The following is a 72089-nucleotide window of genomic DNA, read 5'->3' as shown; positions in this document are numbered from 1 at the left end:
GTGTTACACTAGTGCCATTTTGGAGAGTACCACGATGCATGTGCATGATTTGATCTGCACGTCAACAATGCATGCGTCATTTGGGGCTCTCCATAATGGAGGCAGAGGTTGACTTGGGGGCGAAGAATTGTTGAATAAAGTCGTCATTTTAGATTTTTGCGCACAAAAGGTATTCTCGTAGCTTCTTAAAATTACGGTTGAACCCCTGATGTCACATGAACTATTTTGTCAATGTCCTTGTTACCTTTCTGGACCTTGATCGTGTAAGGACCCTTGCTGTCTATGGAGGGTCAGAAAGCTCTTGGATTTCATGAAAAATATCTTAATTTGTGTTCCGAAGATGAACGAGGATCTTACGGGTTTGGAACGACACGTGGGTGAGTAATTAATGACAGCATTTAAATTTTTGGGTGAACTATCCCTTTAAAATGATCAAAAATGTGAGATGTATTGTGTGAGAATCTTTAGCTTTTGTATTTTATTTGAATTAACCAAAGTAATGTGTGTTTGATAGAGTTTGTTATTGTTTACACACAATGTTACAGACATGGCGATGCGGTTCAGTACACATGCAAGAAACTACAATTAATCTGCCTGTCTCCAAAATACGGTTTCAGATCTGTGAGTTGACCAAATGTTTTTGTTTTGTGTGGTTTGATTCAGAATTTATTGCATAAAGACTATTAGTATTATTAGTAATAACTTACTGTACAAGACAACACTGCTCTCATACTGTATAAGGAACAGTGATATGAATACATTTTAGAATTAATTATAATAATATATGTATTATTATCATTATACCATTATATTTACCATAAGCAGTTACAACCCACGTCTAGGATCAAAGTTTAACAGAAATGTGTTTTTTTTTACTACAGAAGCAGAACTTAAAGGAATTAACCCCTAAATAGTCCAAATGACACATAATATGACAAAAAAACAAGTACAGCTTTATTGGCAGAGCAAATAAGAATAGCAATACTACTCTATTAATACTTGTCAATACTATAATTTAAGCATTTTAGATGTGCAGGCTGTTTAGGAAAGATTAATACAGATTTTCAAACATCAGTCCTGTTCATTTCTTTTACCTTCAGTGAATCTGTTTTCTTGAAGATGGATAAAGACCCTGCTGATGACTCCTGCCAATGAATCCGACTGAAACGGAGGCTGCCGATGAGACAACACAGTAACTTTATTTATGATGGTAATACTTTCATTGAAAGGGAACATAAAGAAAAGTTGGGAAACTAATAGTGTCACGATACCAAGATTTCAGTATTCAGCACCAATACCAGTGAAATTTCACCTTGACCCCAATTTCAATTAATTAAATTCAAACACATTTTCTATAATTAGGTTTTAAGTAATTTAAATAACAAACAAAAAAGCAGCCGAATTTGTTTCTTAATTATGTAGCATTGATTCAGAAAAGACAAACAGTAAATTTGCAACTAAATATGTTTGAGAAATCCCCACCAGAAAGTTTCAAGTAGTTTTTTTTTTTTTAAGTTAAAACTGTAACAGGAGTTAGAGGCAGACATTTTAGTCTGTTTTTAAATGTTTAAATGCTTTCTTGAGCCGATAAAATAAAGAAACAGAGAAACAGGTTTTTCAGTATGTCAAGGTTTATTAAAGCTGCTAATGTTATATCCTAACATTTTTCATATTAGCATCTTGACACTTTAGAACAACCACCCTGATGAAAACACCAGTATGCTGTTATTCCCAAGATTCATATTACTAGCTGGAGTCCTTCAATTTAGGTTATGCTTTGTGCTTTTGTTTGTTTGTTTGGGGTGTTGTAGCTTTCTGGTTAAAGGTTCAAATCCTGCAAGTGTTGATCCATGAAATCTCACCATTGTGTCCTTGACTGAACTCTGAATCTAATTCAACCTGTAATAACTGCACTGAAAGACACCGTGAAGAGAGAACCAGTAACAAAATGCTGAATGTGTTTTTTTGTATTTTATTTTATATATATATATATTATGTATATGTATATATGTTATATATTTTAACTGTCACTGGATGTTATTAAGTATCTGAAGGGTGTAAGCACATTTAAAGGAACAAAATGTATGCCATCCAGATGTAGATGATTTTGTTTCTTCATCAAAACAGATGTGGATAAATTTAGCATTAGATCATTTGAAAACCATTGGATCCTGTGTAGTGAATGGAAACACTTGTACACAATACACAATGGACTAGTGACAATGCTCGGAATATGCATACAATAATCAGGGACTAATCAAATAAGAAAAACTTCAAAGGACTACAAACATGACACAAGAAACAGGAACACAAATCGAAAGTCCAGGGACAGAACCAGGTAACTGTTACAATCTACAAACTACAATCCATAACAGTGCATTATAACCTCCAGTGTAATGTGATCTGATGAAGAAAAACTCATCTACATCTTGGGTGGCCTGATGGTGGGTAGCTTTCCAGGAAACTTTACATTTATCATGGTGCTAATTTTTGTAAATGTTCTCAGAAACTACATTTCTACCACTTAACTACCAGAATATTTGATTTGTTTTCCATCAAGCTTTTAAAACACTTAATTTGTGTAAATTCTGTTATGTTGTTCTATTTACACAAATGAAGCAGTTGTGTAATATGCATAAAAATTCAATTATAGTTTGATGTATTTAGGTAATATATTATGTTTAATGGTATATTATTTTGTTGCCACATATGGGACATATTGAATTTATAAATACAATGAATGTAACATTTATTTATGATGTTTTACATATAAACCCAATAATACAGAAGCAGCTGTACAGAGTTGAATTCAGGGTCAAAGAGATAAGGAAAAGACCACAGTCTGTTGTTTAAAAGCTTTTATTAAAAATGGGTTTTATTAAGAAAAAGACAAGACACTTTGTTATTAAGGCAATGTGGTTTCATAAGAGAATAGTCAAAGTGAAAGTGAAAGTGACATGATGTGTGGCCAAGCATTTATCCACAGCAGTGAGTATAGTGAACACACACACACACACTGTGAACACACACCCGGAGCAATGGGTAGCCTTTTTTTGCTGTGGCGCCCTGGGAGCAGTTGGGGGTTCGGTGCCTTGCTCAAGGGTCTTACTTCAGTCGTGGTATTGAAGGTGGAAGAGAGCGCTGTACATTCGTTCCCCCCACCAACCATGACCTTTGGGTCCCGCTTTGTGTTGCACCGCACAGCATTTTCATCCCTTGTCCTGTATGTCGCATATTGAGAAAATGTCCCACATTTTCATTGCTCTGTTGGTTTTTAATTGTCTTATTAAGAAAACATGCATGTGTTCTTTTGCCTTTTTAAGAAAGCTTTTTTATTTATTCTTTTTGCGGCATATATATATATATTTCACCTATATTTAACAGCACTTCGTCAGAAGTAGCAACCCGCCTCACGCAAATACAACAGCCGTTTTTAAAAAATCCTATCCAGTGGTTGAAATGAAAGCGGCAAACACAGTCACAAAGAGGCTGTGACGGCTGTCAATCAAAATGTGGAGCGGGTGATTCCCTGTCAGAAAACAAAGCTGCCCATGTTCCAGATAAGTAGGCCTAAAAGCTATTTTACAAGGAGTCATAATGGCAACAAAAAAGAGAAAATGGACTAAAGGACAAAGTATCTTTACGAGTTGAAAGGCGGTATACAAGTGTTTTTATTAAGTTAGACAGAAATTATATGTGACCCTGGAACACAAAACCAGTAATAATAACAAAACCGATTTTTCTTTTATGCCAAAAATCATTGGGATATTAAGTAAAGATATTTTGTATATTTCCTACTGTAATTATATTAAAACGGACTTTTTTGATTAGTAATATGCATTGCTAAGAACTTCATTTGGACAACTCTAAAGGTGATTTTCACAGTATTTAGATTTTTTTTTTGCACCCTCAGATTCCAGATTTGCATATAGTTGTATCTCAGCCAAGTATTGTCCTATCATGTCTCATGCTCCCTGAACCACTCTTTCACAATTTGAGCCCGATGAATCCTGGCATTGTCATCTTGGAATATGCCCGTGCCATCAGGGAAGAAAAAAATCAGGCTAAACAATATAATTTTTCTTGCCCCATTGGCAGATATTTTTTGCTTGTTTTAAGCAAAAACTAACAAAATTATTATTATTATTATTATTTTTTTTTCAGAAAACAAGACATCATATCTTAAGTCATTTTACTTGTTAAGTAAATGCACCTCGACTCAAGAATTTTTAGATATTTATACTAGAAAACAAAACAAAAATACTAAGTAAGAAAATAATTTTTTGCAGTGCAGGGTCACAAATAAGGTTCAGGTTACTGTATATTTTAGTGTTGGTAACAAGTCCCACATTGTCCCACACAAACTTAGCAACTTTCCCATATTTGGTTTGTTGGTGGTGATCACCCTACCTTTGGGTTACAAGTCTAACTCGCTAACCATTAGGCCATGACTGTCCCATGATAGGCCATGTTAGAGTAGAGAGGAAGAAGCATGTATTAGGAAGAGCAAGATGGAAGAGTGCTTAGGTGATGAGCTGGTTGTGGGACGAGACACACAGAGCTGCAGGGGAGTCCGGAGGAATAAGATAGAAGAGAAGAGATAACGAATCTCTCTTTCCTAGCATTTATCCGGCACAGGGTTTGTCCTCAGGGGAAGCATTGATTTGTTTCATATCTTGTTTGATCCGATCTGGATGACTTCATGAGATCACTAAAGGCCTGGGCGATAAAACGGTATTAGTATTTATGGACGATACACTTTCATCGATAACGATAGAAAAATGTTCGATATAACACAGTCCTCCATTACTGTTTTCCTGCTGTAGCTGCTGGAGATATACAATGTCAGCGCCAAAGAGGCATTACAAGTATTGTGTTTTGGGATGCACCAACGATCATGAGTCTCCATAGACTCCCTCCATCTGAGGACACTGTGGTTAAGTTTAATTTAGAACAGACAGAACTTCCTGAGTCAATAACTGTCATTATGATAAACTGATCTAAACTCTCTGTCTTTAATCTAGAAGATGTGCTCTTGCTTTTGCACCTAGGTCTCTTAATACAAAAAATAAATCTGACACAGAAACAGAGTGCAAGCTCAAAAAATGCTCAGTATTTATTATGACAAAGAACAAAAACGCACACAAAGAGCCTATAAATTCAGCATTCTGCTGTAGATTTCAATACTTTCTGAAAAAGATGAACATATAAAGGCATAAATTAATAAATCTCACAAATATACAGTACTGTATATGCAAAAATGGTTTGTGAGAAATAACACCATCAATCATGTACCTGGTGTGTGAATATGTGTTTGATCTCGTTCAGCTCTTCTGGATCTGATGTCATAAACCAGAAGAAGGACAGTAGCCACGCCCACCAGAGCAGAGAGGACCAATCAGATCACAGCTTCAATAGAACCACAACAGTGTTCAGAGTCTGAGGAATAAAAACATCAAACTGAGATCAGCTCAGTCAATAAACGTTAATATCAAGAATATTTGAAGGACAGAGCAAATGATCTCTACTCACCGTAGACAGAAACTCTGAAAGCTTTTGATGAATGTTTTGCTCCAATTAAAAGTTGTACATAACGTCCAGTATGTTCAGTTGTGGTGTTTGTGATGGTCAGAGATCCAGTTTGATTGTCCAGCTTCAGTCTGTCTCTGAATCCCCCACCAAGAACATCATCATATACAGTCATGCTGTCGGTCTGTTTATTGATTCCAGCTAATAAAGCATTTTCATTCATATACATTTACAGAATCACAACACCATCCATTATTTCAGTAAGATCAGAGTTTAAAGTCACTGAATCTCCCTTCATCACTGACACTGACGGGGTTCTCTACTTTATAAAATCCTTAGTGTTTCATTCTAATGTTTGTGATGGTCAGAGATCCAGTTTGATGGTCCCACTTTATATTAGGTGGCCTTAACTACTATGTACTTACATTTAAATTAATAATTTGGTACAATGCACTTATTGTGTGCATACATGTTTTTACATTGTACTTATATTTTTAAAAATACCTATATGTAATTACATCTGTAATTAGTTTCTGTAATTACATTTATAATTACGCTGTTGACCCATCCCTTAAACCTACCCATACCACCAGACCTGTCCCTAACCTTACCCGTATCCCACCTCAATAGCAGCAGGAGTGTTTTGCAATGCAATATGAACACAATAAGTACATTGTACTTATTTTTTTGACGTAAGTACATAGTAGTTAAGGCCACCTAATATAAAGTGGGACCAGTTTGATTGTCCAGCTTCAGTCTGTCTCTGAATCTCCCATCAAGAACATCACCATTTACAGTCATGTTTTCAGCCCATTTATTGATTTCAGCTATTAAATATTTCTCAAATCTCCAACTAATCAGATTATCATCATTTCAGTAAAATCAGAGTTTAGAGTGACTGAATCTTCCTCCATCACAAATAATGTCTTCTTCATCATCACTAAACACACCTGAATAACAGAGGTTTATGGAGATTAAAGCTTGATTTTGGTTTGATGAAGCCTTCATTAAAATACTTTTTATTATTTGAATGTAAAGTGAGTAATATTCTTCAGCAGCACAAACACTAAATATCCTGAATGAAAAGATAAACAGTTTTATATGGAACAAAAACTAAATTAAAAATACACTTTAAAGTTACTTTAATGTCACATTGAAAAAATAATTCTGTTGGGTATTTGAGTTTCATATTTACTTTATTTAATCAATCCATCCCTAATAACTGAGACCTGAATTGAAACTTGATTACACAGTAAAATCAAAGTTCAGTTATTTCTATAAGAAACTGAAACCATAAAAACAGAATTCAAACTCACCAACCAGATGCCACAAACAGAGCCAAAATCTGTGAAACAGGCTCTGCCTGGGCCCTCCGGATCCTCCCTGTCGCCCTTGCTCTTCGGCTCTCCGTCTCCGCCTCGGGCTCCTCCACCACCTGCTCCGCCGGCGTTGGTCGGCCCCCTGGAGTCGGCAGCCATTCCTCCTCCATGGCTCCTCCCTCCGTCGGCTCCACCGTGGGCCGCTGTTATGGTTGCGGCGTGGGTCCAACTTGGCTCCTCCTGTTCCGGCACCCTCCTGTCTCCTCCCTCCTTCATCGCCTTCCTGGACTCTGTCTGCCGGCTCCGCCCTCCCCGGTGGAAGTATTACGGCGCGGGACACACCTTCCGGGAGGGGGGAGTAATGTCACACCCATGGACTGTTTTGTTGTGTTTTTGCTCCCCATGTGTTCCCTGTGACCCAGTTTCTCCCTCACGTTGATTGTTGATTTGATTCCAGGTGTGCCTCGTCTTCCTCCCTGATTGGCCTGTGTATTTAAGGTCTTGTCCTTTCAGTTAGTTTTGTCGGTTCTTGAATGTCTTCCTTGCCTGTGCTCTGTGTTACCCTGTTGGATATTAAAGACTCTCGTTTTGTGAATTCCTCGTCTCCATGCTTCCTAGTATCGTGACACTCATGAGATCCTGAGAGTGTTTGGCTCTGCTCTCTCCTGTAACTGTCTTCAGCTCGTTTGTTGAATTGTTTCTCCTCTCAGACTGATTTCAAAGTTTCTTTGATGGCTTTATGGAGCAGCAACAGAATTGTGTGGATAAAAATCTTCTCTGATATGAAAATATGATTAATATTCGACTATTCAATATATCAAATAATATTCAATATTGCTATAAATGTTTAATTTGTTCAATATGAACACTGCATTAGCGAGATGGTCGTGCAAAAAAAAAACACAGCTGTTATAAGATGTCATTTTGAGCAAATGCTTTGATATGAGGCAGCAAATAAAGCAGTAATTTGCAGTCGGTACCCAGTTCCCAAATGCTCTCAACCACTGTGTTCAGTCAGCTTGATCTAACATTGGTTTCCATCAACTGGATCTCACAGCACAGTCCAGAGGAATCACAACATCTGATCTACATAATGGCACATATCAATATGAGAGAATTGTGTCTTGGAGGATAATATAACTGTTTGTAAATGGAAGTATGACACACACTCAGACATATGGTGTGATGGCTCTTTTGCTCCCTTCTGTATTCACAGGCCTAACAACAGAAAACGTAGCACTGTGAATTATGACAACTCTCAGAGGGATTGGCATGGTAATGTACATGACGATGTTAATGTGTTTGGTCTTGGCGGAATAGATCTGCAGCAAAGCAAGTACCGAGACTTGCTACTGCCAATACATCCACAATATGCTGCTGTGAGCATGTAGGAAATACTGCTGCTGCACATAACATACATGAATAACTCCCATAGCATACATGATCACCCCGTAGCGGATCTATACAGGTGGAGCTGGGGAAGGTGGAGGGTTTCTGAAGTGCGCTGCATCTGCTACCACAAGCTCTAGACAAGTATTTGAATGAGCAGCAAGCTCATTGGCTGCTGATACAGGAGAGAACCAATCAGCTGTGCCATGTGATAATGATGTCATTAGGTCAGATTGAGTTAGAGCTATTGGACTGTGCCATCTAAAGTTTCATGCAATAACTTTGGATTTAAACTAACAGCATTAACAAAAATACACAGCATTTCCTCCCATCTTTGATTACAACGTAAACTGTACCACCCTTAGTAAAGAAGTTATAATATCAGTTTCCCTTATTATTATTTCTATTAAGACTCAAAACTCAGAATAGCCAGTCTTTCTTGTTGTATATGAACACAACTTTTTTTGGGAACTGAAAGTTCATGCCGTCAAGAAAGATGCTGTTTCACCTCCAGGTCATCGCTCTCACGTACCTTTGCCTCTCATGACACTTTCCATGATCATGGACAGCACTGGGTGTTTGCGTGTGCCCTTACGTTCCTGAACAGCTATTACAGGAGCCCTGTCTACTTGACTGAAGTAAAAAAAAAAAAAAAAAAATCAGTCAAAATCAGGTGTGGTTTTCTTTCTGTCAGCAAGAAGCAGTCTGAACAGTCTATCTGTGTTACTATTAAGGTTGTCAAAAGTACCAACTTTAGTACAAGTCAGTACTGAAATTTAAAAAATGTGACAATACCAGCATTTCCCACTAGCATTTTGAGTGCACTGAAGAGCATGAAAGATGTGTATTTACAAGTTTTCAAAGCGATGATCACTGAAGCCAATATCTGTTGAGCGTGTGAACACAACAGCCAATCAGAGATGGACATTCCCCATCAGAGACAAAGAGGTATCAACAAAGAGAGTATCGTCAGTCAGTGAGCAAAATCAACACAAAGCCACATCAACACTCGCAGGTATTGAGGGAGTGGAGAAAATCTCTGATGATATTATTATATTTTCTCCAAACCAAAAGACACATGATCAGAGACTGCATGCAGTCTTGCAGAGGATTGACACTCAACATAATACAATATGAACAAGCTTATACCAACAGGAGAGTTAGCTGTTGTTGATTACAGTGGCTATTTTCAGTATGAAAAATTCAAGAGATTCACTGCTTGAGGACCAAGATCTGGTAGGACAAGAAAAGACCAACAAACTCCATCAGCCAAAATCCAGACACTATTGTGTCCAAAAAAGAAAATTTGGTAACACTTTAGAATAGGCAACGCTTATTCACTAATTACTACTTTTCCTTCAATAAATTACTAATTTGCTGCTTATTAATAGTTAGTAAGGTAGTTGTTAAGTTTAGCTATTGGGTAGGATTAGGGATGTAGAATAAGGTCATATAGAATAAGGCATTAATATGTGCTTAATTAGTACTAATAAATGGCTAATATTAGCAATATGCATGCTAATAAGCAACTAGTTAAGAGACCCTAAAATAAAGTGTTACTGGAAATTCTGTGTTCACAATATAAATAATATATGTAATATATGTAACACAATATATGTAATACCTCGTTTGTGAAGAAGTTCTTCGGTGCAAATGCAGATGACACCCAGCAGAACAACAAAAGTAATCAGACAGATCTAGTGGATTCAGTGACAGAGGATCCTGAGCAAATCACTCCTGATAACATGCAGATTCAGGCTGAGCCACTAGATGATGTTGTTGATCCACAGATGAAACACAGACACAAATCAGACTACAGAGATTTAAACACTCTGGGCTTGCCCAAATACCACACTTGCGGTCTTTGCATTTGACCACTTGATTATTACATGATGCATTTCCTGTATTTGGCCCAAGAGTTCAAGTGAGCACGAAGTGTCGCACTTTACATCACCCGATGAGACATGCTCATAGCGTTATAAAAATGCAAGTGTTTACAGAGCTCAATTTTGATTTGAAATATTTCATTAATATTATAATAAACTTCTAAATGTCTGTTCAGTTGTCTCTATAAAAGATGACAATTTAGTAATTGTGCTGCTTCTAATTAAGTGATAAAAGCAGTTGCAAATGTTGTACAAAATAAACATACTCATATTTACGTTTTACTCCCATATTATATGTAATATCTAAGTAATTATTTATACTTAACTTGCACATACAAGGTTTCTGTGATATCTCGCAAGATCTTGGCAAAAAGGCTTCACGCTTTATTTCCAGAACATGATGCATGATGGGATACACTTAGCCTCGAATACTGCACATAATGTGACCCATTAAATAGTTAGTTCACCCCCAAAAAATTAAATTCTGTCATTAATTACTCACCCTCAAGTTGTTCCAAACCCATAAAACCTCTGTTCAAATTCGGGACACAAAATTATCTTCATTTTTGTTCCGAAGATGAATGAAGGTCTTACGGGTCAGAATTTTCAGTTTTGGTTGAACTAACCCTTTAAATATATCAATACATATAAAATAAAAAGTAATAATAGTATTATTACTCTTTACTTTTTATTAAATAATAAATAGTGCTATAATAGGCTACTATATTTAAAAATAAAAAAGTGAGTATTAAAAATACAATTATTGTATAGTACACTGAAAAATGCAATGTTAATATTTACATTTTTATTTATTTATTTACTTACGTAACATTCACGCAGCACTTTTTTTTTATTTTGGTCACGCATATTGATAAAAGCAAATACATATAGCATATGGACAGCAATAGTAAAGTGAGATCTGTGTGTCTCTTTTATTTATTTGTTTTATGTATCTGAAGGAAATATAAACAATAAAGCCTTTTAAACTGGATTTTTAAAAATCTGACACTGAAACAGAGAGCGCAAGCTCAAATAATCCTCAGTATTTACTATGACAAAGAAGAACAAAAACACACTTGAAGAACCTTTAAAGTTCACCATTCTCCTTTAGGTTTCAATACTTTCTGAAAAAGATGAACATATAAAGGCATAAATTAATAAATCTCACAAATATTTATATATTTACAAACAGTTTATGATAAATGACATCAATCATGTACCTGATGTGTGAATATGTGCTTGATCTTGTTCAGCTCTTCTGGATCTGATGTCATAAACCAGAAAAACGACAGTAGCCACGCCCACCAGAGCAGAGAGGACCAATCGGATCACAGCTTCAGTAGAACCACAACAGTTGACAGAGTCTGAGGAATAAAAACATCAAACTGAGATCAGCTCAGTCAATAAACGTTAATATCTAGAATATTTGAAGATTTGAAGAACAGGAAAAAATATCTCTACTCACCGTAGACAGAAACACTGAAAGCTTTTAATGACGGTTTTGCTCCAAATATCATTAGTAAATAACGTCCAGCATGTTCAGTTCTGATGTTTGTGATGGTCAGAGATCCAGTTTGATTGTCCAGCTTCAGTCTGTCTCTGAATCTCCCATCAAGAACATCATCAGAGATGCTGTCATTAATTACATTCATTTCAGCTATTAATGTGTTTTTACTCCCAAACCACCACCAAATATGATCACCATCCATTATTTCAGTAAGATCAGAGTTTAAAGTCACTGAATCTCCTTTCATCACTGACACTGACGTCACTTCATCTGCATCACCAGACACAAGGAGAACAAACAGAAACAGGGTTTGTCAGAGTTTTAAATAACTTTATGATTATGGAAATAAATAGTTTGAAATTTACATTTCAAATGTATGATAAAACAACAGAACAGACATTAAAACAGCAAAATAGTGTGTGGATTAATATTGTATCTGTGGTGATTAAGAAATAAAACAGTTGAAACAAATATTTAACTCACCATAGACAATGAGAATAAAAATTATGCTCATGTTGGGGTTCTCTACTTTATAAAATCCCGCGTATTTCATTCTGATGTTTGTGATGGTCAGAGATGCAGTTTGATTGTCCAGCTTCAGTCTGCCTCTGAATCTCCCATCAAGAACATCATCATATACAGTCATGCTGTCGGTCTGTTTATTGATTTCAGCGATTAAATATTTCTCAAATCTCCAACGAATCAGATCACCATCCATTATTTCAGTAATTCCAGAGTTCAGAGTGACTGAATCTCCCTCCATCACTAACACTGACTTCTCTTCATCATCACTAAACACACCTGAAGAACAGAGTTTTTTTGGAGATTAAAGCTTGATTTGATGAAGCCTTCATTGAAATACTTTTTATTATTTGAATGTAAAGTGAGTAATATTCTTCAGCAGCACAAACACTAAATATGCTGAATGAAAGAATAAATAGTGTTTTATATGGAACAATAACTAAGTAAAAAAAGACACTTTAATGTTACATTAATGTCACATTAAAAAACTAATTCTGTTGGGTATTTGAGTTTCATATTTACTTTATCTAATCTATCCATTCCTAATAACTGAGACCTGAATTGAAACTTGATTACACAGTAAAATCAAAGTCTAGTTATTTCTATAAGAAACTGAAACCATAAAAACAGATTTCAAACTCACCAACCAGATGCCACAAACAGAACCAAAATCTGTGAAACATCTTCAACGTTTGCAGAGCACAAATATGAAAAGACAAACTCTTCAAAACTGGTTCAGTAATAAAATGACAGATGAGCTGATGTGAGGCTGATCTGTAGTAAAGTCACGCAAAACTGTCAGAATAACTGCACTTCTTTAAGTGATGATGAGTGAGACCATCCACCTCTTTTCTTTCTGATAATTCACACTATGAACTCTGTTGCTTCAAGCTCCAGTAAGTGTCAGCTTCCTGTAGAGCAGTTGTGTCAGAGAAGTTAAAAGTGTCTTAAAGCAGCGTTTGATCTGCTCGTGAGATCCTGAGTGTTTGGCTCTGCTCTCTCCTGGAACTGTCTTCATTTCGGTCTCGGTTGTTTCTCCTCTCAGACTGATTTCAGAGTTTCTCTAATGGCTTTATGGAGCAGGAACAGATCAATGTTGAGACTCAAAATAGCAACCTTCAGTCTCAGTTCACACTGACTCCATTCATCACTGATGAAGCTTCAGATTTCAGTCTTTGTTGAAGAGGAATATAGAAATATATGTTGTGTCTGAGTCCACAAACTCTTAACTGTAGATATAGTTTAAAACACTATGACATATTTCTATGTGTAAATCATTGCACTATGTGCATGCATGTAAAACAGAGCTGTCAGTTTTATTCTATAAAGATTAAGGAAACGTTATGCAACACAAGTTAGGACAAAATTGCAGCAACATTCAATATAGAAACACCAAAGAAAGAAATGCTTGTCTCCACAACACTGCTTGTGTGGTCAAACAGTTTCACAAGAAAAACCACACTGGTCAACTAGATTCACCAGCTCAGTTTTGCTTGAGAACAGCATGACAAACAGTCTGGACCAACATTTTCCTGCAGGGAGGTTTCATTTTGACACAAACACAGCTTCTCACATTACATTCATACATGCAAAGCTGTGAATGTTAATGAGAACAGTGGCCTGGAAAGTTAATAACAAGATATGTGGCTTTTTGATTGGAGAAAATCTATTTGAAACACATGTGAGTTTACCTTGGTCTTTTCTTCTGAAGAAACTGAGAAGTGTAGAGACTTGGATCAATGTTTCCTGAAATTCAAGTTATGAAGCACTTACACAAAATCCTCATAATCTCACTGGGTATATAACAGTAACGAGTGCCAGAAAAAAATAAAATAAAATAAATAAATACACTCAAGAAATTAAAGATCATTTTAGTGCATGAACGTCCAATAAGACAAAAAAGGCCTCCGAAGCGCCTCCTGCTGGATGAACCGTCGAGAGAATAAACAATAGGCTTGTTCGAGATGCACTACACTAGTCTGCCACCGGCTGGTGAGAATAGCCTCTTGCAGTCGGGGCGGAATTGAAAAAAATGTGTTATTTGAACAATTACACCTTCTTGAGCCATCAATGTGGCAATACTTGTTTTTTAATTAATTAAAAAGACTTCCAAGCACCACAAAACTGCTCGTCCCCACAGCCATGTGCAGACGGAAAGTACTTTATTTTCACCATTTAAAATACGATAATGTCTTCATAACTACCAAATATATGATATAAATGGCATAATAAAATAAAATGCTGAATAAATATTATAAAATATATAATGAAAACAGTGGTCCCCTGGAGTCGTGTCACTGGTGTTACCGTTTAACAAATATCTGTTATTTTGAAATAAAAATCACACTGATGACATTGCTTTACTTCCTGCTTCCTATTTTCTAAACATCCATGAAAAAAGGCCTATGTTATGTCCACTGTTTCTTTTCAGTTACAGTATGATAAATTTTCGCATTTATCTCATGATTTCATATGAAGCTTTTAGTTGATGTCACTGGTGTGACCTATTTATTGTTAGGGAATTGTAAAAAAAAAAAATAATAATAATAATACAAATGATTAAACTACTTAATTTAGTGAGTATACCATGATTGACAGCATGTGGTTTGATACCTTGCAGCAGACATTTTGTAAAATGCATTTTTCATGAAAATTGTCACTGGTTTTACTGTGTTACCTTCCTTATGGATAACCAGAGGTGGACAGTAGTGAAGTACATTTACTTGAGTATTGTACTTAAGTACACTTTTTGAGTATCTGTACTTTACTTATGACTTATAAAAACTTATGACTTTATCTTCACTACATTTGAAAGACAAATATTGTACTTTTCACTCCACTACATTTCTATCAAGGTCTTCGAAGTAGAACGTCGTTAGCAGCTTTGAAAGTCAGTGGGTGATTTTTTTCTTCTCTAAAACGTGACTTTTTTTTTCTTTTTTTTTCTTTCAGACAGTTTATCAGTAATCACTCTTGTAGGGCTACATGAAGTTATTTCCCAGAATTTTTTGAACACTGACCAGTTACAAATGTGATATTTATTTTCAACAATTCAATAATAAGAAGTTAATATTGTGGTATATATTGGACACAATATTGTCTGATTTTGCTAAATTGTGTATGTGAAAATATTACCTATAAAGCCACAGAAGAACTGTTGTGCGTCTCCTAATAAAACACAATAGGTACTGGACTTGAAGCAGCACTGCACAGACCGTTCTGTGTGTGACTTCAAAGTACTGCGAGAGTGATTAGACGGCATTTTTAAAATCTTTTCTTTTGATGTCAAATACGTCTTGCTGTTTTGCTTTTTTTGTTAAATCAGTGTTGCTGTTGTAAAGTTATATAGCTACAGTTGTGTTGTTGGGTTTTAAAGCAGGTTTGACTTTTTTCTTCCTTATCACTATGTATTTACAGGATTTCACTGTCCACTCTGTTCAAATGTGGATGAATGGCTACACATAGATGTGTGCACACTCTGTTAGAGCTGTGTGAGATCACTACTATCCTGCTTTTGTGGGGGTGGGTAGGGGTGTTACATATTTTTTTGTTTGTTTGTTGTATTTTTTCCCCATAGGTTTTTAACATTCTAAAAGCTCTTTATTCCAAAGATACTACAAGCTACTCAGTGTATTCAGTGTAGGTGTAATGTATTGTAAGTTGCTTCAGAGGTATTGCAAGTATTACATACAACAATAATAAAACAGTGCATTGACATAAAAAAAAAAAAAAAATGCTTTTGGTACTTAAGTGCTTTGAAAAGCAAGTACTTCTGTACTTTTACTTAAGTAAAAATCTGTCTTTACAACTTTCACTTGTAACGGAGTAATATTTGACCAGCAGGATCTGTACTTTCACTCAAGTAATGCAGTTGTGTACTTTGTCCGCCTCTGTGGATAACGCCAGTGAAGATCAGTATATTGGGTCTTATGTACGTCACTGGTGATTCATTGTGTCACTGGTGTTACTGTGCTGTGTTACGGTTTTTTTTCTGCCACATTAAATAAATAAAACATAATCTCCTTATTTCATGCATTTTCATTATTTTTCTGTAACTCTGACCACATGTGCTGGGGAAAAAAAACAAAAACAAACAAAAAAAAACTTTTAATATTGCTAAAGAAGTGACAAAAAATAGTACATGTGGTCTTGAAATAATTGCACAAAAAAAGCTAAAAAATAATAATAATTGTAATAAACAATAATAATGTATTCATAAAGTAAAAGGTAATCTAATAATGTGGTCTAAGTTTAAATTTTAGAAAAAAAACAAAAAAAACATTTGAAGACATCTTGCCATACCAAAAGTGGCCGTTTCTGTAGAATGACCCTGTTCATGAATAAACTTCAACATAAACATATACTATTTAAATACCAATAAAGTGTGGGTATATGCTTTTATCAGTGTTTTTGAAAAAAAATTACTCAAGATGCGACTACACTAAAAAAGCTTTTACTGTTATAAAAACACAGATTTGTGAGCATTATTGGAATTGAATTGTTAGAATAAACACGCAGCACACCTCGTGCTTGTCATCACAGAATCTAACCAATGAGAATAAAGTGTGTCATCATCAAGGCTTTCGCAGCCGATTTTGAGCAACTGCAGCGGCTGACCTCGGTGGCTGGTCTCGTTTTGTTCACGCGGTACTTTGATGGCACATGTATGAAAGTATTTGTTGCAAGAGTGTTTAAAACTGTTCTGAATGAAAATATTTGTTCCAACAGTGTTCACTTAAGGTTTTTTTCTTTTAAGATAATGTACCGGCAATAAAATATTGTTAACATTTCTGGTTATATGCGTTTAATAAAATTACAAATTGATCATCTTCTACCATATCATATTGAGAATATGTAGGGGACCCAGGTGTAAAAAAAATAATTAAAATACACTTCCATAATGTACTTAAAGTGCTCTGTTTTTGAACACAAATTTTGTACTTAATATACTAAAAAAGTCTTCTTTAGTACTTCATAAAATAATCTTAAGAACATCTAAGTGTACTCAACTGTGCTATTTTGAGACACCATGACTATCAACTAAAATGTGCTTTTAACATACTATCTTTGTATTAAAAAAAAAAATAATTAATTACCACGTAGTAAACTTGAACCCATCTTTGTATGAAATACATTTTTTAAATACATCTTTAGCACATTTTAGTTCATATTCATGGTGTCTCACAAATAGCACAGTTGAGTACACACAGATGTTCTTAAGATTATCTTAAGAAATATTAAAGAATAATTTATAGTATATTAAGTACAAAATTAGTGCGCGAAAATAGAGCACTTTAAGCACATTATGGAAGTGTACTTTTTTTTTTTTTCCACCAGGGGGAAATGCTCTTTTTTTTGATTAATTTGTCAAGGGACACAGGGACAGCTCCCTGTGTGGAGAAATAGTTAATAAATTTCTCCCAGACACGGATGGCCTCCCGTGTGGCGTTGTTGCTGCTGCCCACTCGGGTGACCTCCTGTAGGCCAGCAGCTTCTCCGTCTCCAGCCGATGGTATGGGCGTGCTGGTCATGTTTGTGGACCTCCTCAGGAAGTTGTGCAGGACACAGGTAGCCTTCACACAGGCATCCACATTGGCAGGACTGATCTCAATGACTCCTCTGTACATACGCCACTGAGGTGTGAGAATACCAAAGGTCCCTGATCACAACATGTTTGCTATCGATGGACCCAAGGCAGTTGGGGAAGTTCCACCGATGGAGGAAGTCAGTGGCAATGCTTCGCCAGTCTTCAGTGGTGGGGACTGGCATGACCTCCTGCACCAAGGCGTCCCATATTGCCCTGGCGACCTCTCCAACAATCCCTGCCACGGTGCTCACTCCCACACGACAGCTGAAAGCTATGGTGCGGTTGGAGTCTCCAGTGGCCAAGAATCTGCAAAAACAACAACTAATAATTACTTAGGCAAAATGAACAAACAAAAAATCTGTGGTGAACAGAAGTACATTTACTGAACTACTGTAGCCTACTTGCGTACAAATTTGAGGTACTTGTACTTTACTTGAGTAATTTTTTTTTTTCACTTCTCTATTCTACTTCTACTCAACTGCATTTTCAGAGGGAAATAGTATTTTTTACTTTTTTCCACCAACAAATTTCCTCAACCAGCTCCACAGTAAAACCCTGCTTTTGCATTAATGAATGCGTAATAATAATCTAATAATCTAATATATATAATAATATAATATCACAGTTCACTTTTAATCCATTCATTTAATTTTCCTGATTATACTTATATTAAGTAATGTTTATGGGCTACCTGATTATGCTTGTGTGTCATTTTCAATGCAGGACTTTTACTTGTATCAGAGTATTTTTACAGTGTGGTATTAGTGATTTTTACTTGATTAAGTAAAGGATCTTAATATTTCATCCACAACTGCAAAACATACTATATTACCAACTGGTAAATAGCCATGTAACAACCAATGAAACCAATTTCCAACCTAATGAAATTACAAAACGAAATTTCAACTCCAATTCAAAGAAAAAAAAAATAAAAATCATGAACTCACCGAAGACAAATTGCAATTCGCGGCCACACTTTTGACAGCAGGTTGTCAAACTGGTCCCTATCCAACCTGAAGGATCGGTATTTGTTTTCCATGCATTTCTGAATATGGATTTTTATTTATTTATTTATTTTTGTTGGAGCACAAGTGCTCCTGAAAAAAATGTAAGCGTAGAGTCCTTAAGAATGTAATGTTACCTTTTAAAAACCAATTGCAAATGTTTGTGCAAAGTGTGAACTATTAAATATAATCTACAAATCATGCAATAACCTACTGTACCTGTAACGAGGCAGACGAGATGTGCGGAGCAAGTGCAAGCTTTATTTGTAAAACATGGTCAAAATACAGGCAGGGTCGAACAACAGCAAACAGTATCCAGAGGGCTAGACAAGAGAGGTAATCCAAAACGTGAGCAATAATCCAGGCAAGGCGCGAACAGAGTCCGAAACGGCAAGACAAGGGTTAATCCAAACAGACAATAGATCCAGGGCAGGCGGCTGACAGACAAGACGAGATAAACCAGGCAAGGATCAGGACACAGATGAAACAGACTATAAACAAGGTTAGGCTAGACATAACTTCAGAAAACAAGGAATGGCTCCGTAAGGTTGCTACCACTAGGAGAGAGATAAATGCAGAAAATACTCGACGATCTGACTAAGGAAGTCCATGGTTTAAGTAAGCTGTGTGATCAGTGCAATCAACTGTGTGTGCGTGTGTGTGTGTGTGTGTGTGCAGTGGCGCCTGCAGGTGTACGGCTGTACGCACTGTGCGTACCATGAGCGCTCAGACTGTCCTGAGATTTTCCCCGCAAACATTTCAGCAGTAAATTATAGGCCCGTTTGTCCCGGATTTCTGTCGACTGAACCAGCCATGCCATTAATAATGAATGTATCAGTCTTTTGCATGCCAAAGTCAATTTCTGCTTATAAACATTGCAGAAAGAGAAAATCGTGCTACACGCGCTTTCATGAGATTGGGTTAGACTACAACAATTAATTTGTAGCCTGTTTTACAAATGGGAATACAACGAATTCATGACAATGTTTTACATTCAAGCTAGTCATAAAATTTATAGTGAAAAGTTCTTTAAAATAATCTGGAATGCAATAAAGTATTTTTTAAAGCTGTTTTGCTGCATGGATTAAAAATAGGCTAATAAATCATTCACATATCAGACATAATTGCGTTGCAGAAAATCCTTTAAATTTTAAGGAATTCAGAGCAGAGCAACATAAAAATCAGAAAAAAAAAAAATCGGGCCTGTTTTAGGCTTTTCCTTATTTTTATATTTTAGACGGTGATGAAAAATGACTCCATCTCCTCATTGGACGTGCCTTTAGAGAGAAATGCATCTTTGCGGATTACATAATGAAAAAGTTTTTGTTTTCGATTTGAATTATTTCGTTTAAAAGTAGTAATTTAAAGCTTTCTATATATATATTTATCATATTTGTGACTGTTTTCCTATTTATTTTAATAAAAGCACAACGTTTTGTTGATATTGTGAATGCACACAAATAAAAGTAGACCCTTTACAGTTCTGAATGATGTATTACTGTTACCTTTATAAGCAACAATTACGGCATATTTTAAGTTGTTTCCACTATCAAGAAAAAAATGCAAGTGACCGCTCTGGCGCCTCCATGTCCTGCAAAGCGCGCTTCAGCTTCCACTCTTCACACAAACGATTAGATATGCACCTAGCGCACATTTATATAATTCAAACATTTAAACTAACATTGTGATATTCTTGAACTGTTTATATCTATAGATTGTATTTTAGGCAAGTCGTGATGATTTGAGAAGGCTAAATTGATCAAACATAGGCTATGATCAGCTCACTGTGCCGCTGGCCGCTTGGTCGTTACTTAAAACAAACAAAAAAAAAAAACAACAACAACAAAACCTTACATTTAGAACAAAAAGTGCTCCAAACGTTTTCATAAATTAGCTTTATAAAAACCAAATGAAATATAATCACTTATAACCCCCCCCCCCCAAAAAAAAAAACACTTGTGTGTGTGTCGTCAGTGCAATGGATGATGGATATTGTAGTCCGTGGGTGACGTGCAACAGTAGTGTAGTGCAAGAGTCAATTGGATGGAAGGGCGACCTCTGGTGGCTATCGGGCAGAAGGCCATGATGCTTACATTATAACGTGTAAATTCACACACAACATATCTTTAATTTAGCCAGAACTGCAGGTGCCTGTCTTAGTTTCCAAGGAGGAAACTAAGAAAGTCTAATGAGTTGATCTAATGTGTTATAATAAATCGTAGAAGTCAAAATTGCAAAAAATGTCCCAGATTACCCAAATTCACCCTAACATTTTTTGCTCGCATATTTCCAATGGAATTTCTTTCTTTTTTTTTTTTTTTTTTCTGAGCAAGGTGCCGCTGTCAACAGACAATTGCCAATTAACTTCAGAAATGGAAAATAAGGGACAATTGTGATTCTTTATAAGAAAATAAGGGACAGAATAAGGGATGCTCAAAATATGTGTACTGTACCATAATGTATGTCTGCCTGGGTGGTGTTCAGACAGCAAGCAGTGTCGGCCCAGATCCAGCCCAAATCTGGCCCGCATGGATTTCACGCGGGCCAGATGTGGGCCGGATCTGGGCCAACACACTATGTTGCTGTCGGGTGTGTTATGTCGCAATAAATATTTATGGAGGGCCAATGGATAGCCTATCAAACAAGCAACGTGCAAACTTTGCGCACGAGTTATGCCTGTGAACGTCTTAATCTGTAAATCAATTCACCAGAAAGTGAAAGTAAAAACTGACTTCGTATTAACGGTGCATATTCTCTTAGAGATGACGAGAGAAAAATCTACTTCATATGCTGATGACAGTAACTATTTTAATTTACTCCCTTAATATTTCTGGTGGTCATATGGCGTATGCCTGCAAATACGGGACAAATTAGGGTCATTCCACCGAATGGGTGCCATTTGCTTCCAAAACTCTTCAAAAAAAAAAAAAAAAAAAAAAACATTTTCTATCATTTTTAAACACTGAATCTAGTAATACACATTTAACTATTCAAAATCTGTATTGGTACATCCCAGGTAACTTTAATTTTTTACACAATTTTTAAGTGGAAGATGGAAGCATTTTTCTCAGTCCTGTTACCAAAATTCTAATGTCTTTTAAAAAGCATGTTTAAAATTATGTCAACAAATCCCTTCATTTCCCCCTCAGGCAGATGTTTATTTTAAAGAAATAGTTGGTTTCATGGTAAAAAAAAACAAGGTGTATTTTTCTAAAGTACACAAACCCATTTTTTCATTTGAAAGGCGACTCAAACCTCAAGCTTATCAATTTTCGGTGATGCAATTTATTAAACAATAGGATAAATTATGGACCAAACTTAATAAAAAAAAAATTAGTGGTTTAGCTTTATTTTTTAAAGAAAAAACTATTTAGTAACAGGAATGAAACTGGTAACAGGAATGAGTATCCATTATATTACAGGTTTGATGACACATGCGAGGTATTAATGCCCACACCGATACAGAGAAAGTGTTGAACATCGACTAGTGAGCTGACATCACTGCTAAAAAAAGGCCAAATCATGTTTCTATTTAAATCTAGTGGTCTGCAGAGGTTTTTGTTAGGGTTATGTTTAGGGGTAGAGGACAGGTTATAAGATAATATATAAATAACTAAAAAATAATAAATATTAAATTAAAATTAATATTAAAAATAATAAACTTAAATAATATCTTTTCTGTGGATATTGTTTTCTTATAGTGCAGCTCACACTCAAACGCCATTCCATATATGAGTCTAATACATAATTGCCACAGGACAGAAATCATGCATTTTCTGTCATACTTGCAGGAACGTTATATAAAACAACAATGCAGGAACAACCATAGGTTTTCTCTGGGCAAAAGCATTGTCTCAGTGTGGATAGAAGGCCAAAACATTGAGAAAAAGAAGAATTTTCAAATGTATCTAGATTAATATGGATGTAGCCTAATATTTACATTAATAAATCTGATGACACTACTCACTCCTGTTACTTTTACTCAGTTACTATGTATAAGTATAGGCTATACGAGTATATGAGTAACAGGACTGAAAGTAACAGGATTGAGATTTTAGGATAAAATTAGCAAATACATATAATCTAGCCACATGGAGTACATGATAAAATTATGAGAATACTCAGCAAATTATAGTGATTCACAAAGATTTGTATTTTTAAAATAAACAAGTAACATCTAAGAAATAATTTAGGTAACAGGACAGTATATTTATAATGACACACCCAGCCACTGTTACAATATCATCAAATATACAGAAAAGAAAATAATACCATATGTTTTCGGTCATTTCATTGCCTTCAGAAGATCCAGATGTTGCAATATTATGTTGAAAATGTGTCTTGTTGAATTTTCCCATTTTTTTTAGAGGGGGGGATGTGTTATAGTAACAGGACTGATTGAAAACCTGGGGACACGACTAAATTGTGTATTTTATCCAAAATATTATAAATTTATTTTGAAATAAATGTATTTAAAGCACAGATGGGATATGGAGGTACACACAAATGCAAAACAAAAATGATTTCTGAAGGATTGTAAACATTATATTTAATGTTAAAATGTAGCATTAGACACTGGGACATGTACAAATGCTATATTTCCAGTTTTTTAGGTAGCTTTTAATATATATTTTTTTAAATTATATATTTTAAATTTGCAGTTAGATTAATGTGCAGGACACTTTGCTTAATAATGAAATGTATTTTGTAGTTAATTTTTATGCATGTTTGTACCTAAACTGCCCTGGGGACACAAATGGCACCCATTCGGTGGAATGGCCCATTATCTTTCATACAAGATGCTTCTTTGTTGCTTTAAATATGGGCATCCAAATATGGGCATGCCAAGAGAAATCCTCCCGGTGCTCCAGAATCCCGATTAGCCAATCCGGGCCTGCTCCTACACGTTACTAGGCAACCAGTAGTGAGAACGCCTACTGGCGACCAAACTCGCTGGACACTGACTGCATGCCTCGTCAAAAGTCGGGACATTTTCAGACATTTACAGCATTATTAGTGGCTGACCAACGGACAGGGAATATGGTTAACATTTCTGTTTTGTTCTGTTTGTGGTTGTGTCGTCTGCTTGGTAAGTTATGCATGTGTTTTATGACTTAACTTCGTCTTTATACGCGCATTGTTTTACTGCTGTTTTATTATAGTAAAACCATGTTTTTTTTTTTTTTTTTTGCGTATTGCTTAGCCTACTATTAGTATAACCACAGAAAAAAAAATATATATATATATACTATTTTATAAACTAATTTGTGATTGAAATAACTACAATTGCCATGTTTTTTGTTTTATTCGTAGTAAAACCATGGTTCATTTTCGTAAGGGGTTCTCAAGCGTTTACAAAATTGGCTAATTTTATTTATTAGTTTAGGAGCGTGATGAGTAATTTTGCTGAAGGAATTCAGCTAGAAATCTACCAAAACAAATCCTATCTTGTTGTAAAACGCTGAAAATTCACACAACTTCGAAATAAATTGATGTCAATGTTATAATATTTTCAACAGGCATGTAGCTAATTTAAGGTGCTTTATAACATTTAATTTTCTCAGTATGCAAATAATTTAGTCTATCTAGTCAGTAACTATAACCTGCCAACTGAATAACTATAAATCAGCTGATCGACAGATGCTGTTTCACTTCTGTTAGCTCGCAAAAACGAGTGCTGAAGACATTTCGCAAGACGAATTGCTCGGGCGCATTAATGAGGAACAAATCATTTCAGAACCACCCAAAACATTCTGACTGTCCGTGTATGAGAGCTGCAGTCTTTCAAATGCTCTTCATCAGCATAGACCTTGCATAAATGATATTTATTGTACATAGGGGTGTATTATAGATTGGAGTCAAAGCCTTTGACTATGGGCAGTGTTATCCAGGAATTTATTTAATGGGCTATGTGTGCCTCAGAGCATCAATATTTTATTAAAGTTATCGATACAAGTTTTGTTTCAGTTATACTGAACAGCTATATTGTGTAGTAGCAATCTAGTTATCATTATGGTTATATTTATAGTTATTATTCTTGGTGTGAATGGACTTTTAGTCTGTGACAGAATATAAAACTTTTGTTTTCCAGATGTGACAGATGCAGTGAAGACAATATCAGTGATGGAGGGAGATTCTGTCGCTCTAAACCCTGATGTTACTGAAGTACAGAAATATCTGCTGATACAGTGGATGTTTGAAAGTACAAGAATAGCCGAATTTAACAGGCTCACGCAAACCAGCTCAACCTATGATAGTGTTGATGGGAGATTCAGAGACAGACTGAAGCTGGATCACCAGACTGGATCTCTGACCATCACAGACACCAGAACCACAGACTCTGGACTTTATAAACTTACAATTGTCGGTGAAGAGACCAAATACAAGAGATTTAATGTTACAGTCTATGGTGAGTAGGCCACTGTTTGCACTAACCTTCATTTGAATTCTTTTCATTGTTCCTTTCATCCACATTTTATGATATTGGCTGCTTTAATTGCATTTAAATACATTTCTGTAAATAAAGATGTGTGTGTATGTGTGTGATGAGACTGATGTCACAGAATAATGTGTCATTACCAGAATCTCCACGGACTGCATCATCACTGGAAAGATCGTCAAACTCAAATTTTGGGACGTTTGTGGTGAACAATTCAACCATCAATCAAACTGAGAATAACAACAATACTGAACTCCATCAGCAAAGTTCAGGTATGTCGCTGATGATATTAGTGTTTATTTACTAAGCAGAACTCTTGTTAGATAAGATCAGGTAAATCAGTGTGATATAGTAAAAAGTAAAAGCTCATGGAATTGCCCATGTTCTACATGTTATCTGGCTAATTTAAAGAAAATGTGCAGATACACTTAAATGTGCACACATTGCCTTTTCAAATGGATATTTTAACTCCTAATAATAACCCACAAAATTGGCACCTATATTCATAAGAGACTTAAATGATTCTGATTCAGCGTTTTTCTTTATTTCAGACCAAATCCACTGTTGTGGTTATACTGAAGCTGTGATCCGATTGGCTCTCTCTGCTTTGGTGTGCATGGCTACTGTTGCTGTGCTGGTTTATGATATCAGATCTACAAAAAGTGAGCTGAATAGAACAGAAGAGACTAAATATTACCACCAGACTCTTGTGCAATCAGACCAGCAGTGTGAACTGAGCAGAAGGATGAGTTCCATATATGTTGATATATAAAGCAAACACTTGCTCCTTGCACAGCTTGGCCTATTTATTAACAGATTATATTTGCATTCATTGACTGATCTATTAAATTTTGTATATATTACTCTAAACATAATTGCTCCAAACAAAATGATAATTAGCAAGACAAATAAGGTCGTAAAAGCATTTCATAAGCTAAGCTCTCAGTTCTGCTGTATCCTTGAAATGAATCTCTCAGAGGCAGCTGGTGCACATTTTTGGTGACTTTATTTAATAAAGATCTGGTTTTACAATAGTGTGAAGCTCATTTTGTTATATCGGTTCTACTGTATGTTTATAATGTCATACAGCTTTCAAATAGCAGTTGTGTGCAGGGCCGTCGCTAGTGGGATGACAGGTGGTGACGATTATAGGGTCCCACGGCTGAGAGAGATCAACCGACAGGCTGAGGCCAGCTTAAAAAGACGCTCAGGACAGTTGACGGGTTATGGGACAAAGCTTAAGATTTGCACGTGTTTTTAAGCCTTGCCAATTTAAACATTCAAAAGAGTTTAAAGCATTCAAACAAGCTCAAATGAGTACTCGCGCGCCATGTTCGGTGCGCATGCAGAGAGCCGCGTCTGACAGACAGCAAGACCGAACTGAGCTCTCCTTCGCTTCCTCCTGCACCTGAACGAACAAATACAAATCGCAGTTTAAACATGCAAACAGAAAAATATGTGAAAGAGCCCAATTCAGCACCAGCGCGCGGTGTTCTGTGCGCACAGGGCGCACGCAGAGAGACTCAAAGCGCCGAATTTGCCTCTTCTTGCTCTTGTGCCGACATATACAAAATTATGTCAAAATACCTGTCTTGGAGAGTATCCTCGAAAAAAAACTGTTGGTTATGTCTTAAGTGAAAGTAATCATTTGAGAAAGAAATTGGATGTGCATCATCATATTGGATGCATTGTCTCTTAAAGTGGCAGCGCCTAATTTACTAGCTGCTGTCCGTGTCCTTAATCCAAAGAAAGAATCACTGCTCTTTACTGAATTACTTTGCAGTTTTAACAAGAATTAATCCACAGTCAAACCAAAAATTATTCAGACACCAGATCTAATTTTTGATATATATATATATATATATATACATATATATATATATATATATATATATATATATATATATATATATATATATATATATATATATATATTTTTTTACTAGTGGGTGCAGGACACTATAGTTTATTTTCCTATACTCACTTACATAAATGAAGTAAACTGTGACATATTTTACCCAAATATTCTTCATACAGTTGATATGTATAGTAAAACTGATTAAGAAAAAATTGGGACAAAAAATAAAGTGATTTTTCTTTAATTGCTTACACCACAGACTGAACAAAATGAAGCATTGCTTGGTAACTGGTCAACAAAGTATTGATAGTTGTGTAAACATCGACATACTAACAGTTGTCTGAATTTTTGGTTGATTGTAATCCATTACATACCTTTCTATCAAAGTTATCTGATATTATCAAGATTCAATTGTTCTGAAACACTTTAACTCTGAGAGTTCTTGTCATATTTTATTATCATTTTCTAAACTATAGCAAATAAACTGTGATAATGTGAGAAATGCTGAAGTTGTCTGAATACATTTTGGTTTGACTGTATATTGACTGTGTATGCAATGCTATTTTACATTTGATAAAATGTCCCGCAAACCACAGCTACGGCCCTGCTTGTGTGGATATGTTATTCACTGATTTCACGTGATACACTTGCAGGTAAGTTTGCGAAGTGACCGAAGTGAGACTTGCTGTGGCCTCGGTTGTTTACATCTTTATAGAAGATATAACATATGTTATAAGCTGAGGCAGGGTCGGCGCCAAGGGGGGGCATTCGCAGGCCATTCCGCATGTGGACTGAAGGTGTGTTCACATCACCTCGTAATTCCTGAAATTACAAGATTCGACCTTTTTAAAAAGCATTCACGCCTCGTAGAGCTCATTGTTACAGCTTGTAGGCTGGGACTTGCTGAGAGTTAAGGCTTGTACTACGTGACCGCTGCACCTCAAGCGAAACCAGAGGAAATGGCAGCGCTCCAAGTAGTAAAATGTAGATAAGCAGTTATTTCGTAATATTTGTGACCCAGGACCACAAAACCAGTCTTAAGTGTCAATTTTTCGAAACTGAGATGTATACATCATCTGAAAGCTGAATAAATAAGCTTTCCATTGATGTTTGTTAGAATAGGAAAATATTTGGTCGAGATACAACTATTTGAAAATCTGGAATCTGAGGGAGCAAAAAAATCTAAATATTGAGAAAATCGCCTTTAAAGTTGTCCAAATGAAGTTCTTAGCAATGCATATTACTAATCAAAAATTAAGTTTTGATATATTTACAGAAATAAATTTACAAAATATCTTCATGAAACATAATCTTTCCTAATGATTTTTGGCATAAAAGAAAAAACAATAATTTTGACCCATACAGTGTATTTTTGGCTATTGCTACAAATATACCCCAGCGACTTAAAACTGGTTTTGTGGTCCAGGGTCACATTTATGTTTTAAAAATCGTGTAATTGACTTTGCCAATTTAGACTAATCTCTTAAAACAAAAGTAACGTGAACATAAACGAAACACATAATTCCCAGACGTGAACAGCTCCGAATATAACGTCACGTTTTGTCATTTTAAGATTACGAGAATTGGCATATTCCCTCCCTCCCTGCTGAACCTGAGTGGATTCGAAAGCGAAAGTGAAAACAAAGTGCATGTGCGTAGGCCTCCTCAAAAGCGATTACACAATCCTAAAATGTTTTTCGCTTTCAATTGTTGACTGATCTCTATTATTGCTAAACTGTTGTCAGATCTGTCAAACCTTGAAAAGCTGTCTTTCAGTGTTTGCATAAGTTTCCAGTTGAAATTCTTCAAATCTGAATTTTGTCTAACTTTGACATAATAATAATAATATTAATAATAACTAAACATGGCTTAAAACAAATGGATGACAATTTTCAACATAACATTTAACAATGCAAAACCATAATTGCCATTTTAAAAATATTCAGCACTTTTTATGATTATCATTAATTATTCTGATCAAATTTCACAGTTAGTAATTCTGGGATATCAGAGGTATTTCTTTTTATCAGAGTTTATTATACAAAAATACATGCAATGGAAAATGACTGCTTAACAATAAACCTAAACATTCATTTATTTTCTCTTATCTTGAAGGCAACATAGCACACAACAAAAGACATAAAACAGTAACAGTATGTATGTGTGTGTATATATATATATATATATATATATATATATATAATTTCCCCCCTCTACATCATATATCAAAAGATTTGAATAAATACATTTACTGAACAAATGCATTAATTGTTACATTTCTTGCTTCATTGCTTTGTTTACCTGCTTGAATACATTTCTTACTTGCATCAATGGCATTTAGCAATACACACATTTTATTATACACCTTACCAGATCTTTCTAGACATTTCATTCCAAACTGTCTGCATATTTGACAGTTACACTCAACAATGCACTTGTCTCCCAGAACCCATGTTCACTCACACACATAAGTCATCTTTGCAGGATGTGTTATACATGTGAGTGACATTTTGTCACCTTATGTAAACTTCATGGCCTCTAGAGAATCTCCAAGATTTTCTGCTTTTTGAATATCTTTTATCATTCAGATCTTTGGAATTGTTTGGAAGAGAGCACTTCATTTCTCTTGACAAGAGTTTATACACAATACATGCAATGAAATATTCTGCTTCACAATAAACCTAGACATTCTTTTACATTCTCAAAGGCATCACAGCAACAACTACGCTCTGTAAAACATATTGTTCTAGGTTCTTTACACATAGTAACAGTTCTATTTAGAACCGTATCATCGTGAAGAACCTTTCATATGCTAAGATGGTTCTTTGCATTGGAGTTCAGGGTTCTTTTTTCCAGCCTTTTTGTTTTTCAAATCTGTAACTGTCAAAGCCACATCTTTACTCGCTTTCTGGAGCTCAAGACAGACTGGCAACACACTCAACAGTTAAAATATTTATTTCTTAAAATTTCTATAAATTTTAATTTTCAAATTGTATTAATAATATAAAAATACTGACGAACAAAAATAAACTATTATTAAAAAGGGTATTTATAACACCATGTCCTACAAGCACGGTTATTTATGAAACCTTATATAAAAGGGTTCTATTTAGCATCAAAAGGGATCCACTATTGTTACGAGCCGAAGAACCCTAATTTGGTACTGTTTAGAACCATTTTTAAGAGACAAAAGACATAAAACAGTAACAGTGTGTGTATATACATATAGTCCCCCGCCCCATATCATTTGTGAAAAGATTTGAATAAAAGCATTGATTAAAAAGAAAACATTTTAAAAGGACATTTTAATGACACATCTTTTTTTTTTTTTTTTGCCAGCACCTGACCAACTAATACTAACACTTACCTATTCTATTCTATATATATATACAGCTCTAGATATGTGTACCATGCTAGACTAACTGAGACTTGTCATAGCACTTGTTTACTGTTGCTCTATCGTTAGTCTGATTACTTCTATTGTTTTCCTCATTTGTAAGTCGCTTTGGATAAAAGCATCTGCTAAATGACAATGTAAATGTAAATGCAAAAACTGGTTATTTATATGTCATATGTTCTACAACCTTTAACATCCAAAGAACCTTTCCATTCCACAACAGATTCTTGATAGTGGAAGAACATTCTTTATATTTTTAAAATGATTTGTACATCAAGAAATAGCTTCTGAGATGAGTGTCCGTAGGTTTAACATTTTTGTCTTTCATGTAAAAATGCTTAATGGAATAAGTGGGATGTGCATCCAGTTGCTAAGTTAATAATGGAAGAGTTTCATACACGTTTCCCAGTTCATCTTAAAAAAGTTTTACATCTTGGTGAGTTTAACAGCTCAACAACACACGTTATTCCCTTTCGTAAAATCAGAAAAATGTTGTTGCGCTGAAATACTGATGATGTCACAGTGATTGACATTGGTGGGCGTGACATATCAATCATTCATTCATACCTCATTTCAACAGCGGCATCCCTACAGTCACTGAATCATTCAGTCGTTCTCCTGTGGAACCTAAATAAAAATACAGAGAGAATCACTGAAACTGAAAAAAGAGAACGAAACAATATGCATGTGCATCTACACACCATACGAAAAAATCATTTTCATGATTTATCACAACTGTTTTTCTTTTGTCAAATCAACTAAGAAAATGAATGTTGCTCAGATAAAAATATTTTGAGTTTCTGTTAATCAAACTAAACTCTTTTCATGTGTGAACTCAATTTTTTAGTTTCAATGAGCTCTGAATTTTAAGACAATCAGTATACTTACCTTAGGTTAAATCAACGATTTTATTATTATTTTTACAGTGCATATGGATGATGTTACAGCTACACAATCTCAAAGAAGGCGAAAGCTCCTAATTATTCTGAAAATTACAGAAAGTCAAGTCTATTATTTACAACAACAAAAAAAAAATATTGAGACTTTGTTCATTTTCCTGTTGGCTTCAGAAGATGTGGTGGATGGAGGAGAAGATTTTAAAGGGATGATTTTAGTCTGTTCCTCACCAAAAGCATTTTAAAGTGCCCCTATTATGGATTTTTGAAAACTACCTTTCATGCAGTGTGTAACACAGCTCTAAGTGAATGGAAACATCCTGCAAAGTTTTAAATCTGAAAGTGCACATGTATAAAGATATTGTTTCTCAAAAGAAAGAGTCAGTGAAACGAGTCGTTTATAAAACGAATCTCTAGCCGTTTCATGTTGACATCAACATGAAACATTAGCATATTTATGCCCGCCCACTTGTTGCGCGTGCAGACCCGGGAAAACCAATCACAACAAACTGGGCTATCGGACCAATCACCGCAGGTTAGCGTCATGCAAAGGCGGGATTTTTAAAAATGAATCATTGAACGAATCGTTTGGGAGTCGTTGAGCAAATAAGGTAAAAATAAATGGATATTATAAGACAATGAAAGTGTTTTCTGACCATGCATGCATGTCAACCTGTTGCTGTGGACTCCCAAAACCAAAATTTAAACCTTTCATAACCCATAATAGGTGCATTTAAGACTTAAGGACTATTGAATTAAAATGCTTCTATGGTGTTTTGTCTTTTTATTGATTGACAACCTAAACGTGAACTGTTTCTGTTGAGTTAATTGTGTCATAATGCTCTAGTGTGAAATTTCATGGAACCTTTTTACTCCATAAAGAACCTTTTGTCCAATGGAAATGTTCTATAGATGTTAAAGCTTCTTCAGAGAACTGTCAATGCCAATAAAGAACTTTAAGAGTGTATTGTGTAATATATATATATATATATATATATATGAATAGTTCTAAATCCGTCTGAGGTTTTTGTTTAAAATTAACATTTTTATCAGGCTCCATATATATGTTTCTACCTAAGTACCAGTACTTCTGAATGGGCTGAGTCTGGGATTTAGCGGGTTTGAAGTATCATTATCTCAGTATCATTATCTCATTTTTGACAGAGGTGGCTTTTAGAGGCTTTTGCATTGGAAGTCTTCACATATAGTTGTTAGAATAAATGTTGTTCTACTCACCTGTGACAGTCACATTGAATCTTCTGAATGTGGTATGTTTGCTGTTGATGACCTGTAGTTTAAAATGTCCAGTGTCTGTGGTTTCAATGTTTTTGATGGTGAGAGATCCATTCGACGTGTTCAGCTCCACTCTGCCTGTGAATTTCTGACCAATACTAGTCTTTCCTGAATCAGTTTTAACAACGAGACGGTTTTCAGGTCCAAACGTCCACAGTATCTCATCATCACTCTGTATTTCAGTATCAGTCTTTAGAAGGATAGATTCTCCCTTCATCACTGGCACTGTCCTCACTTCATGTCACAGCAACACACAGAAACACAGGGGAGAATCAGAATGTGAATTAAGTTTGCATTTTCAACATCACATTTCAACAACCTAGTTTGCATGTTGCATGTTTTAGTTGTAGTGTTTTGGCTTGGACACCTAATAAAAACAAAAAGTAATTCAAATTTTATTGCACTTTATAATCGAATAAAATAATCTAATCTGTTCACACAGTGCATTATCATTGATCTACTCACTTGTGACTGTAAGAATAATCGCTTGTTGATTCTCTTATTGGTGCTGTTGCTGCTGATTTGTAGTATATAGAGTCCAGAGTGAATAATCATTGTGTTATTGATGGTGAGAGATCCAGTCTTATCATTCAGCACCAGTTTGCTTCTGAATCTTTCATCAAAACCACCATGTGTCTGTTTGGTCACTCCATTGATTTCAGCGATGAGATTGTGGTCATCGTGATACCACCAGTGTACCTCATCATCTCCCTGTAGGTTAGTTTCAGTCTCCAGAATGACAGAATCTCCATCTGCCACTGACACTTTCTTCTCTTCAAAGAGAAATGTGAAATGTGTCCATGAGATCAAGCTAAATTTTACAACGAGATTATACTGTACATCATTTTCACTTTGTGACAAAAGGTGCATTTATACTCTTCAACTGTTGTCCTTAAAAATGCGTGTATCACATATGATAAAGTAGGCTTGAAAGCTACACAGGCATAATTGCAATTGCAGAAGAAATATTATGAATATATTTAAAGGGAAAGTATACCTAAAATTTGAAATTATCCAATGATTGTCAATGATGTCAATAGTCAATGATGAGTATCTTCTTTCAGACAAACACGATTGGAGTTCAATTACAAATATCCTTGCTCTTCCAAGATTTATAATGCTAGTTAATGGGGCTTGATATTATGAAGCTCAAAAAGTGCATACTATATCTGTATTAAAAAAAAAAAAAAAAAAAAGTATTTAGTTACTACTTTTAGTACACTTGAATGTACTAGTGTATAAAAGATGGGTTCAAGTGTACTACAAGTGGTAACTAAATACATTTTTAAAATACATATATAGTATGTTAAAAAGCACATTTTAATTCATATACATGGTGTCTCAAAATAGCACAGTTGAGTACACTTAGATGATCTTAAGTTTATCTTAAGAAGTACTAAATAATAAGTTTTAGTACATTAAGTACAACATTACTGAAAATAGAGCACTTTAAGTACACTGTAAAAAAATAGTTGTTTCAACTTAAAATAATTTGTTTGTGACTTAAAATTTTTAGTTTATATCAACTAAAATATTCCAGTTGTCCCTTAAATTAACATTGAGTAACTTCAAATTTCAAGTTGACTAAACTAAACATTTTAAGTTAGCGGGGTAACAAATTATTTTAAGTTGAAACAACTTTTTGGAACAATTTTTTTTACAGTGTACATTATGGAAGTGCAGTTTTTTTTCACATGGGACCATCCATCCATCAATTAATCCATATGACTCTAGAGGGTTAATAAAGGCCTTCTGAAGTGAACCGATGGGGTTTTATGAAACAAAATACCCATATTTAAAACCTATTAGCTTCTGCCAAACAGCATACAAGTCGAGTTCCAGCAGAAGAGTGACCTCTGACCCGACACATAGTGGAGGACGTAGGAGTAGCATGAGCTTAGGTGAGAGTAGATGCCTCTCACGGTTCAATCAAATAGGGCTGGGCAGCAAACTCAAGCTCTTATACCAAAATCCTACAACATTTAAATATTTTCAGTTTAGACTTCTAATTTGTGACTGGTCTTTTGTTTTTGCTTTATGCTTTGCACTTCCGAATTTGTCAATTCATCATATGACAACTCAACTTGTGTATGACTGTTTGCCTGAAGCAGATTATTAGTTTATAAAGTTTTAAATATGGATATTTTTCTTACTAAAACCCATTGCTTTACTTCATTAACCCTTTGTAGCTGTGTGGATCATTTTTATGATGGAGGGATGCACTATTTTGGGCTTCAAAATCTCAAGCCCTTTCCACTACAATTATAAAGCTTGGAAAAGCCAGGATATCTTTTAATATAACTCTGATTGTGCTAATCTGAAAGAAGAATTCATATACATATCAATAATTCATATCTTGAATGGCTTGAGCGTGAGTAAATCATGGGGTAATTTTCAATTTGGGTGAACTATTCCTTTAAATATGAACTGTTCAATTACACGCAGTGAGACAATGTGGGAAATCTATTTGCATGGCAAATTAATCTATTCACTCAGAATCAGGATGGTACAATAAAACAAATAGAATAAAAAAAATCTAGAACCAAATGAAAACATGCATATGCAAAAATCATATAGCTCATAGTTTCCATCCTGTTCTATCAGTTGTAATACTCACCCATTTTTTTTTCTAGTTCAGAGATCTTGCGGCGATAGTGAACCACAACAGAGGATACAACTGCAGCCAAAAGCAGAGCAGCAACAACAATTCCTGCTATGAGACCTGGAGACGGTTCTGAATCTGGAACAGCTAAAGACATAGTTGACAATACAAAAACATAGCTGTCAATAAAGCTCTTTCTGATTCTGAGACAGTGAATGTGATGATCTAAAACACTGAAATGACCATAAACAAATAAGTGTCAAAAAGTAAGTCCTTCGGACACTACAGTGAAAGCTTTTATTTTTATATTTGCAATTTTGATTTTAGTTTTTAGCAACTTTGTTATGTACTTTTGCAATTACTTTAGCTTTAAATTATTTTAGTTTCAGATTAGTCATTTTAAGACAAAGACAAGGGTTTTAGTTCACCTAAAAATTACAATTACTAACCCTAAAGCCATCCTTGGTGTATATGACTTTCTTCTTTCAGACAAACACAATCTGAGTTATAATAAAATTAATCCTGGCTCTTCCAAGCATTATAATGGGATTTTGAAGCTCAAAAAAGTCCATCCATCGACCATAAAACTGCACAACATGGCTATGGGGTGGGTGGGAATGGGGTTAATAAAGGTCTTCTGAAGCAAATCGATTGTTTTTTTTAAGAAAAATCCATCCAAATATCCACTTACGTTATGGCCTACGTCGCTTCGTGTTTTAAACTGCGAGAGGCATTATACATTCTTCATAAGTCATGGTCCACCAGAAGCTGGATGTTTTGCTTTATAAAGTGATAAATATGGATAAATCATGGGGTAATTTTCAATTTTTGGATGAACTATCCCTTTAAAGGTGCTGTATGTAGGATTGACAGGTATTGCAGTCCAAATTCATAATATTGGAGAGGGTTTCTTTCACCCGGCCCCTCCTCCTCAGACTTGACACACACGCAGGTTGCCAGATTAACGACACCAACAGGAACGAGCGCACATGAAGATGAACGAAATTAAATATGCTGTGTTTTCCGCCAACTGGCAACCCGGGGTGCCGAAATACAATTGGGTAAATTGGCAGTGGGCGGGTTTCACAAACCATAACAAACACAGACATTCCGGGCCGGAATGCTCATTTTCAAAGGAGAATAACTTACTGTAGCATTGTTTTTCAGATAAACAAGTATGTTAACGTCTCGGTTACGTACGTAACCCTCGTTCCCTGATGGAGGGAACGGAGACGTTATGTCGTGACGACATAGGGGATTTACTTGGGAGCCCCAATCATCTCTGACTTAAGAGAAAACGCCAATGAATATTGGCTAGTGGATTTTGCATACCTGCGCCACTCCCCGTGCACACGGGTATAAATAGGCGGCAGGTGCATCCACTCATTAGGTTTTACGCTGAGGAGCCGAGAACGAGTCCCTGGCAACCAGCGATGGTTCAAGATTGTGGCATGGGGACATAACGTCTCCGTTCCTCCATCAGGGAACGAGGGTTACGTCGTAACCGAGGCGTTCCCTATCTGTCGGTCACTACGAGTTATGTCGTGACGACATAGGGTCTTATGGAAAGCGCCACAACCTGAACCCCGTCACAACCTTGTGGCATGCAGATGCTGACAAGCGAGCGCGTGACAGACAAATGCCATGCGAAAGGTCGCAACCTTCCCATCGCCCCAGCGCAAATTCGCTAACCTGGGTGCCCGCAGGGACCACTGAGTACATCGCTGCTGGAGATAGCCAAGCCGCTGTTCCTTTTCCCACAGAAGTCGGAAGGGATTTCAACCTTCAATGAAAGATAGCTTCAAGTCTTTCCTATTTGTTGTTACAGCTTGGCAGTAACGACGGGGAAGCGAGCCTTCCAGAGAAGGGCGCTACGGAGGCCACATCCTGCCCGAAGGGAGGTAACATGTGGAGACACTGATATGGACTGACCCAGGCCTGGGGCAGTACTACATACGACTGGACCCTGGGGCAGATCCTACCTAAGGGTAGGGAGGAGAGCTGCCAGCAGGGCCTGACAGAAGGCTCTGTCAAAGGGAAGACACGGGTTTACCGTGAGGGAAACCTTACCGTGGTAGAATACACATATGGGATTACCGAGAGAATCAAGCCATACGGACACCTAGCCCAGTACAGGGGCTGACCGGAGACCCGGGCGAGCTAACACAAATACTGGGCCTGGCGTCAGACTGCTCCGCCCAGTCTGACTGCCGGGGGTGCTGGAGGAACTCCACCAGGGTTCGCCGTCCGGGGAACTGAACTGGAGGAGGAAAACGGCGCTCGTATCCCCGGGTGAGGGGGAATGGCGCAGCAAGCGTGACACCGGCCAGCTCTTTCCGCCACTTACCTGTTACCCAACACACGGGAAGAAACTGGCTCGATGCGGAGATTATAAAATCTCGCAAAGGTGTTAAGTGTCGCCCAGCCCGCAGCTCTACAGATGTCTGGCAGGGAGGCGCCGTGCGCCAACGCATAGGAGGAGGCAACACTCCGTGTGGAGTGAGCCCTCACCCCTAGGGGGCACGGCTCGCCTTGGGATTGGTACGCCAAGGCGATGGCCTCCACTATCCAGTGGGCCAACCTCTGCTTGGAGACAGCCTTCCCTTTCTGCTGACCTCCGTGGCAGACAAAGAGCTGCTCAGAGCTTCTAAAGCTCTGGGTGCGGTCCACGTATATGCGCAACGCTCTTACGGGACACAGCAACGCCAAGGCTGGATCTGCCTCCTTCGAGGGCAGGGCTTGCAGGTTCACCACCTGATCGCGGAAGGGCGTGGTGGGAACCTTAGGCACGTATCCAGGCCGGGGTCTCAGGACAACGTGAGAGTAGACCGGCCCGAACACAAGGACACTTGCCGGGACACTTGTTCTAGGGGCACCCCGGCCCGTAGAAAGGCAAGGTCCGTCCAGGGGCTGAAGAGCGGCGACACTCCTGTGTGATGTTCACACGAAGTGTACCGCGACGCCATGCCCACCTCGGGACTCGGGAGTGCAACCAGTGCTGAAGTGGTCTCATATGAAGCAATCCGAGTGGCGTGACTGCGACTGCGGATGCCATATGCCCCAGGAGCCTCTGAAACTGTTTCAGAGGAACCACAGTCCTGCCTCTGAAGGAACTCAGGCAGTTCAGCACTGACTGGGCGCGATCCTCCGAGGCGCGCGTCATACTCACCGAGTCTAACTCCACACCAAGAAAAGAGATTCTCTGCCCAGGGGAGAGCTTGCTCTTTTCCCAGTTGACCTGAAGCCCCAACTGGCTGAGTGCTGAAGCACTGGGTCCCTGTGATCACACAACTGTTCTCGCACGCGGGCCATGCTCGAGATAGTTGAGGATCCTGATGCCCACTTCCCGTAGCGGGGCAAGGGCGCCCTCCGTGCCTTGGCGAAGACACGGGAGGGACAGGGACAGCCGAAGGGAGGACCCTGTACTGCCATGCCCGACCCTCGAACACAAACTGTAGGCAGTCTGTGTCGCGGAAGGATCGAAACATGAAAGTAAGCGTCCTTCAGGTCAATCGCTGCAAACCAATCCTGGGGCTGGATGCATTTGACATGCACCTGTTCGTCAGCATCTTGAACGGGAGCCTGTATGCATGGCCCGGTTTAAGACTTGCTGGTCCAGGATTGGTCGAAGACCACCGCTTATCCTAGGTACGATGAAGCAAGGGCTGTAAAAACCCTTGCCTCATCTCGGCTGGAGGGACCGGCTCGATTGCATCCTTTGCCAGGAGGACAGCAATCCCCTCGCGCAAGACAGGAGCGTTCCGAGCTACCACTGAAGTCTCGAGAACGCCGCTGGACTTGGGAGGTCGCCTGGCAAACTGAATCGCGTAGCCGAGTCGAATCGTGCGCGTGAGCCAACGAGACGGGCTGGGCAGCGTGAGCCACGCCTCCAGACGCCGTGCAAATGGCTCCAACGGCACGATCGACGTACCTGTGGTGGTGCAGCGAAGGGGAGTAGAGCGGGATGTTACAGAAGGCTGTGCGTTCTGAGGCATCCTCGCAAAACTCCCTGGGTCCCAGAGGGGACTGGCTAGAGGTGCGTGGGGAGGCACTGCGTCCCCTGAACCGCACTCTCTTGGCCGCTGGCAAGATGGGTCGTGGGCGAGAGTGAGGAGGCAACGCGTCGCACACTGTCGGCCCGTGGACCTGAAAACCCGGAGGAAAGGGAAATTGCTCTTTCTTTTGACAAAGTGGGGGCCGCTGGCCCTTGAGCCAGCGGCGGAACAGAACCAGAGATTTTCCACCCGGCCCTCCCCCGGGGGAAAGAGCGGCGCTGTCCCTGCCATCTCCTGAGAAAGAGCAGCTTCCCACATCACTGGGTTGCCCGTGTCAGGGCCGCTTTGTCGCCTATCTGGGCAATTAGGGGCCAACTGGGACACGGGGGGCGCCGCACTCCTGCGGCTCGACGCACCGGCATATGGGACAATTCAGCACGGGGCGGAGCAGCTCTGGAGGTTGCGGGAGGGCGCCCACGGCGACAAGCAGACTGGGGCTTGCCCTGCGGCGGAGCGGTGCATCACGCCGGGGCAAGCTACTTACCTGTTACCCAATTGGCCTCGGTCTGCTTCTGTACTGCCGAGAACTGCTGGGCACAGTCCTCGACAGTGTCGCCGAACAGTCCGGCCTGGGAGGCAGGCGGCGACACCGCTCTTCTCAAGGCTGAGCCATAGATGGCCCTCTTGGACCCCAAGTGTGGACATCGCCTTCCCGAGGGACTGCGCTGTGACTTCCATCGCCCGAAGGGCACAGTCAGTCCCCGAGCACAGTTCCTGCATCAACCTCGGGTTGGTACTACCCTCGTGCATTTTAATGCCTTTGGCTGGTGTACTCGCAGGACAGCCATGGCATGCAGGGCAGAGGCAGCTTGGCCCGCAGCACTGTAAGCTTTGGCCGCGGGCGGCCGTCAGCCTACAGGCTTTGGACGGGAGACGAGACGATTCCTCCAAGTGGTGGTGCATTGCGGGCACAAGTGCACCGCAAACACACTCTCCACCTGGGAAATGTCAACGTACCCCCTAGCTGCCCCGCCGTCGAGGGTAGTGAGGATGGGGGAGGCAGACGAGCCGCTTCTGGCCGTAAAAAGGGGCCATCCACGACTTCGTCAGCTCCCCATGCACTTCCGGGAAGAAAGGAACCGGGCAGGGCGTGGTCGCGAGCCACGGCCCGTGCCGAGGAACCAATCATCTCACCGCGAGGGCTCAGGACTAGGAGGTGTGCACGCCCAGCCCGATGCTCGCGGCGGCCCGGAAAGCACGGCCGTCAACTCTGGGTCCGATTCGGCGGCGGCCGCGACTCCCGAGGGAGGCAGCCCCGCCGAATCTTCATCCTCAGAGGGCAGAATCACCGGGGAGCCGCACAGAACAGCTGCTGCGGGAGGAGTGAGAGGTCCGTGGGGACTGGCCCGGCGGAAAGGCTCTCACTGTAACCCTCAGATCGCCCAGAGCACTAGCCGATGGTTCTCTGCTCGTGGCAGAGAAGCCAGCGGTAGTGACAGAGGGAGCCCCTCCCATCCCGTGAGGAGAGAGGCGCGATCGCAGCGCTGCCATGGTTACACGCTCAGAACGAACGCATAAACCATCCACGAACGCAGCTTCAGCGCGCTGGATGCCCAGACACTGAAGACAACGATCGTGGCCGTGGATGGAGGATAGGAAACGACCGCAACCAAGAGGACACGGCCGAACGGCGTCTTTAAAAGACGCGAACCGACCGTGATTTGCTCTTTTAGGAAATCTGCTCTTTTTAGTTGAAGTGCCCAGGGGAATCGCTGCAGACAGGGACACCGCTGTTCGCACCGTAACGCCAACCAGAACAGCTTCCAGACAGATGATGAATGGCTCTTTGTGGAGATCAACACGTTCATCCACTCGGCTCCGAAGCAAAAATCTAATGAGTGGATGCACCTGCCGCCTATTTATACCCGTGTGCACGGGGAGTGGCGCAGGTATGCAAAATCCACTAGCCAATATTCATTGGCGTTTTCTCTTAAGTCAGAGATGATTGGGGCTCCCAAGTAAATCCCCTATGTCGTCACGACATAACTCGTAGTGACCGACAGATAGGGAACTTAGCATGTTTCTTAAATATCTGCAAACATATTATGGTATTTTTATGCTTTAGTAGAGTCAAAATCCTACATACAGCACCTTTAAGGTTAAACTTATTTCAGCTACACTATTGTAAAAGTTGTAAATAAAACAAAGATTAATGGAGTAGTTTTTACTTTAATTTTTCCAAATTTCATGTATGATTAAATGTGATACCGTTTTTGCAAGTGTTTGTGAAATTTACTAGCAATTTCTTGTTTCAACACCATTGTTTCAAATTGTTTCAACACCATTTTTTAAAATAAATATATATAATTTATTTTATTTTAGCTTTATTTCAACTACAAAAACAATGTTTTTTTATAATTTTAGATTTATTTAACAATGACAACACTGAAATGGACTGTCAATATTTGTGCGATTTACTATATAATACTATATAATAAAGTCTCCTTTGAAAAAAAAAAAATCATATCATATCACCCTGCCTTACTGTCAATTGTTTAAAAATTTATTTGTAGTCATGTAAATGTTGAATCTGTTAATCAAACACCAAGTATTCCAAGTATTGGTGCAAGTATCTATTCCAAGTGCTTACCTGAGTCTGTCACTACATTGAAAGATTTGCTTTATAAAGACTTACCACTCACAGAAACCAGGAATTGCTGTGAGCTCTCACGGCCTCTGATCTGTAGTTCATAAAGTCCAGAGTCTGTAGTTCTGGTGTTCTTGATGGTCAGAGATCCATCCGGATCCAGCTTCAGTCTGTCTCTGAATCTCTCATCAGCATTGTTTATTGACCTGTCATTAGTTTCCACATCAATTTTAGCCAGGAGGACGCCTTTATCTCCAAACCTCCACACTATTAGATCATCTCTCTGTACTTCAGAAACATCATTCTGTAGAATAACAGACTCTCCCTCCATCACTGACAATGACTTCACTCCATCCGTCTCACCAACCACACCTGAATAAAAATCAGGTCAGAGCTGGAGTATTTTAATTCTGCTTTTACAGTATGCAGTGTCGCGAGATACTCACCGATAACAATAACTTCAAATATCTTGGTCATAGTCTTCTCTCTAGAGATGCTGAGTTTATATTGTCCCGAGTGTCTGATTCTGGTGTTTCTGATGGTGAGAGATCCAGTCTTTTGATCCACCTGCAATCTGTCTCTGAATCTCCCATCATCAGTGACAAAAAATGAAGTCAGGTTATGCTTTCTCGTTATTTGAGATATGACAGAGTCTTTAGGTCCAAACAGCCACAGTATGGTATCATCGTTCTGTAACTCAGTGAGATTTGTGTATAGAGTAACAGAATCTCCCTCAATCACTGTCATTGTCTCAACTCTTTCTGCTCCAAACACACCTGCAGAACAGAAATTAAAAATGATAGCTATTGCTGAATACAATAACACACTAGTAACCTTACTTTCAATTGAAAACACTGCGTGAGACAGATACAAAATTTCTTTTTCAAAGCTTGTGTTAGACAAATTGTAATGGTAAAAACACAATAGAAACAAGCAGCTCTGGCCACTCATGGACACATCGTGGTCCAGGATCCCATCGTCCTCTAGTCTCTAAATTTTGAATCTGGATCTTAAAACAAGTAATATTGCTGCATTATGAACCAAAAAAAAAAAAAAAAGCAAAATTACATGTATGGCATTTAACTTTCTTAATGTATATTTTATCAATTGAATAACATAGTATATTTGACTGTCCCACATTAGTCAAAACATGCTGTCCCACTTTTGAAACATCCTTTTCCAAAGTGAGATGACAAAAATTTTAACAATATTATTGCAAAATTTGATGTACAAATACATCACAAATATAATTTGATAACAATTTAGAACATTGCTTTATTTACAACAGATTTATATCCTTAACATTAATTTTGTCTAAATCCTATGTCACTGTCATTTCAGTAAACTTCACAAGAGGTGTCACGGTGCACACAGCAGGGAGGAACGAGGATAACTCAAATAATAGTCTTTAATGAACTCAAACAAGGCAGGGCAAGACAAGGCAAGGTTGACATCGGCAGGAACACCGGGGAGTAACGAGTAGACCAGACAAAATCTAACTAAACAGGCATGAACTAAATACACATAACAATTACTGATAATGACTAAAACACAGCTGGACAAGACTCAACTAATAATCACACTGAACAAGGACAGGAACATGACCAAATAAGGACACAAGAGGCGGGAACACAAGAAACACAAGACAGAGGACTGACAAGAGGTACTTCCTGTTTGATCATTTTCATGGCCAGATTTCTGACATAATTTCCAGAAAGTCAAGTAATTTCAATAACTTGACACCCCTGCTTGAATTCAACACCAATCATGTTCACTTTAATGTTGTAAAAGAAGACATAAATGCACTAAAGCTTAGGAGTCCCACATTAGTCACTAATCCACCCTATAACAAAACATCATTTTTTTTCTTTAAAACTGTTACATTAATTCTGGTTGTTATATACGTTTTTAATTAAAATGGAAATCATTTTACTAAATAATTTAAACTTGACTGACTGCTTCACTTCCACTTTATCGCTTAATAGAGAAAAATATTATGTTAATTTTTAGAGTTACGTTGTTTAGGAAACTGTTTTTGGCTTTATTCGTAGTAAAAAAAAGTATTTTATTATTTTTTTTTTAACTGCTTTAACTGCTTTTTTTAACTGCTTTGATTTTGTGGTCGTATTTCAAAAACGTATTTCATAAGCGACCGGAAGTTACACCCGTAATTTGTGCAAAGGTTCATATGATGGATAAGACTTTTTTTTTTTTTTTTTTTTAGAATGCTTTATATTGTACACAAGATACAAGGAAATTACAGATCTTTCTTTGTAAGGTGCTTGGTACATAATAGACAGAAATCGACTAAAAAGAAAGATACATAATACAAAGAGTTGTACAATTAAAAATGTTTAAACCAAGACAAAAGAATAAAGAGAATGAAATAGAAAAAAAATTGCTTATATATAAAACTGACCTATTGATATATTTCTTATAAAAAAGCAAGAATTGAGGTACACCAGACACGTAACGTTTATGGCCAAAATCCAAAACAATTAATATTTATCGAACGACTCATTATCGCCGCCGCACTTCAAGCGTCTTTGAACAAACTGCGAAATGAAATGTCAATCAACAGCAAATGAAATGTTGTTGTTGTTTTGTTTTTTTGGGTTTTTTTTTTTTTGACAGCACAATTGCATCCATATTATGGACTGTATATAGATTTAATTCACACCGTGTTAAACATTTTCTCCTTGCTTGCAGCAGTAAAAACGGGCTGAGGGTGAAGATCACAGAATTTTTAATTTATTAGAGAAATGTCCAGCAGATGTCGACGGGGAATGATTCAAGCGCGACTGGAATGCAAAACGGAGCACGCATTTGTTGCGCAGCTGATGTCTAAAATGAAACCAAACCTCCGAGACCGAAATTCACTTACCGTCCAAAAGCAATAAGGTAAGAAACAGCAGTAACATCCTAGAGCTGTAAAGGCTGTGTAGATTCCGAATGTAGCGAATCAATGGAGATTATTATAATTCGGTTCCTCTTAATCTCCACTGTCATTCATAAACCGCACACAAGTGGCTACAACTTCGAATGTCTCAGCGGAGCAGCTCTGGAGGTTGCGGGAGGGCGCCCACGGCGACAAGCAGACTGGGGCTTGCCCTGCGGCGGAGCGGTGCATCACGCCGGGGCAAGCTACTTACCTGTTACCCAATTGGCCTCGGTCTGCTTCTGTACTGCCGAGAACTGCTGGGCACAGTCCTCGACAGTGTCGCCGAACAGTCCGGCCTGGGAGACGAGAGCGGCGACACCGCTCTTCTCAAGGCTGAGCCATAGATGGCCCTCTTGGACCCCAAGTGTGGACATCGCCTTCCCGAGGGACTGCGCTGTGACTTCCATCGCCCGAAGGGCACAGTCAGTCCCCGAGCACAGTTCCTGCATCAACCTCGGGTTGGTACTACCCTCGTGCATTTTAATGCCTTTGGCTGGTGTACTCGCAGGACAGCCATGGCATGCAGGGCAGAGGCAGCTTGGCCCGCAGCACTGTAAGCTTTGGCCGCGGGCGGCCGTCAGCCTACAGGCTTTGGACGGGAGACGAGACGATTCCTCCAAGTGGTGGTGCATTGCGGGCACAAGTGCACCGCAAACACACTCTCCACCTGGGAAATGTCAACGTACCCCCTAGCTGCCCCGCCGTCGAGGGTAGTGAGGATGGGGGAGGCAGACGAGCCGCTTCTGGCCGTAAAAAGGGGCCATCCACGACTTCGTCAGCTCCCCATGCACTTCCGGGAAGAAAGGAACCGGGGCAGGGCGTGGTCGCGAGCCACGGCCCGTGCCGAGGAACCAATCATCTCACCGCGAGGGCTCAGGACTAGGAGGTGTGCACGCCTCCAGCCCGATGCTCGCGGCGGCCCGGGAAAGCACGGCCGTCAACTCTGGGTCCGATTCGGCGGCGGCCGCGACTCCCGAGGGAGGCAGCCCCGCCGAATCTTCATCCTCAGAGGACGATTGCCCATCCCCCGATGCTGCGATCGACGTCTGATCCTCTATCGGCGCACCAAATGAAACGCTGGGCACGCCGTGAGACGGCACAGCAGAATCACCGGGGAGCCGCACAGAACAGCTGCTGCGGGAGGAGTGAGAGGTCCGTGGGGACTGGCCCGGCGGAAAGGCTCTCACTGTAACCCTCAGATCGCCCAGAGCACTAGCCGATGGTTCTCTGCTCGTGGCAGAGAAGCCAGCGGTAGTGACAGAGGAGCCCCTCCATCCCGTGAGGAGAGAGGCGCGATCGCAGCGCTGCCATGGTTACACGCTCAGAACGAACGCATAAACCATCCACGAACGCAGCTTCAGCGCGCTGGATGCCCAGACACTGAAGACAACGATCGTGGCCGTGGATGGAGGATAGGAAACGACCGCAACCAAGAGGACACGGCCGGAACGGCGTCTTTAAAAAGACGCGAACCGACCGTGATTTGCTCTTTTAGGAAATCTGCTCTTTTTAGTTGAAGTGCCCAGGGGAATCGCTGCAGACAGGGACACCGCTGTTCGCACCGTAACGCCAACCAGAACAGCTTCCAGACAGATGATGAATGGCTCTTTGTGGAGATCAACACGTTCATCCACTCGGCTCCGAAGCAAAAATCTAATGAGTGGATGCACCTGCCGCCTATTTATACCCGTGTGCACGGGGAGTGGCGCAGGTATGCAAAATCCACTAGCCAATATTCATTGGCGTTTTCTCTTAAGTCAGAGATGATTGGGGCTCCCAAGTAAATCCCCTATGTCGTCACGACATAACTCGTAGTGACCGACAGATAGGGAACTTAGCATGTTTCTTAAATATCTGCAAACATATTATGGTATTTTTATGCTTTAGTAGAGTCAAAATCCTACATACAGCACCTTTAAGGTTAAACTTATTTCAGCTACACTATTGTAAAAGTTGTAAATAAAACAAAGATTAATGGAGTAGTTTTACTTTAATTTTTCCAAATTTCATGTATGATTAAATGTGATACCGTTTTTGCAAGTGTTTGTGAAATTTACTAGCAATTTCTTGTTTCAACACCATTGTTTCAAATTGTTTCAACACCATTTTTTAAAATAAATATATATAATTTATTTTATTTTAGCTTTATTTCAACTACAAAAACAATGTTTTTTTATAATTTTAGATTTATTTAACAATGACAACACTGAAATGGACTGTCAATATTTGTGCGATTTACTATATAATACTATCTAATAAAGTCTCCTTTGAAAAAAAAAATCATATCATATCACCCTGCCTTACTGTCAATTGTTTAAAAATTTATTTGTAGTCATGTAAATGTTGAATCTGTTAATCAAACACCAAGTATTCCAAGTATTGGTGCAAGTATCTATTCAAGTGCTTACCTGAGTCTGTCACTACATTGAAAGATTTGCTTTATAAAGACTTACCACTCACAGAAACCAGGAATTGCTGTGAGCTCTCACGGCCTCTGATCTGTAGTTCATAAAGTCCAGAGTCTGTAGTTCTGGTGTTCTTGATGGTCAGAGATCCATCCGGATCCAGCTTCAGTCTGTCTCTGAATCTCTCATCAGCATTGTTTATTGACCTGTCATTAGTTTCCACATCAATTTTAGCCAGGAGGACGCCTTTATCTCCAAACCTCCACACTATTAGATCATCTCTCTGTACTTCAGAAACATCATTCTGTAGAATAACAGACTCTCCCTCCATCACTGACAATGACTTCACTCCATCCGTCTCACCAACCACACCTGAATAAAAATCAGGTCAGAGCTGGAGTATTTTAATTCTGCTTTTACAGTATGCAGTGTCGCGAGATACTCACCGATAACAATAACTTCAAATATCTTGGTCATAGTCTTCTCTCTAGAGATGCTGAGTTTATATTGTCCCGAGTGTCTGATTCTGGTGTTTCTGATGGTGAGAGATCCAGTCTTTTGATCCACCTGCAATCTGTCTCTGAATCTCCCATCATCAGTGACAAAAAATGAAGTCAGGTTATGCTTTCTCGTTATTTGAGATATGACAGAGTCTTTAGGTCCAAACAGCCACAGTATGGTATCATCGTTCTGTAACTCAGTGAGATTTGTGTATAGAGTAACAGAATCTCCCTCAATCACTGTCATTGTCTCAACTCTTTCTGCTCCAAACACACCTGCAGAACAGAAATTAAAAATGATAGCTATTGCTGAATACAATAACACACTAGTAACCTTACTTTCAATTGAAAACACTGCGTGAGACAGATACAAAATTTCTTTTTCAAAGCTTGTGTTAGACAAATTGTAATGGTAAAAACACAATAGAAACAAGCAGCTCTGGCCACTCATGGACACATCGTGGTCCAGGATCCCATCGTCCTCTAGTCTCTAAATTTTGAATCTGGATCTTAAAACAAGTAATATTGCTGCATTATGAACCAAAAAAAAAAAAAAAAAAAAGCAAAATTACATGTATGGCATTTAACTTTCTTAATGTATATTTTATCAATTGAATAACATAGTATATTTGACTGTCCCACATTAGTCAAAACATGCTGTCCCACTTTTGAAACATCCTTTTCCAAAGTGAGATGACAAAAATTTTAACAATATTATTGCAAAATTTGATGTACAAATACATCACAAATATAATTTGATAACAATTTAGAACATTGCTTTATTTACAACAGATTTATATCCTTAACATTAATTTTGTCTAAATCCTATGTCACTGTCATTTCAGTAAACTTCACAAGAGGTGTCACGGTGCACACAGCAGGGAGGAACGAGGATAACTCAAATAATAGTCTTTAATGAACTCAAACAAGGCAGGGCAAGACAAGGCAAGGTTGACATCGGCAGGAACACCGGGGAGTAACGAGTAGACCAGACAAAATCTAACTAAACAGGCATGAACTAAATACACATAACAATTACTGATAATGACTAAAACACAGCTGGACAAGACTCAACTAATAATCACACTGAACAAGGACAGGAACATGACCAAATAAGGACACAAGAGGCGGGAACACAAGAAACACAAGACAGAGGACTGACAAGAGGTACTTCCTGTTTGATCATTTTCATGGCCAGATTTCTGACATAATTTCCAGAAAGTCAAGTAATTTCAATAACTTGACACCCCTGCTTGAATTCAACACCAATCATGTTCACTTTAATGTTGTAAAAGAAGACATAAATGCACTAAAGCTTAGGAGTCCCACATTAGTCACTAATCCACCCTATAACAAAACATCATTTTTTTTCTTTAAAACTGTTACATTAATTCTGGTTGTTATATACGTTTTTAATTAAAATGGAAATCATTTTACTAAATAATTTAAACTTGACTGACTGCTTCACTTCCACTTTATCGCTTAATAGAGAAAAATATTATGTTAATTTTTAGAGTTACGTTGTTTAGGAAACTGTTTTTGGCTTTATTCGTAGTAAAAAAAAGTATTTTATTATTTTTTTTTTAACTGCTTTAACTGCTTTTTTTAACTGCTTTGATTTTGTGGTCGTATTTCAAAAACGTATTTCATAAGCGACCGGAAGTTACACCCGTAATTTGTGCAAATATGATGGATAAGACTTTTTTTTTTTTTTAGAATGCTTTATATTGTACACAAGATACAAGGAAATTACAGATCTTTCTTTGTAAGGTGCTTGGTACATAATAGACAGAAATCGACTAAAAAGAAAGATACATAATACAAAGAGTTGTACAATTAAAAATGTTTAAACCAAGACAAAAGAATAAAGAGAATGAAATAGAAAAAAAAAAATTGCTTATATATAAAAACTGACCTATTGATATATTTCTTATAAAAAAGCAAGAATTGAGGTACACCAGACACGTAACGTTTATGGCCAAAATCCAAAACAATTAATATTTATCGAACGACTCATTATCGCCGCCGCACTTCAAGCGTCTTTGAACAAACTGCGAAATGAAATGTCAATCAACAGCAAATGAAATGTTGTTGTTGTTTTGTTTTTTTGGGTTTTTTTTTTTTTGACAGCACAATTGCATCCATATTATGGACTGTATATAGATTTAATTCACACCGTGTTAAACATTTTCTCCTTGCTTGCAGCAGTAAAAACGGGCTGAGGGTGAAGATCACAGAATTTTTAATTTATTAGAGAAATGTCCAGCAGATGTCGACGGGGAATGATTCAAGCGCGACTGGAATGCAAAACGGAGCACGCATTTGTTGCGCAGCTGATGTCTAAAATGAAACCAAACCTCCGAGACCGAAATTCACTTACCGTCCAAAAGCAATAAGGTAAGAAACAGCAGTAACATCCTAGAGCTGTAAAGGCTGTGTAGATTCCGAATGTAGCGAATCAATGGAGATTATTATAATTCGGTTCCTCTTAATCTCCACTGTCATTCATAAACCGCACACAAGTGGCTACAACTTCGAATGTCTCACAAAAATACACTAAACTTGAACACAGAGACCTTACAACAAATAAGAATCGCGGCTTTTCTCACATGTGAGTGATCTAAAACCTTTATCCGTATAGCCCCGCCCTTTAGACCGTGGTAGACTATTGTTAGAGGCGGACACTTAAGTAGTACACTTTTTGAGTATCTGTACTTTACTTGAGTATTATTTTTTTCTGGAAACTTATGACTTTAACTTCACTACATTTGAAAGACAAATATTGTACTTTTCACTCCACTACATTGGTATCAAGGTCCTCGAAGTAGAAAGTCGTTACAATGTAGCAGCTTCAGTGGGTGATTTTTTTTTTCTTCTCTAAAACTTTCTCTTTTTTTCTGACAGTTTATCAGTAATCACTCTTGAAGTGAATTCCCAGCATTTTTTAACACTCGGTTGCCAAAGTGATATTTATTTACAACAATTTAATAATAAGTTAATAATGTGGTATATATTAGACACAATATTGTCTGATTTTGCTAAATTGTGTAAGTGAAAATATTACCTATAAAGCCACAGAAGAACTGTTGTGCGTCTCCTAATAAAACACAATAGGTGTTTCTTTCACACAGACTGTTCTGTGTGTAGTGTATGTCAGTGTATTCAGTATAGGTGTAATGTATTGTACGTTGCTTCAGATGTATTTCAAGTATTACATACAACAATAATAAAACAATGCATTGACATGAAAAAAAAAAAAAGAAGAAATTTACTTTTGGTACTTCTGTACTTTTACTTAAGTAAAAATCTGTCTTTACAACTTTCACTTGTAATGGAGTAATATTTGACCAGCAGAATCTGTACTTTCACTCAAGTAGGATTTGTTTACTTTATCCGTCTCTGACTGCTGTAAAGTGAAAGCGAAAGTGATGTTTGGACAAGTATGGTAACCCATTCTCAGAGATTTATCTCATCCAAGTGCACACACATTAATTAATCAAAGGCGTTTTATTTAGTCCAACAATAACTGATGGAGGGAGATTCTGTCACTCCAAACCCTGATCTTACAGAAATATTTGTTCCCTGGGATTTATAGTTTATTGGTTTTAGGGGGTAGGGCGCAATATATATATATATTTTTTTTGGTGTATGTGTGAACTTACGAGAACTGACCGCAACCGAGCAACATAGAACGGAAGCGGTTTCTTGAAAGCTTGTGTATTTATTGAAAAAAGTCTACTTGAAAAGGAGCTAAATGCACAATGCACAGTTTCTTTTTCAGACTGCATCCACTGTTGTCGCATGCTACCGTTGCTATGCTGGTTTATGACATCAGATCAACCAGAAATGAACTGATCAGGGCTGCGTTTCCCAAAAGCATCGTAAACTTAAGTTGCTCGTAAAAATGGTCGCACGAATCATCTTAGATTTGCGGACCGTATCCCAAAAGCATCGTAACTTAAGTAGTACTTGAAAATCTTCGTAGATCTACGAGTGCTCTGGAGTAATCGTACATCTCTCCGTGCATCGTAAGAAAACATAATTATGAGGTCACCTGCAGGACAGTCGGCAGATTACATCTTTAACTTTATTCAAGTGCAATGTGATTAATTAAAGCTTTTGATTGTACTTTATTGCACTTTAGTACTCGTTTTTTATTTATTTTTTAATTAATTTATAAATGTAATAATTAAAAATGGCAGTAAACAAAAAAATATATACATTTAAATTAAATGACGTCGGGAAAAAACGAATAAAAGAAATAATGTCGGAAATACACTTCAAGACTGGGAAAAATAGGGATAAACTCAAATAAAACTTATCACTGATATTACTTATATTATATTCTATTATATACTCTAGCACTCTCTATTCTAATTCTATTTTATCTATCTGTCTTATTTTTATTAAAACAAACAAACAAACAAACAAAACACACACACACACACACACACACACACACACACTTGACCCTCTATCAACTGCATATTTATTCTGCTAGCTTTTCTTGAAAAACTAACACTAGCTTTTTTTTTTTTCTATTCTATCTACTTTATTATATTATATTATATTATATTATATTATATTATATTATATTATATTATATTATATTATATTATATTATATTATATTATCTGAGCTGTCTGGAATTATTTCAATAAACGAGCGTGTACTACAAATACAAGCCATTCTATAAATTGACATTTCAGCACTTGACCAACGGATTCCTAAGTAGCACTTAAAGCACGGCTACGTGGGATTGTGTTAAGTACATTTTTGGGAAACGCACGTGAAGCAATAACGAACGTTCGTAAAATGACTCTCTTAAGCGCTAAGATCAATCATTATAGGGAAACCCGGCCCAGAACAGAAGAGACTAACCATTACCATCAGACTCATGCAAAATCAGATCAGAAGTATGAATTGAGCAGAAGGATAAGTTTTAGATATGTCCGGATACAATGCAAAACGCCATTTTTGTTGCTTGCAAAGCTATTTCACAAGAGGTGTCACGGTGCACACAGCAGGGAGGAACGAGGAGACGAGGATAACTCAAATAATTGAATTGCATTCATTGGTCATTTATTGATTGCTCTATCAAATTTAATATTTGACTCTAAACAATAGCTCTAAACACAATAATTAGCAACACAATATACTTAGTACAAAATTCGTTGTTCCAAAATAGCACACTTCAAGTTAACCCTTGTGTTGTGTTGAAAACCCTTTTACACTTGTGATGTTCCTGGTCAAAAATGAACAGCCTGCAAAAAAAATAAAAAATCTCTAAATCTCTCATTATGCTACCTTATCACCAACTATTGGATTCAATCTTTTTGTCAGCTTGTTTTCTTTCAATTAGGACTGGTTTTGAATTAATATTTGGAACTGATCGATCCTAGCCCTTATTTATCTGAGCTTACATACCTCATTTTTATTTATTTTTTTCGTGAAAAAAGTGTTTTTCATGGATAACTTTGTCAATTTTTCATACAATATGATAATAATTTGCACTGTTTATGACACTTGTGTTAATGTTAGACCAGATCATTTGTTTTGAAATGGTTTTTAAAAGCTTTTATTTTGTACAAAATGGCACAAAATCACACTTGTGGTGTTCCGGTCTACAAAAATAAATAAATAAATAAATAAAAGTAAAAAAATAGCTTATAAATCACTTCTTACGCTATTTTATCACCAAATATTGGATTCGATCTTTTTGTCAACTTGTTCTCTTTAAATTAAAGAAAGAAAACAAGTTGACAAAAAGATTGAATCCAATCTTTGGTGATAATATAATGAGAGATTTATAACCAGTTTTTTGTAGGCCTGTCATTTTTAACTGTGTAAAAATGTGAAAACTCCTCCAAAAAATTATGAAAATTCTAAACATTTTTCGAAAAGTTTCACTCCAATGTAATAACATTAACTAGTATTTTTGGGGAAAAGAAAATCTTCTCTGGGTCAAAATGACTTGAACACGACATGAGGGTTAACTAATCATAAGCACACATGACGTATACTGATAATTGGTCTGGCTGCAAGCATGCTTAGCATATTTCACCAGGGATTTAAACAGTTTACAATAAAATAAACTGCAGAATAGTATGGCTGAACCTTTTGAAAGACTGTTAAGATATCGTTGGACCCGAAAGAGCTGCGCAGTCACAACTATGACAGCAATGCTGCACAATATTGTGATGTTGTTGAGATGCAAGCCAATCAAGCTGATGAGTTTAAGGGTAGTAGAGAGTCGGCTTCTTTTGCCTGAAGGATACAGCACAGTAAGGAACAAACCCTGATGCAACTTGCTCTAAACACGAATTTAGACTTCACTGTTGTGTGTTTTTATTGCAAACCTACCATGACATTTAAACACTGGACAGTGCATATATGACCTTGAACAATTTTTCTGGTTGATGGGAATTTCTTCGCACTTATTTGTTATTTGCAAAAATTCAAAAAGAAAAAATTCAAACTGAAAAACAATAGAAGACCTGACCTCTGTTCATTTTACCTTTGTGTCTAACTGCACTGGAATGGAGCCAAGATTAATATTTGAGATACAGTTTAGTCTGAGATATGAGCTTGTTTGTTTTTAATAGTTTACCTTACTGTTAAACATTCAGATACAGGGAATGTGCACATTCATGTTGAACCTATTTTAATGTAAATAACTTAAGCATTGCATTCAGAAATAGTGGTTAGATGTGTTTTACATGTTACATGCATCATGTCAAACCTCATATAGTATTGTATTCCTCCCAGTAACGTAAACTGTGTGACGTAAACTACAGTACCTTTGTATGCCAGCTAACTTAAAGATTCAAACTTGCCAAGACAGGGATAAGAAAAGAGAAAACCCCTGTTTCAGTATTTGATTCACATGATTCCCATCATGGAATGTCAATCAGGGAAATCTGATCAAATTATGAATTAATGCAATGTCATGTTTGCAGTACCGGTTTCACTCATGTTGGGGTGAATCATATAGATTGCCTCCTTAAATCACACTATCAAGCTTTCCATCTAATTGTTTTATTTATTTTTTTTGCCACTGGAAAGGTTTCAGAGACAGAAATGAAAGTAAATGAGATGTCCCTGTCAGGGACCAAATTCAGTCTCAGACTAAACTTCTTCGCATATTGAAAACCTTTTGTTATAATAATGCACATAATGTGTTTTGCTCAATATCCTCAACCCAAATGAACTTTGCCTATGAAATAACAGACAAAGGACTGAAGCAGAGTTAAAATAGACAGATCTCTGCCTAAGCTGGTTTTAGCTAGTTTCCCAGCCTGGTTTTAGAGGGGTTTTGAACACTCTTCTTAGCTGCGGTCAAGCTGGTTGTAGCTGGTCAACCTGGGAGACCAGCTAAAACCAGCTGAACACCAGCTTGGCCAGCTAAATCCAGTCAACTAGCCTAGGCTGGTTTCAGCTGTTTTGTCAGCAGGGATCACAGATTCAGTTTATGCATTTAGTATGTTTAATTTACTTTACTTTGAGCCAATAGTGCCAGTTTACCGACACAAATTAATCCCTTTGTCAATGACCATTATTTATATACAATAAAATCAAATAAAGAATCAGTTGTAGAACCAGGCTGAAACGGAACAGGTGATATTAATCTTTATTGCAACTAGATGGCCACAACATACACTGTGTTGAAACAACTGGGGTAATGAAAGTGAAAGTGAAAATGACAACTTGTGGTATGATGAAGCAGTGCAGGGCATAGCATAGGGACATATTATGCTGAAATTGTATGTGAGAAACGCTGTGTTCTGTTATATTTTTGGTTTTATACACACTTCACATCTTGCCAATTCTGTTTCCTTATCAGTAGAAGAACAACACCCTTGCCCGGATCTCTTTATTTTTCTTGCCTGTCCGATTTTTCTCCTAGCCTGTGCTCTTTCCTTCTGATTTTCTTGAATTGCCTCTGGTGTCAGCCTAAATGAATTATTTCTATTTTGAATTCCCTTAGAACATTAATCATTTGAAATACCATTACCAGAAAGTGAAGATGTGGACTGCCATTGGACAATAAATTTGCATATATTCATATAAGCTTCATAAACTGACTCCATTCCATGACGCAAAATTCCCTCTAAAGGAAACAACAAAGATGGAAGTTTGAGAAAGCAGACTGGGAGAAATATAATACAATCTTTAAGGCTGATTTATAGAGTTATAGTATGGAAGGATGACATTAATTGTCACGGATCAGTCAGGCCCTTCACTCCACCAATCACAGCGTTCCAGGTCACCTGAATACTAATCACACACACCTGCACCCAATCACCACCGTCATCAATCCCAATACTTAAGCCAGCACAACTCGCACCACGCCGTCTGATCTCGTTATTCTCAACGTGGACGCCGATTTCAAGAAAGCTAAAGATATCCTTACCTTCCAAGTACTTAACTTGTATTCCTTACCTGCTTGTCTCTACCATCCTGTGTTGTACTCTCCTTCCAGATCCTCCATCGACGGTGTGTGTGTCTGTCATTGTGGATCCCCTCGTCTCGTCTTCCAGCTATACTGCAAAGAGAAACCAGTCACTCACGGAAAACCTTGCACGATTGAATACTCACCTCCGGATCTCGAACTCACCTCTCACAGACACCGATCATTTAAATAAATCTACATTGGTTATTATTCATTCTTGTGTCCGGCTCCTAATATAACATTAATGTGTGTACAGAGAAATTAAGCTCAATATTAGAGCAGCAGAAGAATATATCACTAAAGCTGATTGATTAAAGGGAAATGTGTCTGAAAATAGGCTGTCATCATTCAAGTGATATAACAAAGCAAATCCATTCCCACTGTAATGTACCAAAAGATGTACGCTTCCCCTGGTAGACATTTTCAGGAGACATCTGGTTTGCTTTTATTGTTGCACAGATGACGCTCAGTGACATAATCCCTTGAGGCCTGATGAAATCTACCAATTCTCCAAACTAATGGACTGCATACCAGATGATACCAGCTTAATGACTAGTGATTTCCCACTGCTTCATTCAGAAAAGAAAAACAGATGCTTGGACCAAAAACTGCTAAACAGTTTTCTCTTAATGGAAGTAGCCATGACCTCATATGGCTCTGCTAATATGTCTTTTTTTTTAAACATAACACTGTAAGAGCATAGACTGTACAGTCTGGGACAGAAATCTTCTGCTTACTCTGAGTTCGATTGCTTCAGTCTGTTGTGCTGCTGTGAGGTTTGTGTTTGTAGCTCCGTGTACCTTCGCTTTTATTGAATCTCTACCTTACTTTCAATCCCTTTTGTCTAAAGTGATAAAATATAACTTAATTCTCACCATATTTCTGGTGTTATCTTTCAAACTAATCTAACTAATTTGATCGTTCGCCTTTAAAAACCGCGAGTGCAGCTTGTTAGCCCGTTAGCTTGCCACTTGCGGTTCCATTTCATTCTATTCGCGCCTATTATTATTTTATTTTTCCTCGCTCCGTTTTCACGAGCTCATCAAACAACAGTGGTAAGTGGTAAGTTAAGTTGGTATCATTCATCAATCAAGGTGAGTAATGGCTTCTTCTCCTGCTATTGTTGTTTGCACTGTCTGCCACATGTATAGTTTATCTGTCTCTGTCAGCAGCGAGGGATTCACATGTGATAAATGCAGGGAAATAGTTAGGCTGACAGAGAAGGTTTTAGAACTAGAGACACGCATCCAAACTTTAGTTGAGGACAGTAAGAATGTGAGGGCTGTAGATACTGCTTTGGATGCGACTAGCTCAGGAGTCCTGTACATTGTTCGGTTTCGGTTGAGCCCGTGCAGCAGGGCAACTGGGTGACAGTGAGGCGGCATAGTCGCGGGTCAAAACACCACTCTTCCGTTCCGATCAGAACATCAAACAGGTTCTCCCCACTCAGTGAAGCACCCACTGAGAAACCTGATGAAAGTGCTCTAGTTATTGGCGATTCTGTTATGCGGAACGTGAAAATAGAGACACCAGCCACCATAGTCCATTGTTTACCAGGAGCCAGGCGCCTGACATCTTGGCAAATTTAAAAGTGCTGACTAATGCTAAACGTAAATTCAGTAAGATTGTTATCCACGTCGGCGCTAATGATGTTCGACCGCCAGTCGGAGATCACCAAAAATAATGTTAAAGAGGTGTGTGAACTTGCAAGTACGATGTCAGACACTGTAATATGCTCTGGTCCGCTCCTGCTTACGTGGTGATGAGATTCATAGCAGACTGTCGTCACTTAATGGCTGGATGTCTAAGTGGTGCCCGCAAAATAACATAGGCTTTATAGACAATTGGAAGAATTTTTGGGGCAGACCTGACCTGTTGAAAAGAGATGGTGTTCATCCCTCCTGGGGTGGTGCCGCTCTTCTCTCTAGAAATATGGCACATAGTCTTAGAGTTTGTACTTGACTAACTGGAGCCCAGGTCAGGAAGCAGACAGACTGGCTAAACCGATCGTCTGCTAGCCGCCTCATGTCACCAAAGGCAGTTAACTCTCAGCACATAGAATCTTTTTCATCTAGATATCACGCTATAGAGACTGTGTCTGTTCCCCGAACTAGAAAATACAGAAAACATCCAAACCAAAGTAATAGTAACAATTTAATTGATGTTCAACAAATAAAAACGATATAATACAGATAAACACATGATAAAGCTTGGCTTATTGAATATTAGATCCCTTTCTTCAAAAGCACTTTTTGTAAATGATATGTTCACTGACCATAAACTAGATGTGCTTTGTTTGACAGAAACCTGGCTAAAACAAGATGATTACATTACTTTAAACGAGTCTACACCCCAAGATTACTGTTACAAACATGAACCGCGTCCAAAAGGTAAAGGGGAGGTGTTGCTACAATTTATAGAAATATTTTCAGTATCTCTCAGAGGTCAGGTTTCAAGTATAATTCGTTCAAGTAATGGTGCTTCATATAACGTTATCCAAAGAAATAAGTGTTAATGATAAATCCTGTGATGTTTGTACTGGCTACTGTATACAGGCCACCAGGGCACCATACAGACTTTATTAAAGAATTTTCTGATCTTCTATCGGAGTTAGTACTGACTGCAGATAAAGTCCTAATCGTTGGTGATTTTAATATCCATGTTGATAATGAAAGAGATTTGTTGGGATCAGCATTTATAGACATTCTAAACTCTATTGGTGTTAAACAACACGTGTCAGGCCCTACTCATTGTCGAAATCATACTCTAGATTTAATACTGTCACATGGAATTGATGTCAGTGGCGTTGAAATTTTACAGCAGGCGATGATATCTCAGATCATTATCTAGTCTCCTGTATATTCCATATAGCTAAAGCTGTAAAGCCAACTTCTTGTTACAAATATGGTAGAACCATCACTTCTACCACAAAAGACTGCTTTATAAATAATCTTCCTGACTTATCTCAGTTCCTCAGCATATCCAATAGCTCAGAACAACTTGATGATGTAACAGGAACTATGGACTCTCTCTTTTCTAGCACTTTAGATGCGGTTGCTCCTTTACGCTTAAGGAAGATTAAGGATAAGAGTCCAACACCGTGGTATAATGAGCACACCAGCGCCTAAAGAGAGCAGCCGGAAAATGGAGCGCAGCTGGAGGAAAACTAAATTAGAGGTATTTCGTTTAGCTTGGCGGGAAAGTACCCTATCCTACAGAAAAGCATTAAAAACTGCTAGATCTGATTACTTTTCGTCTCTTCTAGAAGAAAACAAACATAACCCTCGGTATTTATTCAATACAGTAACTAAATTAACGAAAAATCAAGCATCAACAGGTGTTGGCATTTCCCAAGAGCATAGCAGTAATGACTTTATGAACTACTTCACTTCCAAGATCGATACTATCAGAGATAAAATTGTATCCTTGCAGCCGTCAGCTACAGTATCGCATCAGATAGCGCACTATAGATCCCCTGAGGAACAATTTCATTCATTCTCTACTGTGGGAGAGGAAGAATTGTATAAACTTGTTAAATCATCTAAACCAACAACATGTATGTTAGACCCGATTCCATCTAAACTACTAAAAGAGCTGCTTCCAGAAGTCATAGATCCTCTTTTGGCTATTATTAATTCATCATTGTCATTAGGATATGTCCCCAAAACCTTCAAATTGGCTGTTATTAAGCCTCTCATTAAAAACCACAACTTGACCCCAAAGATCTAGTTAATTACAGACCGATCTCAAATCTCCCTTTTCTGTCAAAGATACTAGAAAGGTAGTATCCTCACAATTATATTCCTTCCTAGAGAAAAATGATATCTGTGAGGAATTCCAGTCAGGATTTAGATCGTATCATAGTACTGAGACTGCTCTCATTAGAGTTACAAATGACCTGCTTCTATCATCTGATCGTGGTTGTATCTCTTTATTAGTTCTACTGGATCTTAGCGCTGCGTTCGACACTATCGACCACAACATTCTTTTGAATAGACTAGAAAACTTTGTTGGCATTAGTGGAAGTGCCTTAGCATGGTTCAAATCGTACTTATCTGACCGCCATCAGTTCGTAGCAGTGAATGAAGAGGTATCATATCGATCACAAGTGCAGTATGGAGTACCTCAAGGCTCAGTACTAGGGCCGTTACTTTTCACGCTTTATATGTTACCCTTGGGAGATATTATCAGGAGACATGGTGTTAGCTTTCACTGTTATGCTGATGATACTCAGCTCTATATTTCTTCGCGGCCCGGTGAAACACACCAAATTGAGAAACTAACGGAATGCATAGTCGATATAAAAACTGGATGACAAATAATTTTTACTGCTAAATTCTGAAAAACAGAGGTGTTAATTATCGGACCTAAAACCCCACATGTAATAACCTAGAATATTATCTAACACTTGACGGCTGCTCTGTCAATTCTTCTTCATCAGTCAGGAACCTAGGTGTGCTGTTCGATAGCAATCTGTCATTTGAAAGCCATGTTTCTAGCATCTGTAAAACTGCATTTTTCATCTCAAAAGCATATCTAAATTGCGACCAATGCTCTCAACGTCAAATGCAGAAATGTTAATTCATGCGTTTATGACCTCAAGGTTAGACTATTGTAATGCTTTATTAGGTGGTTGTTCTGCACGCTTGATCAACAAACTACAGTTAGTCCAAAATGCAGCAGCTAGAGTCCTTACTAGAACCAGGAAATATGACCATATTAGCCCGGTTCTGTCAACACTGCACTGGCTCCCTATCAAGCATCGGATAGATTTTAAAATCTTGTTAATTACTTATAAAGCCCTGAATGGTTTAGCTCCTCAGTACTTGAGCGAGCTCTTATCGCATTATAGTCCTCCACGTCCGCTGCGTTCTCAAAACTCTGGCCGTTTGATAATACCTAGAATATCAAAATCGACTGCGGGCGGCAGATCCTATTCTATTTAGCACCCAAACTCTGGAACAGTCTACCTAACACTGTTCGGGAGGCAGACACACTCTGTCAGTTTAAATCTAGATTAAAGACCCATCTTTTAGCCTGGCTTACACATAACGCGTGTCGCTTCTATTATTCAAATCCGTTAAAGTTGTTAGGCTGCATTAATTAGATCAACGGAACCGGGAACACTCCCCATAACACCACGATGTACTCGTTACATCGTCAGTTGAATAGCATCTACGCTAATATTTGTTTGTTTCTTTCCTAGTCTGTTTCTCAGTCCGTATCCGATCAGATGGTGGATCAGCACCAAGAGATGATGTCTACAGCCCTGATCGTCAGCGGAGACCAGGACACCCAGATGACCCCCAGAGATATATCCCTAGATATATCAACCAAAAATAACAAAATAACTAAAATATAATAAAATACCTAACTACATAATACTACTATTGTTAGAAATTGCAACAAAATTAAAATAGAAATATAAACTTTTGAACTGCGGGTTTCGTCTGGTCAGAGGAGAACTGGCCCCGACTGAGCCTGGTTTCTCCCAAGGTTTTTCTCCATTCTGTCACAGAGGGAGTTTTGGTTCCTTGCCGCTGTCGCCTCTGGCTTGCTCAGTTGGGGACACTTAATTTCTAGCGATTATCGCCGATTTGATTGCACAGCTACTATTTAAACTAAACTGAGCTAGACAATGACATCTCTGAATTCAATAATGAAATGCCTTTAACTGAAAATTGAGTGTTTAATCTTATCATTATACATTACTGACACTCTATCCTCCAATTTGATACTGTTAAGTGCTTTGACACAATCTGCATTGTAAAAGCGCTATATAAATAAAGGTGACTTGACTTGACTTGACTGTGATTTAGTTAAAGGGGTCATTACATGAGAAATCTAATTTGCTGTGATCTTTTGACATATAAGAGGTTGTTGTACCATTAAAACATCCTGCAATTTTTATAGCTTGAAACGTCCTCCTCATTATAAACAAAGAATTTATTTAATCAAAATCCAGAAACAGCTCTTTTTCTTATCGTGGGATCAGTGATGTCACACAGGCAAATACATGTACATATGACCACCTCCAGAGCAAGACATCGACCAATAGTTATACAATCTAATCAAATAGGACTACTGGTTATACATCATGTAAACAACATACTCAAACTGTGAATACTAATAAGCTAACAACACAAATATTTCAGAGATCCATATCAGCATCATTAATATATGCATTGGCAGTAAACACAGATCTTTACCATGTATTTGGACAGATCTATTAATCGCACTAGCATGAATATCGAGGTAAACAACAATATAGCATCAGATGTGCACACATACTGTAAGTCTACATATACACATACACATTTACCTGACAATATTAACGTAAACTTACATTTTAAAGAACACACACAACCATCATGCAGCTATAAAGGACAAGACCTCACAAAGAACATGGATCAACACTTGAGTATAAGGGTATGTTTACACAACAGAGATGCACTGAAACCAGACAACAACATTGTCAAAATGTTCACACGGATCTGTATTTTTTTTTTTTTTTTTTTTTTTTTTTTTATTATTTTTTATTAACAAAAACAAGTTACATGTATATAACAAACATTATACATGATATAACAATTACACACTAGAGGGACTGTATATACAGATTTATATAAAAAGATTAAAGCGTTTACAAACTTTCACCGTTTGAATTGCCTTTTGTTTCATAGAAAATCGTATAGTATCAATATAATGCTCCATTTCCTTCCTAAAATAAAAAAAAACATGTTTTTTTACTGGAGAACTTACATTTGTGAATATGAAATTTTGCATATAAAAGAAGAAGATTTATCATGTAAACATGATTGTGCTTTTCTCTGCTATTCTCTAAGATACCAAATAATGCATATTTCCAAAACAAAACAAAATGACTGTCAATATTTTGTACGATAAAATCACAGACATTTTCCCAAAATGTTTTTACAAAAGGGCAATGCCAAAACAAATGTACCACAGTTTCATGGCAACTGACACAAAAAGAGCAACTAAAATCAATATCAGATTTAAATTTTACCAAATAATATTTGGCTGGGTAAATCCTGTGTATAATTTTGAATGATACTTCCTTTACCTTATTTGTAATTAAATATTGATTAGGTATTAACCAAACCTTTTTCCAAACAATATTGTCTGTCAGGTGATTCCAATGTGAATAAACATCAGGCAAAAACACAATGTCTTGTTGAAATAAAGCTCTTACGGAACAGTTGTGTGACTTAAGAGAAAAACTAATTTTACCTATATAAGAACTTATTATATTAGGCAGAGACCACTGTTGGATGTTAATTCTTGTCTGATGTTTAAATAACATACAAACTTCAGGAGAAATAGCCCCAAAAACTTTGGCGTAGTCCCCTGGTGTTACAGGAATCTTATAATGTCACATGGATCTGTATTATGCATGGCAGGCCAGTAGTTTGCGATGTCACTATATATATATATATATATGTAATTTAATATAATACGTATTACATGTTTTGTGTCATGAGTTGGACACAGGACAGATTTGACAGAAGCTTGAACTGACAGTAGACTTGTAATACCATCCATAAATATTTGAAAGGGCATGTCTAATGCTATTTCATGTATATTGACTTATTTACACTGTTAAAGAGTTGGATTCTCATGCTAAACATAGCCAGAGTTTCAAAAACCAGTTGGATGTATGACAGAGTATTTCTGTGCCAAATACACTCCATCCAGATTCATATAAGTTTTGGGTATGGCCCTCTATGACATCATAAAGGGTGGAATTCCTTGTGTGGCCACTTCTCTTGGAAGAGCAAACAAGTAGTGCTGTTTTTGTCTCCAAACCTGCACAGTATCAGAGCATCTCTGTGTATTTTAGCATCAGTGTGTACAGAATCAGGACTGATACTGACACTGGGGTCACATCTGTGTCACCAACCACACCAGCAAAACCATTATTACTAAACCATATGAATAGTGTGAAACATGGAAAAATAACCCATGGTTTAGGATGACCAAATGATCAACAAATCTAAACCGGACCATTGTTACAGTAAAAGACTTGAGATACTCACCAGTGACAGTAATCACTGATGGTGATTCTAGAGATGGTGAGTTTATATTGTCCTGAATTTCTAATACTGCCGTTTGTGATGGTGAGAGATCTAGTCTCTGCCTCTGAATCCAGCATCATCAGTGAGAAAAACTGAAGTCAAGTCCAGTGGCCTCAGTGCCACCCCCTTCAAATTAACCAGTGAAGAAGGCTGCTTAAGGGGATAGTTCACCCAAAAATGAAATTACCCCATGATTTACTTACCCTGAAGGCATATGACTTTCTTCTTTCAAACAAACACAATTGGAGTTATTTAAAAAATAAAAATAAAAGTCATGGGACAGCTTTGACAAGTTTCTTTGCTCCTGGATGTGAGCTGCGCGATCTCCGATATGTGTGTGTGCGTGTCAGTAAGCAGCACATTAAAACAGAATGGTAATTAAAGTCTCTAATGCACACCAGTATAGATGTATTTAGACAATGTGAAAATATTCCCCTAAGAATTGGGACACCACTACTATACCGTCACACGTGATCATAGGGGTAGGGAAAGGGCATAAAATAGAATTGGGATTGGGCCTAAATTATGGGGTAATTTTTATTTTTGGGTGAACTATCCCTTTAAGACATTACTTCTTACAGCTGGGATTAAACATTATACATCAATGCTTCTGGGTTTTCTTACAAATGTTTTGCATTTCCTGGAGAAACTTTGCATTCTAGTATGTTTTTGGTGTAACTGATCCCAGTCATCTTCTTTAACATACTCCATACCTCACCAATTACGTTTCTTTATCAATAGAAGAACAACACCCGTACCAGGATCTTTGTTTTTTTTTCTTTTTCCTTGTCCATTTTTTTTTTGCCTAGCCTGTGCTCTTTCCATTCTTGTATTGCCTCTGGTGTCAAAGTTCTTTTTAATACTCTGAATGCTTTATTTATAGAACAGTCATCATTGCGCCATGGAAGAATATTCTCCTTTCTTGTTTCTTTCGCTTAACAATAACAAAATAACTAAAATATAATAAAATACCTAACTACATAATACTACTATTGTTAGAAATTGCAACAAAATTAAAATAGAAATAGAAACTTTTGAACTGCGGGTTTCGTCTGGTCAGAGGAGAACTGACCCCCGACTGAGCCTGGTTTCTCCCAAGGTTTTGTTCTTCATTCTGTCTCAGAGGGAGTTTTGGTTCCTTGCCGCTGTCGCCTCTGGCTTGCTCAGTTGGGGACACTTAATTTCTAGCGATTATCGCCGATCTGATTGCACAGATACTATTTAAACTAAACTGAGCTAGACAATGACATCTCTGAACTCAATAATGAAATGCCTTTAACTGAAAATTGAGTGTTTAATCTTATCATTATACATTACTGACACTCTATCCTCCAATTTGATACTGTTAAGTGCTTTGACACAATCTGTATTGTAAAAGCGCTATATAAATAAAGGTGACTTGACTTGACTTTAGGGATATATTCTTCTGCTACTCTAATATTGAGCTTAATTTATCTGTACACACATTAATGTCGTCTTCCATACTATAACACATCAATTCTGTCCTACATATTTTATTATATTTCTGCTAATCTGCTTTCTCAAATTTCCATGTTTGCTGTTCCCTTTGACGGAGCTTGCACTTTGTATCATAGTGTTGAAGCCATAGGGGACACACCCCGCGAAACCCAGTTTATGAAACTTGTGTGAATATATGCAAATTTATTATTATTGTCCGATGGCAGTCTGGTGATGGAGGGAATACCGCTACACTCTTAAAAATAAAGGTGCTTCAAAAGGTTCTTCAAGCGATGCCATAGAATAACCATTTTTGGTTCCACAAAGAACTGTTCAGTCAAAGGTTCTTTAAAGGATCATCTCTTTCTTACCTTTTTATAATCTGAATAACCTTTTTTCGCCACAAAGAACCTTTTGTGAAACAGAAAGGTTCTTCAGATGTCAAATGTTCTTTATGGAACCATTTAGACAAAAAGGTTCTTCTATGGCATCGTGAAGCACCTTTAGTTGTAAGAGTGTACTTGCTTCCACATCTGTTGCCTTTTCTGGTAATGGTATTTCAGAGGTGGCAGGGATGTGCTCCCCCTGTAAATGTACTGTATGACTCTCCTGATGCTTTAGCTCTCCCTTGTGACTGAATATGTAAATACATGCTTTTTAACTCACTCATTAGGATATTTGCTCCATTGAATATTTATTACATAATTTAATCAGACATAGGCAAGAGAAGAAGTGATGTTAAAAACGAGCAGTTTATTGAATATTAGTTGCAGCTTTCTCCATGTTTCATTAACCCTACTCCCACAGATTGAAAAGCATCACAAACATGTTTTGAAAAGCTTGGGTGATCAGGCTGAATTCTTTCCTTCTACATGACTTTAAATCTACATGACAGATCTCTTCTGTTATGTCACACACCAGCATCGGTTAAAGGGGAACATGTCTGACAATAGACTGTCATCATACAAGTGATCAGACAAAGCAAATCCATTCTTACTCTAATGCACCAAATACTTTAATGCATACTTTCCCTGGAAGGCATTTTCAGGACAAATCTGGTTTGCTTTTTTGTTTCACTAATGATACTCAGCATCATATTCCCTCGATGCCTGATGAAATCTACCAATTCTCCAAACTAATGGACTGCATAGATGATAACAGCCTAATGACTAGTGATTTCCTACTGCTTCATTCAGAAAAGAAAAAGAGATTCTCAAACCAAATACTGCCAAATGTGAGCTACAGAATGTACTACAAGAGTACATTTAGTCTCATAATGGATGTAATCATGACCTCATCCTCGGTAAAGGATTGGGCTCTGCTTTCTGATAGTAATATATCCATTTAGCTTTTTTAACATAATAACACTGCAGGAGCATAGACTGTGCTTTATTTTAAAGGGGTCTTGACATGAGAAATCAAATTTGCTGACATATAATAGGTCTTTGTACCATTAAAACATTCTCCAAGTTTCATAGCTTAAAACGTCCTCCTCATTATAAATGAATTTATTTAATCAAACTCCAGAAACATCTCGTTTTGATATTGCGGGATATGTGATGTCACACAGGCAAATACATTTACATATGACCTCCAGAGCAACAGCTGAGATATGCTCTCACTTGATGTGAGCGTCACGTCAAAAGAAAACAGACACCATTATATCAGTGACACTGTCTGCACTGGATACAATATACATATGATACAGCTTTCAGTTTCTGACATACTCCACACACTTCAGTCTGGTGACAACAGCACAAATGAAGATTGAAAGAATTTCCAGTTTAAACAATTTGTTTGAATCTTTATACAGACTGATAATGTAACATTGAATTAACATGGATTTATTCCAGTCAAATACCCAAGCAGTATGTACATGTGTGTGGTTTCTGAAATAAAGAAATAACAATGAATAAATTAAATAAACTTTTCAAACAGTAAATACAATGCTTGTAAACCTGTATTTCAGTAAATACATCAACACTGCATTGGGATTGAAAAATACAAAACGTAATTACACTAATGGTCACTAGCACCAGTAACAAACAGACGCTACACTGTAAAAAATGACCATGAATGTAACGGTAAAAGACTGTAAAAATGCTACAATAAAAACCTGTTAAATGGTTAAAGGTAAATTCCCTTACTATATACGGTGAAAAACTGTATTGGACATTACATGTAATTTTACGGTAGTATACCATTTTTAGAAGTAAAAAGAATGTATAATTTACAGTATAATGTATAATTTGTTGTTGTTGTTTTTCTTCTTCGTTTTTACTTATCAGTTTTCTACATTAGGGTTGTATGTAACACCTGATGTTGTTAAATAAATTTTATTGGATTATTTCAGTTTCATGTGTGTTACCATGATGGTGTTTAGTGTATGTGTGAATGACACTTATGTTGTAAGATATCAGAGCGAATCAGACAATTTAAGATACTTTCACGTTTTATTCTACAAGATAAACTACATCAGTATTACCCTACTCGTGACTTTTTAAAGCTGTTACGTGTCTTGAAAACAAGTGGCTAAATGGGACTATAGAGGTTGTTGGCCACATTAAACATCATTAAATTGAATAGGTAAGCTCAGTCCACTTTTACAACCCCGTTATGTTTATAATTGAGTTCTTTGAAGCAATTTGAATTCAAACTTTCTGGGAAAATGTTTTTAGATAAAGAACAAAAGAGCTGTCGGATGCTTAGTGGTGGTCGACGTTGGAAACATGCAACCATGTAGCCTACCTTTAGTTTTTTGCTTCTGGTGTCTCCATTTAGGCTTCAAACGTCATAAAAGTTGTGTTCTGTGAAAATAATCTTGATGGACAAAATCATTAACTTTTGTTGATCACAGAGCTTATTTTTTGAGATAATCCAAAAGCCTATAGGAAAATCCTATTGGGTTTTTGTCGAGGGAACCAGCGAGATGCTAACTGCCGATTGGCCTACTAAGTGACGTCATAGTTCCACCATTCTATAGGACTACTCATTATACATCATGCAAACAACATACTCAAACTGTAAATACTATTATGATAACAACACAAATATCCCAGACATCCATATCAGCATTATTAATATATGCAGTTGCAGTAAACACAGATCTTAACCTTGTATTTGGACAGATCTATTAGTCAAACTCTCAAATCAGAACAAGAGTAAATATCGAGGTAAACAACAATATAGCATCATATGTGCACACATAAGTCGACATATACACATACACATTTACCTGACAATATATAGTAATGTAAACATACGTTTTCAAGAACTCAAACACAACCAACATGCAGCCATAAAGGACAAGACCTGACAAAGAACATGGGACAACACTTGAGTATAAGGGCATAACAACAATGTACTAAAATCAGATGACAACATTATCAAAATCATCTTCATTCACACGGATCTGTATTATGTGAAGGTTGTATTGTGCATGGCAGGCCAGTAGTTGGCAAAGTCGCTATATAATATAATATTACATGCTTTGTCTCTTGAGTTGGACACAGGACAGATTTGACAGACACTTGAGTTGACAGTAGAGTTGTAATACACAAGTTACACAAACAATACCATCAGTAAACATGTTAAAGGTTTGTCTAATGCTATTTGATGCATACTGACTTGTTTACACTGTTAAAGAGTTGTATTATTAATATTATGAGAAAATTAAAGTGTTTTTTTTTTACCTTACATGCATGTAAACCTCCCAAAACAATATTGGGAACCTTAAAAAATGGCATAATTGGGCACTTTAGTAGCAGGTTGCGGGCTGTTTGGAATTCATCCAGGGGCTGCATCTGGCCCACAGGCTGGACTTTGGATACCCCTGAATTAGATCATTAGATCCATCAGAAGCAAAATTTGTTTGTGTTTGCCCATTAGAGAACAGCAATGATCAAATCAGATGTATTGAATTACATGCAATCCATACATGAGGACTGTTAAATTTAAGACGGAGTGCCATGCAATTTTGACTTTTTGAAACAAAGCTAAACATTAACAATACATTGATATTGAAACACTGCTGTTATGTGACAGTTCAACATCACACATGGGGGCATTACTGACTTTCATAAAAGCAAATCTCATTCATTTGAACCCATCTCCTGCATCTCATGCAGATCCACATGCTCTTCCTCTTGAGTCAAAGAAATTGGCTTCTTATGTTCTTGTTTTTCTGTGTAAAACAAAAACACAGAGACAATGATTTAGAAAAAAAGAAAAAAGAAAACAAAATAAAGAGAAAAATAAAGTGTTGCTATATATATATATATGTATATATATATATATATATATATATATATATATATATATATATACAGGAGCATCTCAAAAACAATTTTGAACATCGTGAAAAAGTGAAACTTTCATATTCTAGAATCATTACATGTAAAGTAAAAAATTTCTCAAGTGTTTTTTTTTGTTTTGTTTTGTTTTGTTTTAAGTTTGAGAGTTTACAGCTCGTGAAAGTCAAAAATCCAGTATCTCAAAATATTAGAATATTTCTTAGGATCAATCAACAAAAAGGATATGCAAAACAGAAAAGTTCAAGTTCTTTATAGTATGTTCATTTATGCACTCAGTACTTGGTCGGGGCTCCTTTAGCACAAAACTGACAGCAACAGTGAGGCGTGGCATGGAAGCGATCAGCCTGTGGCACTGCTGAGGCACTATTGAGCCTTCAGCTCGTCTGTATTGTTGGATCGATTGTTTCTCATCTTTCTCTTGAAAATGTCCCATAGATTCCATATTGGGTTCAGGTCGGGCATGTTGGCTGGCCAATCAAGCACAGTAATATCATGGTCAGCAAACCACTTGGAAGTGGTTTTGGCACTGTGGGCAGGTGCTAAAGTCCTGCTGGAAAAGGAAATCAGCACCTCCATAAAGCTTGTCAGCAGAAGCATAAATTGCTCCAAAAATCTCCTGGTAGATGGCTGCATCGACTTTGGACTTGATAAAACACAATGGATATCTGTATTTGTATCTGTTACAATTACAAAATTATTTGTATCTGTATTCGGATAAAACCGGAAGTGGGCGGAGCTTGAACCAGAACTTCGTACAGATATACTTGATAAGACCGTTATATGTTCATGGTATCTTTTTTTTGTAGTTATCACTGAACAAATATGCTGTGTTTAACTAAGATAATTATTTTTTATGATTATATAATTTATTTAAATATCTTCTAACAGTCGGAGCCGATACCGTAGGGCAGGCAGTCCTTCGAGATGCAGTGTGGTTGTGCTTCGAGCAACACGAGTTCGAGTCCCAGCTTGGGGACATTTCGTGATCCGATAAATAAATATTTAAATATCTTTTAATTAAAACAATAAGGGTTCCTACGCAGTTTAGAAATATGGAAATTGATTAAAGTAATTTCCAGGACATGCATGGAAGGCAACTGCAACACTGCTATTTTATTTGCGCTTATTTCATTCATAGTATTTTAAACTCATTTACTTCACACACTTCTTACTCCATTGTAATTTCAGAGGTTTATGTAAAACAACAAGATTTCCTTTGGCTCACCGGTTCATGCGCAGTTTAAAAAGTATTTTACTCAAGTAATTTGCAGGTTTGGAAAAGTATAGGCTATGGAAAAAACGGAAAAGAGTATGGAAAAATATTTGTTTGGACTATTTGCCCTATTCAGTGTTCTAAAAATATAAAATAAAAAATTTCAAAAAAAAAAAAACATTTATCATACAAGTAGAGAGATTTCATGACAAACATTTAGTGATAATTTGAACACGACTGAATTAATTCAAGGCACACATTTTCATTATACGCAGGACTCTTTAAACAAATCTTAAACAAATCTTTTTTTTTGAAGAGTAAATTTCAGATTTTAATTTGTTTTGAGAGAATATTTTGGGGATGACTGCAAAATTTCAATGTGGTGTAACCATAAAAACTTTATACCAAATAACTGATATTGTTTAAAAAAGATGAAATTCTCAATAAATAAATTCTCAATAAAAATTCTCTGTAAATAAAAGTGAATGTAACTTCATTGTTCTGAATATTGTAATTCATTTGAAGGATCATTTGAGTCAAGTCAAATTCCTGAATTATCAAGGTGGTGTACTGTAACCACCATTTAAGGAGCCATTTTGTCCATATTAAAGAGTATTAACTTAAAAAAAACAAAAAAACATTTGACATATTCTCAGGGCCATGTGCTTACATACGTGTTCATCATAATTCCTGTCAAATTTGATTTAAAATTTGAAAGTACACCATTTGACTCCAAATATGTCAAATAAGCTTGTTATTAATTATGATTTATTTATCAATTATTTGGTATTAAGTTTTTATGGTTACACCACATTGACATTTTTGCAGACATCCCCCAAAT

At 37.5% G+C, this 72089-nt stretch overlaps 5 protein-coding genes across 9 annotated transcripts in view; 2 read left to right on the top strand and 3 right to left on the bottom strand.

The window, feature by feature from the left end:
• LOC131530639 (carcinoembryonic antigen-related cell adhesion molecule 1-like) overlaps positions 1-3160 on the top strand; it is a 9081-nt gene extending 5921 nt beyond the window's left edge. The window contains exons 7-8 of one of the 3 annotated variants that reach the window (XM_058761011.1): positions 546-621; positions 1120-3160. In XM_058761011.1, coding sequence (XP_058616994.1) covers positions 546-589 — 44 coding nt within the window. In that variant the 3' untranslated portion in view covers positions 590-621; positions 1120-3160. Of the gene's footprint in view, positions 1-545; positions 622-1100 lie in introns of all 3 variants that reach the window. The other 2 variants (XM_058761012.1, XM_058761010.1) reach the window with 2 other exon arrangements.
• A 7806-nt stretch (positions 3161-10966) lies between these two features.
• LOC131531176 (uncharacterized) lies at positions 10967-12999 on the bottom strand. The gene is made up of 5 exons (XM_058761752.1): positions 12796-12999; positions 12114-12431; positions 11589-11900; positions 11344-11487; positions 10967-11247 (listed from the first exon to the last, which is right to left on the bottom strand). The coding sequence occupies exons 1-5, from the start codon at positions 12833-12835 to the stop codon at positions 11231-11233; spliced, it is 831 nt and encodes a 276-aa protein (XP_058617735.1). The 5' UTR covers positions 12836-12999; the 3' UTR covers positions 10967-11230.
• A 10684-nt stretch (positions 13000-23683) lies between these two features.
• LOC131530836 (uncharacterized) lies at positions 23684-26534 on the top strand. Its single transcript, XM_058761306.1, has 4 exons — positions 23684-23832; positions 24835-25152; positions 25326-25454; positions 25734-26534. Exons 1-4 carry the CDS (start codon positions 23712-23714, stop codon positions 25952-25954), a joined length of 789 nt encoding a protein of 262 aa, XP_058617289.1. The 5' UTR covers positions 23684-23711; the 3' UTR covers positions 25955-26534.
• Positions 26535-29078: 2544 nt separating this feature from the next.
• On the bottom strand, positions 29079-50400 carry LOC131531425 (uncharacterized). Of its 3 annotated transcripts, XM_058762167.1 has the most exons (9): positions 50097-50400; positions 47663-47992; positions 47265-47588; positions 42317-42646; positions 41919-42242; positions 35244-35375; positions 33092-33399; positions 32570-32860; positions 29079-31064 (listed from the first exon to the last, which is right to left on the bottom strand). In XM_058762167.1, the coding sequence occupies exons 1-8, from the start codon at positions 50131-50133 to the stop codon at positions 32858-32860; spliced, it is 1788 nt and encodes a 595-aa protein (XP_058618150.1). In that variant the 5' UTR covers positions 50134-50400; the 3' UTR covers positions 29079-31064; positions 32570-32857. The 3 variants fall into 3 exon arrangements, with proteins under 3 accessions (XP_058618150.1, XP_058618148.1, XP_058618149.1); XM_058762165.1 differs by lacking the exon at positions 50097-50400 and having other exon boundaries at positions 47663-49420; XM_058762166.1 differs by lacking the exons at positions 35244-35375; positions 50097-50400 and having other exon boundaries at positions 47663-49423.
• A 17360-nt stretch (positions 50401-67760) lies between these two features.
• The window catches only part of LOC131530253 (uncharacterized), an 11305-nt gene continuing 6976 nt past the window's right edge, over positions 67761-72089 (bottom strand). Inside the window, exon 7 of the mRNA XM_058760409.1 lies at positions 67761-69905. Coding sequence (XP_058616392.1) covers positions 69814-69905 — 92 coding nt within the window. The 3' untranslated portion in view covers positions 67761-69813. The remainder of the gene's footprint in view (positions 69906-72089) is intronic.

The sequence above is a fragment of the Onychostoma macrolepis genome, chromosome 22, assembly GCF_012432095.1.
Source record: "Onychostoma macrolepis isolate SWU-2019 chromosome 22, ASM1243209v1, whole genome shotgun sequence".
Taxonomy (NCBI): domain Eukaryota; kingdom Metazoa; phylum Chordata; class Actinopteri; order Cypriniformes; family Cyprinidae; genus Onychostoma; species Onychostoma macrolepis.
The sequence above is the reverse complement of the archived record's forward strand: the minus strand, read 5'-3'. Positions and strand labels throughout refer to the sequence as shown.

Coding starts and splice junctions, on each gene's coding strand:
- LOC131531176 (XM_058761752.1), bottom strand. CDS start 12,835: ATGTTTCACAGATTTTGGTTCTGTTTGTGGCATCTGGTTG. Junction 12,432..12,795: donor CTGTTTGTGGCATCTGGTTG/GTGAGTTTGAAA, acceptor TCTGTTCTTCAG/GTGTGTTTAGTGATGATGAA. Junction 11,901..12,113: donor TTTTATTCTCATTGTCTATG/GTGAGTTAAATA, acceptor CTGGTGATGCAG/ATGAAGTGACGTCAGTGTCA.
- LOC131530836 (XM_058761306.1), top strand. CDS start 23,712: ATGCCTCGTCAAAAGTCGGGACATTTTCAGACATTTACAGCATTATTA. Junction 23,833..24,834: donor GTGGTTGTGTCGTCTGCTTG/GTAAGTTATGCA, acceptor TTTGTTTTCCAG/ATGTGACAGATGCAGTGAAG. Junction 25,153..25,325: donor ATTTAATGTTACAGTCTATG/GTGAGTAGGCCA, acceptor TGTCATTACCAG/AATCTCCACGGACTGCATCA.
- LOC131531425 (XM_058762165.1), bottom strand. CDS start 48,167: ATGAGTGGCCAGAGCTGCTTGTTTCTATTGTGTTTTTACCATTACAAT. Junction 42,243..42,316: donor ATTTGAAGTTATTGTTATCG/GTGAGTATCTCG, acceptor ATTTTTATTCAG/GTGTGGTTGGTGAGACGGAT. Junction 35,376..41,918: donor ATTCCTGGTTTCTGTGAGTG/GTAAGTCTTTAT, acceptor CTATGTCTTTAG/CTGTTCCAGATTCAGAACCG.